This window comes from Vicia villosa, unplaced genomic scaffold (genome assembly GCF_029867415.1).
Source record: "Vicia villosa cultivar HV-30 ecotype Madison, WI unplaced genomic scaffold, Vvil1.0 ctg.000024F_1_1, whole genome shotgun sequence".
In the NCBI taxonomy this organism is placed as follows: Eukaryota; Viridiplantae; Streptophyta; class Magnoliopsida; order Fabales; family Fabaceae; genus Vicia; species Vicia villosa.
The window spans coordinates 175,337-247,425 of NW_026704956.1; the positions used below are offsets into that span (position 1 = coordinate 175,337).

General features: G+C 34.8%; 3 protein-coding genes and 1 long non-coding RNA gene across 11 annotated transcripts; 1 reads left to right on the plus strand and 3 right to left on the minus strand.

The window, feature by feature from the left end:
• Positions 1-4,767: 4,767 nt before the first annotated feature.
• On the minus strand, positions 4,768-8,204 carry LOC131622037 (zinc finger CCCH domain-containing protein 67-like). Its single transcript, XM_058893089.1, has 6 exons — positions 7,499-8,204; positions 7,250-7,315; positions 6,594-6,713; positions 6,207-6,467; positions 5,304-5,573; positions 4,768-5,206 (listed from the first exon to the last, which is right to left on the minus strand). Exons 1-6 carry the CDS (start codon positions 7,976-7,978, stop codon positions 5,018-5,020), a joined length of 1,386 nt encoding a protein of 461 aa, XP_058749072.1. The 5' UTR covers positions 7,979-8,204; the 3' UTR covers positions 4,768-5,017.
• Positions 8,205-13,139: 4,935 nt separating this feature from the next.
• On the minus strand, positions 13,140-17,036 carry LOC131622038 (uncharacterized). 8 transcript variants are annotated; one of them, XR_009289741.1, is made up of 8 exons: positions 16,442-17,036; positions 16,266-16,309; positions 15,776-16,119; positions 15,584-15,687; positions 15,371-15,420; positions 14,250-15,296; positions 13,922-14,035; positions 13,140-13,382 (listed from the first exon to the last, which is right to left on the minus strand). It is a non-coding gene; the product is annotated as an uncharacterized LOC131622038 (long non-coding RNA). The 8 variants fall into 8 exon arrangements; XR_009289739.1 differs by having other exon boundaries at positions 14,250-14,392; positions 14,707-15,420; XR_009289738.1 differs by having other exon boundaries at positions 14,250-14,392; positions 15,159-15,420; positions 16,442-17,033.
• Positions 17,037-26,621: 9,585 nt separating this feature from the next.
• Positions 26,622-35,149, plus strand: LOC131622073 (lysine-specific demethylase REF6-like). Its single transcript, XM_058893116.1, has 7 exons — positions 26,622-27,617; positions 28,497-28,575; positions 29,370-29,437; positions 29,520-29,670; positions 29,944-30,638; positions 31,422-31,997; positions 32,567-35,149. The coding sequence occupies exons 1-7, from the start codon at positions 26,804-26,806 to the stop codon at positions 34,879-34,881; spliced, it is 4,698 nt and encodes a 1,565-aa protein (XP_058749099.1). The 5' UTR covers positions 26,622-26,803; the 3' UTR covers positions 34,882-35,149.
• An 11,845-nt stretch (positions 35,150-46,994) lies between these two features.
• On the minus strand, positions 46,995-53,328 carry LOC131622074 (DNA-(apurinic or apyrimidinic site) endonuclease-like). The gene is made up of 8 exons (XM_058893117.1): positions 52,847-53,328; positions 52,294-52,438; positions 51,605-51,806; positions 51,182-51,260; positions 50,800-50,861; positions 50,352-50,438; positions 48,188-48,291; positions 46,995-47,859 (listed from the first exon to the last, which is right to left on the minus strand). Exons 1-8 carry the CDS (start codon positions 53,180-53,182, stop codon positions 47,780-47,782), a joined length of 1,095 nt encoding a protein of 364 aa, XP_058749100.1. The 5' UTR covers positions 53,183-53,328; the 3' UTR covers positions 46,995-47,779.
• Between the last annotated feature and the right edge of the window lie 18,761 nt (positions 53,329-72,089).

The following is a 72,089-nucleotide window of genomic DNA, read 5'->3' on the forward strand; positions in this document are numbered from 1 at the left end:
GACATAAGCTCTGTTGCGAGCGATACGTGATGATATGGATGAGTAATTCAGGTTGAGCACAATTGATCAGTAGGTTTAAGTATTTGACCGGTAGATGAAATTCAATCCTGAGAGTTATTCTCTCAGAAGAATGTATTTATTTTCCTATTTATATGTTTTACTTTTAATTCATTTTAACCCAAGCTAAAAAACGCGGAAAATGTTGAATGGCGTTCTTTCCCTCCACCATTCTCTGTGGACACAAGAAATCCCAGAATACTCCCAAATCTTTTTCTTTCTACGTTACTACTTCAACATCAACCTATTATCAACACCTTAAATCCCTCTACGGTCAACTCTCTAATATCGAAGCTCGTGTTTCCAACGAGCGTTTGGTTCTTCAACTCAGTTTAGGACTATTTGATGCCTATGATATGTTTGTATTTGACAACAGATCAAGTGAACAAGCAACATAGAGTTATTGGTCTGAAGCCGACTCACCCCACTACTGTGCAAGCACTGCACCATGCTAGGATGGTCACCAAGGGTAATATCAAACATTGAAGTTGTTATGCATAACTTATCTATCTTTCCTCCGGATGTTCAATGGTACATGGACACCAGGATTACATCTCATATGTCGGTAATCGAAGGTAATCTTAATATTTATTCAAATATAAGAAACAATATTATTGTTGGAAGTGGTCATAATATTCATGTTATTGATTATGGGCATTGCATCATAACCTGACTCGCATCACTCTATAAATTTAAACAATGTGTTACATGCCCCTAAATTGATTAAAAAAAGTCTTATCTCTATTTGAAAAATTACCACTGATAATGATGTCCCAGTTGAATTCGATCCCTTTGATTTTTCTGTGCAGAGAGAAAGATGCCTTTAATGAGATGCAACACTTTTGATGATCTCTGTCAAATTATCCTAAAATATTATATTATAGCCTTGCCACCATCTAACTATGACACATTATTTAATGAATTATGGCACACTCATTTAGGACACCCTAGAGCTCTCATCTTAAGCTCACTATATCAAAACACTTTTCATATATGGGATAAGTTTTGAGATAATTTTTTTTTCATTCATGTCCACTTGTGAAACAAATAAAACCTCTTTTTTCTTATTCTTTATCTTATACTACCTTTTGATATTATAGATTGTGATTCGTGGACATCATTTATCCTTAGTTTAGGGGGACATTGTTATTGTGTGTTATTTTCTAATGATTTCATGAATTATTTGTGGACTTTTCTAATACAAAATAAATCTCAAGTTCATTATACTTTCATTCAATTTTGAGCTCACATTAAAATTTATAATGCAATTTGAACGTGAAATTAATTGTTTTTAACGTGTAAGTTTAAATAATATGATAACGCCTTTTTTCATAAATTTTGTGAACTTAATGGAATGTTCTTCATATTTGCTTGTCACTGCACTTTTTCACAAAATGGAAAAGCCTAAAGAAAAATTCATATTATCAATAACATCATCCACACTCTTCTTGTCCATGCCTATGTTCCACCATCCTTTTAACACCACACCCTACATATGGCCATTTATTACATACCATCCTTTCAAATAAAAAGTTTTTTCCTTCATTTACCATTGCACTGCTCTATTAAAAAGATCATTCCTATCCCTATCTTCGAGTCTTTGGGTGTATTTTCTATCCTATAATTATTTCTACCTCTTGAAATAAGTTATAAGTTTGATCAACACCGTATATATTCTTTGGTTATCGGCCCGGTCATATGGGATACAAGTGCTACGAATTATCAAGTAAAAAAATACTTATTCTTATGTCATCCCTCCACTAAATAATTCAACTCTTAATAACCTTCAACCTAACACCTAATAAACTCCAACCATAATCGACATATTCTCACACAACACACCCTATGCACTCCTTACAACCAACTCACAACACCAAACTCATCATCCATACACTTTTTCTCCCTCAAACCAATCTCAAAACAAAACTTCCAAAACTACCTTATCCCCAACACCTTTGTCTTCACCAACATTCTCATCACACTCTCCTTAAGTGACTACCCGAATATAACATGGCATAGTCAGGGTCGGCCCTGAGTATGTGCAAGATGTGCTATAGCACAGGGCTCCAAATTTTAGGAGGTCCCAAATTTTTAAAAGGTCCAATTTTTTTCATAAATATTAATCGAAATAATAAAATATTATAATAAAAGTCTAATAAATCAAAAAAATGCTATAATAAAAACTCAATACATATAAAATTGAGATAGATCAAAACTCAAAACAATTAATATTAAATATATTATTAATTAATTTATAAATATAATTTGTATGTGTCTTTTTTAATTATTATAATTGTATTTATATTTTAAATTTGAGCCCCTTTTAAAAATTAGAACATGGCCTCTGCGTTGACTGGATCGGCTCTGGGCATAGTCAAAACCAGAGTTATTAATTTCGAATAGCAAAGCGGAGCAGTCGACCTAAAAAATGGGAATATCGGAATAGCAAATAGCGGGAAAATTATAGAAATAATTATATTTAAAATTATATATATATATATATATATATATATATATATATATATATATATATATATATATATATATATATATATATATATATATATATATATATATATATATATTTATATGTGGGAAAAATTATCTTGCTTACACAAAAAAATTGGGAAAAACTATATATATATATATATATATATATATATATATATATATATATATATATATATATATATATATATATATATATATATATATATATATATATATATATATATATATATATATATATATATATATATATATATATATATATATATATATATATATATATGAATAAGTAATATTTATAAATAAAAATATGAAAATTTATGCATATAAAAAAATATTATTAATTTTATTATTGATACTATTTATTCTTTTAAAAAATCATATTATTATTATCTATGGTATACAACTGTTAATATTATGATATTTCTTGGGCAAAGTCTCTTTTGACTTTTCAACACTCTTTTTAACGAGTAAAGATTCTCTCCATTTCTCAAAAGAAATGGAGATATCCATTACTATAGTTTTAATATATAAATGTGTAATTAATGTCACAACTTTTAGAATTGTGTGCAAATATATCATTTATTTACACTAAAAGTATAGTAATGAACACCTCCATTTCTTTTGAAAAATGAAGAGAATCCTTACTCTTTTTAACCGGTGTACAAGCCATTTATTGATTAAATATAATATGCATTTTTTTTCTCTTTCTATTCTTCACCGTTTCATTTTCTTCTCTTTTTATTTTTCATCTTCTTCTCCATCGGCTCTCATCTCCTTCTCTTTGGATTCTTCATCTTCTTTTCTACGGCTCCGTTTAAAACTCAAATCGCACTTAGAAAACTCAAAAAATAAAAAACGAATTAAAATCTATTTGGGCCGGGAGCCGTCGAAGATGGTCGGGTGAGGAGCGCCGGTTGAGTTTTGAAGATGATAATGTGAGGCCGTTAGGGCAAAAGAAATCACCCACACCACTCCACGCGGGTAGCGGCGTGCGACCCGCAACCCACGAAAGCATCCGCAATTTGAATCTAGGAAGCGCACCCTCTTCTCGCGAGGTGGGTGGCCGCCCTGGCCATACCGCTCAGGATAGCGGCGAAAGCGGACACGATTGATAACTCTAGTCAAAATGCACAAATTCTTTAATCTTCACACCTCATCTCATAATTCCATATCTCCCTTTACCTACAAATCCTATTTATGCATTAAATCATGGAAATATTGAAAATAAGATGTGGGAGTTACTCGTATGATGATAATGTTATTCGAAATTTGGGGATTTTAAGACATACAAATTATTCGAATGGATCTTTTGAGTAGTACAAATTTCATCATTAGTTTAGTTGTTTTGTTATGAATGAAGTCGAACATTTCATTGACAACCATAATACATAAACAAGAAAATCCATATACACAAATATTTCACACCAATACTATTAAAGGAGTAGTTCTACTAGCTCAAGTTAAACTCTTAGAGCTTGTTGCAGCCTTTCCTCATACTAGCAAACCTCGGTAACTAAATGTCAAGGACAGCTAGATTATTTTAAAAGGTATATCATGTTTGTAATGATTACTCAAATATCATACATAAAATCTTATTGAGATTTAAGAGAATCATGAGCAATATTCTAACATGGTAACATATGAGCCACGTAACAAGCTTGTGATATCGTCGTAAAACTCTGATACTTAGCACACAGTAACACCATAGCCAGTTTCATTGCTGACTCTTCCATCTTTGTCTTTGCACACCTTTCTTTTTTATGCCATTTTTTATTAAAACTCGACTCTAAAATATACTTGCTCTAGCACCAATTGGTTGAACATGTTATTAAAACTCACAAGCTTAGCTATTTTCTCAATTTTGATCAAATTGTGTACATGTTACCATCAATAGACTTGATGTTTGCTTGCATGTGAACAAAGAAGCAACATGTTATCTCCAGTATAGGAGTTGAGTACAAAAATATTGCTCTTGCTATCTTAGAAATTCAATGGATTCAATCTCTCCTCATTGAGTTAAAGATCAATTTTGTCACTCCTATACTTTGTGACAACATGAGCACCATCACTCTTGCCCACAATTTGACTAAGTAACCTTTGCTAGCACAGGTCATTACAAAGTCAATGAATAAACCAATCACAATTGTGATGATTACAATTATCATAACAGAAAATCTAATCAAAATTCCAAGACAATCATGGAGCAATATTCTAAATTCTAACAAAGACTAATCCAAGAGATAGAAAAATAAACCAAAAACAAAAGATAACAAAACTTCTATTTGGGATATATATGTCCTATTGCCATTGTGCAAAAAGCTTGAGCCGCATTAGGCATAATAACTAGTGACATTAAATAAATCTATCATGGTAAAAAGAAATCACAAAATATGGGTGGTATGCATGCTCAAAGCCAGAAGATCCTTGATAAAAAGTGTTTTTAAACATGCTATTGATTTGTTGCATCACTAGCATCTCCATTTCCTGCCTCCTCAACACTCGCAGAGTTTGTGTAAGAGGATTGTTGATAGAGTCCAGGCATAGTTGGGGGCGGCATGTTTATCGGGTGGTCAAACTTACAAGCTGGTCCAAATTTGCAAATTCCATATCGGCTGTAATGCGTGCATGTATTCTGGCCCTGAATTTCATGATATATTAAACGTTAGATAAAAGAAACTGGAAAATCATTGATAGAACGTTATGGCGTAATAAGACAGCGGAATAAAATAACTTACAGGTCTCAAAGGCAGACCCTTGTCACTTAAGCTGCAAGGAGGTGATCTTGTAATCCGATTCTTTGGATGGTGAAATTTGCAATGGAACTTAAATTTGCAGTCCCCAGTTTTCAAGAAGAAACTACACTCAGGTTCGCCAGGTCTTTCAGGAAACTCTTCAGCAGACGTCTGCTTATGACGGTGCATATGAGCATTTGTTTCAATAGCTGGGTTCTTCACGGCATATGGTGAAGGTGGATGCGTACCCCTCTCTGATAAATATATAGGTGCCTTTACAAACCACAAATTGGTCAAACTACTGGGAAAGTGCTAAGAATTTGATAGGCATATTAACTAATTCACAGAAAGGAATAGGAAAAAAAATACTCCAATGTACAAAGTTTGCCCCATAAGAATCAAGACATGCAACAAAACAACGAATAATAAGAGGCTTAGGAAATTAGCATGAAATTTAAAATACTGAATCTTACACATCACAAACTATCATTTGCATATTGCTAGTGAATACCTTGAGTATATATTAGTTAAGGAGCATTTAATGATTTAAATGAAATGTTACTAATTACTTAAGAAATTACTAACAAAGCATGATACTTCTCAATTTTACTTCTGAGCATGCAGTAAAATTACTCAGTGTAAGTGTTTCATTATTGACAGAGGAACAGAAAACATAGACATTGGACCTATTTGGATAAAGAACTTATTTGCAGCTTATAGCACAAATGCTTATCAAAATAAGCACTTATGAAACTTGTAGCAGTAGATACGCTCAAATAAGTCCATCCAAACAGGCCCATTGTATGATAGAAAATTGGCACAGTGATTTGACATCATGTACCGGTGATATAAGAGACTAGGTGATAGTCTACATAGTTATTATTAGCATCAAGTCTAATGATTTACCTGATATCCATTCCATTCAGAGCTTCGAGGAGAAACCCCTGGACTCGGTGAAATTATGATTGGCACAAATGTTGCAGTTTCATTGAATTTTCTGGTAGAAGATGACTGTGATACATTGTGTAATGAAATAGAACTTCCATTACCATATGCTGAAGTGGAATCATATCCGCCAACAGTTGTAGGATCGGGATGATTAAACTTGCAGGTTGCTCCAAACTTACAAGAGCCAGTTTGCATGTAATAGGGACACTCTTTCTCACCCTGTCATGAAAAACAACCTTGCTAAATTTTCATGTATTTCAAACAGCAGAAAGAGATATCAGAATCAGATAATGAACACCAATAAACTTTCAGCATAATTTGCTAAGTGATGAAATAAGTTCATACCAAACGAATAGGTAGTCCGAGGAAGTTAAACTCTAAAACTTGGACGGCTGAATACTTTCCTCTGGAATGATCAAATTTACAATCCTTTCCAAACATACAACCCCCAGACCTTGAATAATACTGTCATAACATCAGGAAACAAAGAGATTTCTTTATAAGTACAACCAAAATAAATAGTAGGACAAGTTTATGATATGGCTAAGAAAAGAGAATAACAAACATACACATCATAATATGCAAGTACCCTCCAATCAAAAATTGTTTAAAAGAGATCTAACATTTTTCCATAGCGCAAAACAAAGCCAGGATACAACAACAAAAGAATTTTGTCACGAGGTGCTAGCTCAGCGATAAAAATCCAGTTGTAAAATGGTCACTAGCGTCGCTTTAATTAATAAAAAATTATGCAAACACCATATTTATAATTGACACAATATAATTTTTATAACATCATTTACTCAGTCAAATCCAACCATAGGTGATTGATTGATTACGCTAGCCAGCCAAATCCAAACATAGGTGATTCTAATATAAAATAACTTCAACAACAACATACAACCAACTTAAGAGCCAAAGTTAAGGCATTCATAAAATACAATATTAAATCTAACATCTTCAAATTGTAACAGAATATAACACCATAATTTTGAAAATACCTTGCATTCTGTCTGTCCTGCTCTTTTCTCCAATTCATCTCTATCTCCTACTCTCTCTTTAAAAGCCTTCATTTAGAGTCAAATAAAAGTTAATCAAAACATTAAAACACATAAGCAGCTCCTAAGTAGTGCACATGTTTACATAATAAATTTCATGCTTCTCTTTCAATACTTACATACCTAAATGAACACATTAGTATAAAACAACTAGTTTAATACAAGAGTAAGAGTGATATATGAGAGTGATACCGAGCTTCTTCTCCTAAGAGGATGATTAAACTTGCAATTGGATCCAAATTTGCAAGTCCCAGTTTTGAGATAAAAGGAACAGTCTTCAGCTTCAGGCCTCAATGGGTACAGTTCAGCTCTACCATTACCATTGCTTCTTTCATCCTTGTTCTCCACTTGATCAACTTCTCCACTAACAACAACATTCTCATTCACATTCACATTCTCAACCCAATCATTCACCTCATCATCCCCATTCCACCCATCATCATCACCATTCCACCCATCACCATTATCACACTCCTGACCCTTTTCAGATTCTACAGCAGCAACTTCAAAGTTTGAAACTTTTTCATGAATTTCATCCCCATCTTTCAAATCCAACTTGTTCTGAAGCTCCTCATCGAGATGGGTCACGTGATTGAGATCTGAGAGTTCAGGAATCAACTGTGGGTCGTTGATGGAGGAATCGGTTGATTTGGATTGCTGAGAGGGTTCCATTGGTGATGGAATTCCTCAACATTTAAATTAGAAAAAACCCTAATAATTGGGAATTGATTGAATGTTGAGAGAGTGTGGGTTTAATTGCAGTGTGTATGTAAGGAAGAGGCGAAGTATTGTGTTGTGATGGAATGCCACTACGTGGGTTTATACAACCGCCGTAGGAGTCTATATTCTAAACAAGAAGCATCATTCACTTTTTTCTTCAAGGGTATTCTTCCCCCTCCTTCTTTTCTTTTTTTTTTTTTATTAAATTACTATATATTAATAGATTCGGCTAATTAGTCTAACATCTCGCTAACGGATCAAAAGTAGTAATAAGAGGTGGGATGAGGCCGAAGACGTGTCAGGCGTGCGATGAGTTATCCATGTCTTCCTGCTTTATAGGAGCTGACTCATTGATTACGTTTCAACAACTATGAAGATTTTCTTATCTAAAATTGAACGGTCGCAAGTATCAAAGGCTGATTAATCACGACTCTTATGTTAAAGGGATGTCATCAACCATATTTCTTAATAGGCTAAGGTCAAGCTTTGTGTGGGCGAAAAGATTGACACCCCTTAGGCAAAGACCGAAACTATAAATACTTAGCTAAATAGTTAGTTCGAGGTATCACTTATTTACATATCAAAAACCTAAAGACTCTTGTTTGATTGATTGCATGTAGAGTCATCTCAATCATACTCACTGCAAGTACATCTGTCGCTTTCATGGGGTCCGATAATATTTACTAGGACCACACATTTTTCACAAGAAAAAAAATTGTTGATTGATCCAGTCGTCGTCTCACGATGGTTTCCACAAAAGTAGCATCCAGTAATGGCGACAAAGAAACCCTAATGGAGATGCACATTGTTATGGAGAAATTACGCTGCCGAAATCAAAACATGCAGACCAGTGTTATAAACATCCAACATGGACAGTGAGATGCCGCTGAACTTGAGGAAATGCAAATGTTGGATCTCAAGTTGAGATCTAGAACACCCTAGTTCTAGAAAACGTTAAGCCTCCCTATCTAGTAACGTTGGACAGAAAAAATGACCCACGAGAGCATGTTGTCGCCATTAATACACGTATAGAAATAATAGGAATGACTGATTTTCTCAATAGTAAGCCTGTTTTTGAAACGCTGAAGGAGACACCTTTGCATTTGTACATGAACATTCTTAGGTTCTTTATGACTGACTACAAAAACCTTTAGGCTATGTTTGAGAGTTTGGAGGGGAGGGGAGGGGAAGGCTTCCAAAAACAAATTTTTTAAAAAATATAGGAAAATATTTGACATTTTTTGAAAAAATGATTTTGTTTAGAATGATAAAAGAGTCATTATTATTAATATATTTTTAATTTTGGGAATACTATAACAACCTAAAAGATATTTGAAACATTTATGTAAGCCCTTTAAAACCCTCCAAAACCCTCCTTCAATACAATTTTTGAGTTCCCCCATTTTATGGGGTTTTTGGTGTTATGAATAAACTCAAACCCTCCAAAACCCTCCTACCCAAAATCTTTTTATCATTTTCACCAAATTCTTCTTATTTTTTAAAGCCCTCCCCTCCCTTCCCCTCCAAACTCCCAAACATAGCCTTATAGAAAGTTGATCCACCAATTCTTAACGAGCAAGCACCATAAGGTGTCCATCACCAATTTATTCAATACAAGACAAGGATGTAACACCTTAAACCCCACATACAATTCAATATGGAATTTAATTAAACAAATTCGAGGAGTCACGCACAATCAAACACGGCCTGCTTCATAACACGGTTTATAACATAATAATTTAGAACATGTCATCGTATACTCATCTTCACTTAGGTTATCATCGCAGCATGATCATTATTAAATCAAATAAACACAATATTGCAACTCATGACATTTAGTCTCATAAACCTTAACTTTTATAATACAAGCAGTAGGAGTTGTGACAGTCAACCCAAAACAACTTAGAAATCTCAAAAAAAATAGTCTTTAACTCCAACATAAACGACATAAGAATCAAATCAAGCGTTCTTTCCTCACCCCGGTGTTACATGATCAAAGCAAGGTACCGCTAGTCAAAACGATAAACTAAAGAAGTGACTCCAAGAGTTATCTTCTACATACTTCAACAATGCTACTCCTGAGTATCTGTAAGTTGTCCATGGTGGACAACATTAAAGTAAATGAGTGAGAATACACTTAAGTAATTAACTGTGAAAACAAGCGGCAGTAGATTATCACATAACAACAACATACACATTACTCAACAAACACCGACATATTAAGTATTTTCATCCAACAACACATCAACAACAATCAATACAAATGCAACACATATGCAATGTGCTCAACACCGACTCGACATGCATGTGGTATCAAATATGAACACTCAAGTTCATCTCACTCCTTGATCCCCACCATAAGATCAAATTCTCTCTTGGAATCAGAGCACACCAAAATCGCCATCATCACCATAGGAAACCATTCACCAATCCCCCATAATAGGAATTAGTTACTCGCACCCGATCCATCATCATAGGATCGAGGTTCACCAAAAAAACTCGAGTTCCGACAACATGAATGCATAAACTCTCAACATGCAACACCAACACATACACGTTGGCCCCTCTTCTGATCGTGTATGCCACCAATAACATAATCACTATCAACATAACATGCATATATTTGAACAAGCAACATCATTAACAACATCATCATAGTAGCATCATCAATATTAACATCATAACAACATCATCATAACAATATCAGCATAACAACATCATCAACATCAACACTATAACAACATGATCAACATCAACACCGTAACAAAATCATCAAACTTCATCATCATAACAACATCATCGTAACATATCATCATACACCATACGCAAACATTAATCAATATTACTACAACCAACAACAACATCAACTTCAGCAACTCAACATATGCATATTCATAAACATATAATCATGTTATTTCATTACAACATCAACAACATTTACATTATTAACGAATTATAATTAAGATTCTCAACATCATAACATCGTCACAAGATAACATCAATAAATACACAATTATCGTCTAATATTCATGTTATCACGACACATTCAACCTCTGAAACTAATTTCATTTAATGGTAAATTGTGTTAGCTTTCTAACACTTCAAACGGGGCATCATTTGAACTTACGGATCAAAATTATGGCCAAAATCGCTTGACAGTGCAACAAAAAAACAAAACAAACACTTTGGAAGCTTGGAGTCGACTCCCAGCCAATATGGGTCGACTCCCAAAACTTATGGGTCGATTTCTACTGTGTAGTTTCAAAAAAAACTATTTTTCTGTAAGTTTAGAGTCGACTCCAATTGTTGTTTTTGCCAAAAAAAAATAGTTTTTAAACAATCCAAACACTACTTTATATGACATCAACTTATTTTATGAAAATCTATCAATTTAATCCAATTTCTTGTTGTTATAGCACCCTAAACTCATCTATTACTCCATTGGTTCATAAATCAACACAACATTACAACAAATCATCATGTTCATCATCTCTAAATCACCATTAACACCTTAAGATCATAACCTTCAAACATCCATCAATGGCAGAATTTCATACATATAAAATCAAGATAAATCAAATATAATTTCAGCCACACAATCATATATATGAACACCACAAATCATCATTCAAACATTTATTCGTGAGAAAATACAACAATTATCATATAACAACTATCATAGCATCACAATTTAGAATTATGAATCAAAACACCCAATCTTAAGGAGGTTAAGGGTCCCTCCATTTACCCCTCATGTTTTAACACCCATTAGAGAAACACATCTCCTCCTTACCTCGATTCTCCTAGAAAGCAATGAAATATCTCCCTTAAAGCTCTTCTTCTCTTGTCTCTAGACTCTTTCCTCTTTGCCAACTAGTGGGAAACCCGTGCGTCCGCACGGGTTCTGGTGTGGGTTGGACCGGATTTATCAGAGATACATGTAGTATTAAGTATAAAAAAAATCGAAATACCGTATCAAATAGTGTAATTAAAAAAAATACAAAATAGTTTTACCAAAGTAGTTTAGCCTTTTTAAAAGAAAGACGTACTTTTAAAATCCGAACAAAATTCTATCAATTTTTTATTTATTTTTTTAAAAAAAACATAAATAATATATATTTCAATTATTCATATATTATATATATTGTATTTTAAAAAAATGTTTTACTAATAAATCAACAGAAAGTTATAAAAATTGAAGACACATAATGAAATATTGAAATATTAAAAATAATAGATTAAATTAGGAATATTAAAAGCGGTACTGGTGAGTTGCACGTTCGTTCACACGGATTTTGATAAGATTACCGTGCCTTCACACGGTACTGGTGTGTTACCTGTATGTTCGCATGAATTTTGATATGATTACCCATGCGTTCACACGGTACTGGTGTGCTATCTGTGTGTGCGTTCACACGGATTTTAGGCATGGAGACACAAATTGAGTTGGGGCCACCTCCGAGTTTGTATGAAATTACATTATTAGTTGAACCACATCTAACTATGTTAAAGCATTGTCTTTATTTATCTCATTATTTGCAAGAAACTCATTTGATAATATGCAAATGAAGAAATGAGGAGTTGAAGAGTCTTGGACTGAATTATTTAAAATTAGTTATGACACACTTTTGTTAGATATTCACTTGTGTTACTATGAATTATTGCTACCGCACTATTGTGGATTTTAATTGTTTGTATTATTAATGAGTATGTATTTGCTATTGTTAGCATGTTAATATCCTATTGAATTTGTTTTGCTCTTATATGTTTTTAGTAATAAACTCGTGCGTACACACGAGTTCTGGTCCGATACGCGTATTTGTTTGCTTAATATATTTATTTTAAATAAAAGTTTAAAAAAGAAAAAAATATTTAGATCGATAATAAATTTTTTCGTATATAAAATATTATTTCCCGTAAATAAAAGACAAAAATATTTGAATCATATTTTTTGTATATAAAAATATTATTCTCGTATATAAAAATAATATGATACGGTGTAGTATTAATTTTTGTTTTCAGTGTAAGACACAAGTGAAAAAATTTACACTATACTCATGGTGTAGTATTTATCCTAGAATGTAGATCACTTTTTAAGTTGCTATGAATCACATTTCCAGAGCAATTAGTATGTTATATCAATCAGTATTCCATCAGTTTGATCCAAAAAGGGGAAACATGGCAGAATCATCTAACCCACCAAAACAACACCTTGACAGCATAAGCATGCTACTAAACAACCAAGCAGATCAGCACCAGCAAATACTTGAGATGGAGTGTGACCAAGAAGTTCCTTTAGCTTCCTTTCACTAATTGGATGGCCTTGAAACATGTCAGCCGCAATCATATGAAGCACCTGTGTCCAACCATAAACACAATTTCCTGGTCAAAAAAACATCTTCATAAACAAATGGCAAACATAGTTAAATGACCATCGAAACCGGAAAAAATAAAAACAGGTTTTTCCTATTTTTTGAGTTAGAGATCATAGCAATAAAAAATATTGGAATTAGCTGGCCCAAAAGAGTCCAAACGATCATTTCTATATCTTTGATTCATTAGGATATGAACATGGCCCTCTAATTTGTTTATTAATTTGAACTTTAAAGATTTATGTAAGTTATGCACCAACTCTAAAGATTTCACTACGCATATAATTTGTGGTTCTTTCCAATTCAAATGAAAAATTATACTTTCCTCTCCCTGTACCATATTATACTGTCAAAAACCAAAGTAATGCAACATCACGTGGCCCACTCGATATTGATAGTTTTCAACTAATGAGACTAAGGTTCATTCACCTTGTTGGCTTGTTTGGTTCATTGCAAACTTGCACTAATGGGCTTGTTCACGTTTTCTGGTCCCATTTATACGAAAAGCAAATAATTCACTTACTCTTGTTCCTGTAGGAGAACAACAGGCAGTCAGTCCTACGTCTCAACAAAATGCTCGTGTTCTTGTTGATATGTTTACCCGTGCAGAAACAATGTGCCGCTTTCTATTAATAACCTGCACAACAATCCATGAGAACTGAACCAAAACTGCATGAAACCAAGTCATAAACATTAACTTGAATAATTGCTGCAAAACTAACAATTCATATTCAATCATGGTTTGCATTTACACTACCAGAACAAAAAAAATCAGTGCAACATACATGAACATACACCTCCATTCACAATTCAACAGTCTAATCACCCATCATTTTCCAATACATACATACCTTACAATTCAAGAGGAAATACCCAAATCCATTCCAACCAAGAAAAATCAGCCAAAATTATGACCTTCAACCACTTCAATTTGTTCACACTTCAGCTCCCTCATTGCCATCCTTTCTTTTTTTTATGGCCAAGCAAACTTGTGCTTCATTATCGAACCGGCATAAACCCACATCAAACTCAGGTAACAGCTTATCCAAACAGAATTAAACAAATCATACCAAACCAAAGCAAATTTCATACATGTAAACCCATACATAATTTCAAAATCAGAGTCCCAGCAAGAAAACAGTCCAAATACAAGTATAAGAAATATCTAAAACCAAAATAGGATTAGGATTTAAACAAAAGAGCAAAGCATTCACATCTAAAGGCTTGTTTCAGATGGTTAATCAAGATACTACAAACACAAAAAATTATACATGACATGCACTAAGAAGAATCATCAATACACAATACCATTTCCCTGATTCTGCAGAGCAATAAAGCCCTGTATTTGGATCATAATAATAGCCCAAACTGCTGTTGTAATTATACCTGGACTAATATAGAATTGATGTCAGATCGAGTTTTCAGCATAATTTTTTTATAAAAGAATGCATCAAGGAAAAGAAGGAGTTCTTATTCTAAATGAATGTTTGCAGCATTAAAACATAGGTAAATAAGGTAGATAATTTTATTGGAATTTATTTTCTTTAAAATTACATACAAAATGACATGTATATTTCACCATTTCAAAATTACAATGCCATGAGATGAATAACTCACTTGTGTGGGGAAATATCTTATAACATTGGCCTGGTTGCCTCTCCAGAATAGAATTCAAATTAATTTGTTATTATAAGATTCAAATTAACTTGTTATCATAATATTCAAATTAATTATTTGCCATGTAGCTTAGTTAATATTACCTCGCGGCACAGAGGACATTTTTCTTTAGGATTCGCGGCCTTAAGTCCATCGACAATAGATACCGATGCAGCCGAGCAAGCACAGATGTAACAGAATATATGACCACAAGTTAGAGAAACTGGATCAAACACGGTGTCCTGTCATAAAAGAGAGAACGATGAAGCAAACCATCCTCCCTCGAATTCGTAAGAATCTCAAACTGTTTCTCAACCTCAAACCATCCAACATCGTCATCCTCCCTCAACAATAGTTCTTGAAAGCCTATCAAAACCAGAAACTAATATTTTAATATATATTTAACAAATTACTAAAAAATTCATGTCCATCTATATAATGACCTGGGTGATGATACCGATACCGTCCGTAGTATCATCAATATATTGAAAACAAAAAATTAGCATAACTCAGACAAATCAATACATACCCAGTGCTTGTTTTTACTTGAGCCAACTCCATCTTTTTCAGGAGATAGATGATTTGTAAAAGAAACATCCTCAGTGCAAACCTTAAGCCATGGAAGCGTTGGATCTGGAAAAAAAAATGAGAACATCAAAACCCTCTTCATCACCACTTAGTAACAACAAAAAACTCCAGATCTAAAGAAGAAGATCCTCACATCATGTATGTGCCATGGTGAAGTAAATAATTGCATAAAATGAGATGAATACATACTTGGAACACATCAACAACGACTAAATCATTGCGATCCAGATGATAATGTCAATATTCATCAACAACTGCTTCATCTGGCCGGCCATCTCCATCCTCGGCTTCAACATAAGGCTTACATTTAACACGATTCAAATCTTCATGAAGGACCTACATTCAAAGCTTTTGTTACGCACAAACTTCCTTGCAGCTCCCGATAATAACTTATGTTACGAAACTAATGTATTTCTCTTTTGTTCAAAAAATAGCTCTACAATATTCTGTCCATCAAGCAGCTACTTAAACTTGAACCTGCTTGTAACCAAAATATTAGTTCCAACACTAAAACAATTTATTATTTATTCAAACAAAAGATAAGCATTTCATTAACAGCTAGTGGGGATAATAAATCAGACAAACACACAAAAACTTGTAGTATATGAAAGTTATAGACTCACATAACTTTCCAGTATTTTCCATCTTCGAATTTCAGACATACTTGCTGCAAAATAAGAACAAAAACTTATATTCACATAATCAAACTATAGATCTAACTTCTCAAATAATCATAAGCCAAGAAACACAAACACAAACAAAACAAAAACCCAAAACGATGTTGTTACGTGTAACCCACCCATTTAGCTTCTCAACAACTCGTTGATAAAACGGTATAGATCAACCGGATCCAATTTCTCGAAACCTTCAAAAACAAAAAATATCAACAACATCATCGCCGGATTGTTACGGTGTAACCTACCCATGCAGCTTCTCAACAACTCGTTGATGAAATAGTTTAGATCAACTGAATCCAATTTCTCGAAATCTGCAACAACAACGAAATATCAACAACATCATCGTCGGTGTTTTGTAAATCTAAATAGCGAAGGAAAGACGAAATAAGCTGAAAACGATGAGGAAAGAGATGAGAGAGATGAGAGAGGTGATATCAAAAAGACGGTTGTTATGTGATATTAGAAGTAGGTATGAGAAAGTGTAAACGATACGCATAAGAAAGGAGGAGCAGAGCCAGCATGGGAAACCGTGATATGCAACCAAAGGACAAATAGTACATTAGTTGACCAATAGAGAGAGCTGCATAAGAAACTAATAGTTAGATGATAGCCAAAGTCAGAATTTAGTCCCAAAAAGTAATATTTGGACTCATTTTAACCCTCAAAATGAGAGGTGGCATTTTTTAACCAAAGGGCAAGTATGTCTTAACCAGGTACTTGTATTTTCTTATTTTATAGATTCTCCAAAAGTTTACATGTAATGACACTCTAAGAGTGTGTTTAGATGGAGCATTTTAACGGGGGGAAATAATTTTTTTAGGGAATTAAAAATGACTTGACCAAAATCCATTGTTTAGATGAAAATTGCGGAGAATTGTTAAAATGAAGTAAATTTATGATGTATTATATTCGAGTTAAATTAAAAGAATTTCAAATGACACCAAAAAGTAAATAATTTAAAATTGCTCTTTCACTCTATATAATGCAAATGTTAAATTATTTATTTTTAATTTTTCAAAATAGTCTCCATATTTTATAAAAATTTCAAATTCACCCACAAAAATTTCCAAAAATTGCAAATAAGTCCTTACTAATTTTCAAATTTTGCAAATTGGTTCCCATTTTCATTTTTTAATTTGGCCCAAAAGTTATAAAATTTATGAAAATTATCCCAAAAATATATCAATAAATCATTTTAATATTTCATCTAAACAAATTAATTTAAAAATGAATGGATTTCAATTTAATCATTTGAATTACTTAGAATTTTGAATTCTTTAAAATTTCTCAATTACATTATTCAAACACACTCTAAGGTTCGCCAAATTCTTTATTTTGTTCCAAATTCTAGTTCCTTATAATTAGGCCATTCCCTTCATATCCTCCATATTTTCCTTAATTTCAAGATTGCCCTTAAATTCTCTACACACTCTTATTTCCTTTTATTTTATTATTTTAGTTAATTAATAAAACTAGAACATTATTTTAATTAATCAAACAATTCTAAATAAATCTACGAACCTCTAATTACTCTCCACACTCTCCTCTCCAAGTCGCACACCCTTACCACCTAAATTAATTTAATTACTACCACACAATAATTAAATAAACACACAAAAATTCATAAATAATTTAATTAAATAAAATAATCTAAATTTGGGTGTTACAACTCTCCGCAAGAAATTATCGCCCTATAAAATTACCTGAGAAAAATAGAGTCGGATACGACTTTGTCATCTATTCCTCACGCTCCTAAGTCATGCTCCCACCAGCTGGTCCATCTCACACTACCTTCACCAAGACAATCTCTTTACCACACAACTACTTTACTTCTCGATCCTCTATTCTCATAGGTGATGCTTCTAGAGTTAGGTTATCTCTCACATGCACATCATCCACTTGGATCACATGAGACAAATCAGGAATATACATTCTCAATTGAGACACATGAAATACATCATGAAGATTAGTAAACGGAGGTGGCAAAGCAATCTGGTAGAATACTCCTCATATCCTCTCCATGATCTGGTATGGACCAGCAAAATATGACGCGAGCTTTCGAGACTTCAAAGCTCGAACAACACTAGTTACCGGTGTAACCCTCAAGAACACATGATCCCTCTCTTTGAACTTAAGTGATTTCCTCCTCTTGTCATGGTAAATTTTCTAATGACTCTTCGACGCTTTTATTTTCTCTTGGATCATCTTGATCTTCTCAGTCGCTTGCTGAGCAATATCAAGTCCGAACAGAACACTCTCATCTGAGTCATACCAACATAAATGAGTTATACACCTCCTACCATATAATGTATAATAAAGTGTCATTCCAATACTATAATGGAAATTGTTGTTGTAGGTAAAGTCAATCAATAACAAGTAGATATTCCAAGCAACTCCTTGTTCAACCCTCCTTTGTGTTTAAAGTCACTTGGTCAACAAGTGATATCAGATCCTAACCTCTGGTATAAGACTAATTGTCTCATGAGGTATAATGGTGACTTCAAGCACTTATTTTAATAGAAGTATTCCCAAGAACTAGCCTTCGTAGTTTGACAGTGAAAGGTATATCATAAAAAAGGATGAGATTGTGAAGATGTTTATCATCTATCTTAGTTTAGTTTTGATGAAGACAAAAGTTTATCAAAGAAAAAACTTTTTGGAATCAAGAATAAAAAATGCATAATATTTTGGAAGTAAAGGAAATTGATCTTGATGCTAAGGTACTGAATTGTAATTTATTATGTATACCCTTAGATGCTCGGAAGAGCATTCATATTTTCATCTCAAATGTTCCAAGCATTCATGCATCAAGACTACCAAATTCAAACCTTTTTAAAGCATATTTTTAAAAATTTATTGGGTGGTAATCAGTTACATTTTTTGAGTAATTGATTACATACCCATTCTGCCAAAAAAAATTAAAACGTTGAATATACACTTTTTAAGTCAAGTAATTGGTTAACCAATTTAAGAAACCAATTATGTGTTAAATTTGAAAATCGTTATGCATTTTTTAATCTGGTGACCTTGACTATGTATTGCTAAAAATATATCTTTTTCACATCCAAAGAAAATTAAGAACATAATGTAAAAACGAGAAAAATCAGAAAACATAAATTCACCCATCTTCGGTTGCATCTCATAATTACGAAAATCTCATTAGTCCTTACTGAAGTGCATCAATGAGCTTGCGTTGGTCACATTGGCTAGTAGGCCACACCCATGAGTTATCGAGGGCAGGCTATTATTGGCTAACCTTAATGGAGGACATTAGGTTATTCGTTAAACAATGTGACAAATGCATAAGACACACCAATCTCCACCAGGCTCCAGTTAAACTCCTCAATTTCGTTACAGTGCCCTGGCCTTTTTACCAATGGGGTGTGGATATTCTAGGTTTATTTCCCCTGGCTCAGGGTCAACTAAAGTTCTTGATTGTCCCACATACCTTTGGTTAACTGATACTTTGTCAGATTTTCGACCTATTTCTTTTGTTAATTATCTGTATAAAAGTCTATCCAAGGTTCTACCTAATAGGTTGAGACAAGAGAATTGGAAGTGTTATTTATGAGTCTCAGTCATCTTTTGTTAAAGATATAAGAAAAAAGAATCATTATTATTTAAGATTGATTTTGAAAAAGCCTGTGACTAAGTGGATTAACGGTATTTGGCTGATGTTATGTGTAAAATGAATTTTACGACTTTGAGGCGGAAGTGGATCTTAGAATGTATTACTATAACAACTGCTTGAGTTCTTGTAAACGGGAGCCCAAATGATAAGTTTAAGATGGAAAAAGGTCTTCCTCAAGGTTACCCTTTTCCCCTTTTCTCTTTCTGATAGCAACGGAAGGATTACATGTTTTTATGAATGCTCTAGTGGAAAAAATAATATATACATGGTATGGGGTGGGAGTGCAAAATGTTGTCCCTGATTTTCATTTACAATTTGTTGATGATACGCTTTTGGTGGGGGTTAAATGTTAGGCTAATGTCTGAGCTTTAAAGGCGATAATGATTATTTTTGAAGCTATATCAGGATTAAAAGTTAACTTTCATAAAATCATGCTTTTTAGGGTCAATGTCTCCGAATCTTGGTTGCATGAGGCTGTGATGGCTATGAATTGTAAGCACAGTCGTCTACTGATCCGCTGTCGCACACGGATCAAAAACGAGTAACTTTTGAAAATATAGTGTAACGGTAACGACAACTCGGATATCGTTCTCACAAGGATTCTTGTTGATTATCAACCAATGGTAAGTCGATTTAGGGGGGTTGTTTTAGATTTAGATTCGGAAAATAGTGAAAATAAGTGATTATCAAAATAAGCTGAAACGATTATTCTACTGTTTTGGCTTCCTAACTTATCATCGATCCAAATAATTTCCAACTCACAAACGGATTCTATTCCCTTTTCGATTATAAAAACAATTATATAAGCGCAATTGATATTATGTGATGTATGTTCCTAATTCCCAAATTAAGCAAACGGATTAGATATAGCAATCATGAATTAAGCAAACATGACAAACATACGCGAGTTAAGCAAACGCGATTAAAGTATAGGAACATGCAACCATCGAAATAAATCAATCTAACCTTGGATAATATCGAATTAAGCAAACAACATATCAAAGATCAAAATTGAAAGGAATTAGTTCTTCATGATCAAACGTATCAAGCTAACCTTGGAAAATATAAGAACCTCAAAGTATCGGCGGAAACCGTTTACAGCAGATTAATCTCTAGGAATTAGTTCTTCGTGATCAAACGTATCAAGCTCTCAAAATAAAATCGTGAATAGTAAAAAAAACGTGAGAATGAACAGTAGCGACCATACCTAACTATATGGAAGAAACAAGGAATTCGGGTTTTAACCCAACTGGGTCAAAAACATGAAAAACCCGCCCAAAAACCGGTCCAAAACTAATTGTTTCTAAGCTGCAACTTTAAACGAAACTCTGGTAATTATTCACTCAGAATCTGCCTTTGACTCCAACATGAAAGTTGTAGCTCTTTCTCTTAGCTTTCCGGCGATTATTAGAACGTGTCGATCCGATTCCCGTAACTCCAGTTATGGTCATTTTAGTGCAGACTGTTAATGCTAAAAATAAAGTGCGAAAATCAAATAACAATAAAAGTAAACTCAAATATAAAAACATTATAAAATAGACAAATAAACAAAGTAAAATATGGGAATGCATAAGTATAAACATAGAGTAATGTGCATCAAAATGCGCTGATCATCTACCTTTTTTGTATTTGGGGCTGTCTATTGGTGGAGAATCAAGGAAGCTTAAATTTTGGTATCCTCTGCTTGACCGTATCAAAATAAGGTTGTCATGAGTGAAAGAGTCGCTTTCTCCATATAGGAGCTCATCTGATTCTTATTAAGTCTTTCTTGTCCTCTATTTCGGTCTACTTCCTTTCCTTCTTCAAGATACCCTCAAGTATCATATGTTCTCTTAAATATATTCTTAATGCATTATTCTGGGACGGGGTGAGGAAGTGAGAAAAATATCTTTGATTAAATGAGATTCTATTTGTTTGAAAAAAGAAAACGGAAGCCTGAGGGTTAGGAGGTTGAAGCCGAAAGGAGTTTAAGTTAGCCTTATTTGGTAAATGGTGTGAGAGGATTATAAATGAGAAGGGGAGTCTTTGGTATAGGATATTGTGTGCTCGATATGGTTAGTAAGAGGGACAATTATATTTTGGGGATAATTGTGATTCTGTTTGGTGGAGGAATTTGAAAAACATAAGGAATGGTGTCGGTTTGATTGATGAAAGGTGGATGCTTGATAATATTGATTGAAGAATATGAGATGAGCCTTCTACTCTGTTTTAGATAGATCCTTGGCTTTATGGTATGGCTTTGAAAGTAAGATTTAGTAGGTTGTTTGATTTAGCAGAGAATAAAAGTGCAACAGTGGCATAATTGAATGAGTTAATGCGGTGGAGAACGACGGGGCATTGAAGTGGCATAGAAGGTTGCCTGCATGGGAAGAGGAGTTAATGGGAGATTGTATTGAGCAATTAACTTCAGTTGTTTTATAGATGGAAGTAAAAGATAATTGGGTTTGGATTTTACATCCCTCTTCTTGCTACACAGTCAACAATGCTTATAGAAATTTGTCTGAAATTGACGTAATCAACAATCAGGCTAATTCCAAATTTGTATGGTTGAAGGTTGTACCGATTAAGGTATCTATTTTTCTTTGTCGATTGTTACTGAATCGTAGTTCGACGAAGGACAATCTGGCTAGGCTGCAGATTCTTGTCACGAATGATCCAAAATGCGTGGCAAATTATGGCGTGGATGAAGATATAGATAATATGTTTGTAACATGTGATTTTTTTTGGTTGATTGTGGCATATTATTTCTAATTAGTTAGGGTTCTCAACGACTTCCAAAGGAACAATTTTGGATCTTCTCTTGCAGTTTGGTGGACTTGGTGATATTTTGAAAAATGTTCGGTTGAATTTTAACACTAGTTAGTTCGTTGTGTTTGCGTTATTTGGAAAGGGCGGAATAGACATATTTTTTCGAATAAAGCAGAGCATTTGTAAGCGTTATCGAAAAAGGGTAAAACTTCAGTCATTTTGGTGGTTAAAGGCGAAATATGTTTCTTTCGATTATGAGTACCAGTTCTAGAGGTTAAATATTTTAACTTGCTTATCAAAAGTTATGTAGACCGCTTTTTGTCTTTTTTTTTTTCTCTAGAGTTTTGGGTTATAATTTTTCCGAGAGTTTTGATTTAGGAGTACCATTTCTGGAGGTTAAATCTTGTGCCGAATTGACTTATTTTTAATAGTTAATATATATTTCATTGACTTTTTTATTTTTAAATTTGATTGTAATTCAATTCAAATTAGATGCAAATATTTTTAATTAATAGTATTTATTTTTTACTTCAAAAAATAACACATACAAGTCATATTAATTTTTTTAGAAAAAATTAAATTCAACTAATTTTTTTTACAATGATCTTTTAAAAAATTCATCTAAAAGTAAATAGATAAAAATTAATATTATATAATATTAATTAATATTACATAAAAAAAGAAAATGGTAGTTAAAGTAAATAAGAAGAGAAAACAGTGGCATAAAACACATCTCCGCAAATCTACACACTAGTAATAAAACTCATTTCCTGCTCGTTTACTAAATTCTACTAACCTAGTCTTACTTTTACGTCTACTCATTCATTTTTTCTCTTTTCATTTTCATTTCCTCTGTTGTATTATGGAAATGTGACAAATGCCTACACATACCAATCTCCATCACACTCCAGCTGAACTCCTCAATTTCGTTACAACGCCCTGGCCCTTTTACCAATGGGGGTGTGGATATTCTAGGTTTATTTCCCTTGGCTCAAGGTCAGCTAAAGTTCCTGATTGTCCCACATACCTTTGATTAACTAATACTTTGTCGGATTTTTGACATATTTCTTTGGCTAACTATCTGTATAAAAATCTATCCAAGGTTCTGCCTAATAGGTTGAGACAAGACAATTGAAAGTGTTATTTCCGAGTCTCAGTTATCTTTTTTTAAAGATATAGGAAAAACTTGGACGACATTCTTATATATAATGAAATGGTGGACGATGCGTGTAGTTTGAAAAAAGAATCACTATTATTTAAGATTGATTTTGAAGAAGCCAGCGATTCAGTGGATTAACGATATTTGGATGATGTTATGTGTAAAAAAAATTGGATGATGTTATGTGTAAAATGAATTTTATGACTTTGAGGCGGAAGTGGATCTTAGAATGTATTACTAAAACAACTACTTGAGTTCTTGTAAACGGGAGCCCAACTGATGAGTTTAAGATGGAAAAAGGTCTTCGTTAGGGTGACCCCTTTCCCCCTTTTCTCTTTATGATAGAAATTGAAGGATTACATGTTTTTATGAATGCTCTAGTGGAAAAAATAATATATACATGGTATGGGGTGAGAGCGCAAAATGTTGTCCCTGATTTTCATTTACAATTTGTTAATGATACGCTTTTGGTGAGGGTTAAAAGTTGGGATAATGTCCTAGCTTTAAAGGCGATGTTGATTCTTTTTGAAGCTATATCATGATTAAAAGTTAACTTTCATAAAATCATGCTTTTTAGGGTCAATGTCTCATAATCTTGGTTGTATGAGGCAGTGATGGCTATGAATTGTAAACATAGTCGTCTACCTTTTTTTGTATTTGGGGCTATCTATTGGTGGAGATTCAAGGAAGCTTAATTTTTGGTATCCTCTATTTTACCGTATCAAAATAAGGTTGTTGTGGGGTAGAAGAGTCGTTTTCTCTATATAGGGGCTCATCTGATTCTTATTAAGTCTTTCTTGTCCTTTATTCTGGTCTACTTTCTTTCCTTCTTCAAGGCACCCTCAAGTATCATATCTTCTCTTGAATATATTTTTAATGCATTATTTTGGGATGGGGGTGAGAAAGTGAGAAAAATTTCTTTCATTAAATGAGATACTATTTGTCTGAAAAAAGAAAATGGAGGCCTGATGGTTAGGAGGTTGAAGCCGGAAGGAGTTTAAGTTAGCCTTACTTGGTAAATGGTGTTGGAGGATTATAAATGAGAAGGGAAGTCTTTGGTATATGATATTGTGTTTTCGGTATGGTGAGGAAGCGAGACAATCATGTTTTTGGAATAATTGTGATTCTGTTTGGCGGAGGAATTTGAAAAGCATAAGGAAGGGTGTCGGTTTGGTTGATGAAAAGTGGCCGCTTGATAATATTGATTGAAGAATAGGAGATGGGTCTTCTACTCTATTTTAGATAGATCCCTGACTTTATGGTACGACTTTGAAGGTAAGATTTAGTTGCCTGTTTGACTTAGCAAAGAAAAAAAGTGCGACAATAGCATAAATGAACGAGTTAAGGCGGGGGAGAACGATGGGGCTTGGAAGTGGCATAAAAGGTTGTCTGCATGAGAGGAGGAGTTATTGGGAGATTGTATTGAGCAATTAATCTTAGTTGTTTTATAGATGGAAGTAGAAGATCATTGGGTTTGGATTTTACATCCCTCTTCTTGCTACACGGTCAACAATGCTTATAAAAATTTGTCTTAAATTGACGTAATCAACAATCCGGCTAATTCTCAATTTGTATGATTGAGGTAGTACCAATTAAGGTATCTATTTTTGTTTGTCGATTGTTACTGAATCGTAGTTCGACAAAGGAAAATCTGGCTAGGCGGCGGATTCTTGTCACAAATGATCCAAAATGTGTGGCGTGGATGAAGATATAGATCATTTGTTTGTAACATGTGATTTTTTCGTTTGATTGTGGCCTATTATTTCTAATTAGTTGGGTTCACAACGACATCCAAAGGAACAATTTTGGATCATCTTCTTGCAGTTTGGTGGACTTGGTGATATTTTGAAAAATGTTCGGTTGAATTTTAACACTAGTTGGTTCGCCGTTGTTTGCGTTATTTGGAAAGAGCGAAATAGACATATTTTTTCGAATAAAGCTGAGCATTTGCAGGCGATATCGAATAAAAGGGTAAAACTTCAATCATTCTGGTGGTTAAAGTCGAAATATGTTTCTTTTGATTATGAGTACCAGTTCTTGAGGTTAAATATTTTAAAGTGCTCATCAAAAGTTATGTAAACCGCTTTTTGCTTTTTTTTTTCCAAAATTTTTAAGTTGTAATTTTTTTCCAGAGTTTTGAATTATATAAGTACCATTTCTGGAGGTTAAATCTCATGCTGAATTGACTTGTTTTTAATAGTTATTTCATTGATATTTTTTTTTATTTTAAATTTGATTGTAGTTCAATTTAAATTAGATGCAAATATTTTTAATTAATAGCTTTTATTTTTTTACTTTAAAAAAGAACACATACAAATCATATTATTTTTTTTAGAAAAAATTAAATTCAACTAAATGTTTTTTTACAGTCATCTTTTAAAAAAGAGGAATGTCGTACTTACACTAAAACTTACACCTCAAACCTACCATTATATGATAGGATACAATTAAATCCAGATACATATTTCTAGGTTAAAATAAAATATTATAAACAATTAAAAAACAGTATTTTTATACGGTGTAGTGTGTACTGTAAACATAGCATTCTTGTTTAAAAAATTCATCTAAAACCAAATAGATAAAAATTAAGATTACATAATATTAATTAATATTACATAAAAAGAAAAAGAAAATGGTAGTTAAAGTAAATAAGAAGAGAAAACAGTGGCATAAAATAAAACAGTCTCCGCAAATCTACACTCTAGTAGTAAAACTCATTTCCTGCTCGTTTACTAAATTCTACTAACCTAGTCTTACTTTTACGTCTACTCTTTCATTTTTTCCCTTTTCATTTTCATTTCCTCTGTATTATTATTGAAAAACAGAGGAAAACAAAAGAACAGAGTCATAAAATAATAATAATAATAATAATAATAATTTATGTCAATTCTCGAGGGAATCTTGATAAGTTAAATGTGATTCAATCACAAATCTGTTTTTGCTGCTATGGCAGTTTCTGAATTAACCGCCGACGTGTTCCCATGGCTGAAATCCATGCCACTGGCCCCGGAGTACCGACCAACCGCCGCGGAATTCGAAGATCCGATCGGTTACATTTTCAAGATCGAGAAAGAAGCTTCTCAGTACGGAATCTGCAAAATCGTTCCACCGTTTCCGCCGTCACCCAAGAAAACCGCCATAGCTAACCTCAACAGGTCACTGGTTAATTCCACATTCACCACACGTCAGCAGCAGATCGGGTTCTGTCCACGGAAGTCCCGACCCGTCAAACGACCCGTCTGGCAGAGTGGGGACCACTACACTTTCGCTGAGTTCGAAGCGAAAGCGAAATGGTTCGAGAAGAGTTACATGAAGAAGCATAACAAGAAGGGTGGTGTTAGTGGTAGTGGCAATGCTCTTGAAACGGAGACGATGTTTTGGAAGGCTACTGTTGATAAACCGTTTTCAGTTGAGTATGCGAACGACATGCCTGGCTCTGCGTTTTCGGCGCAATGTAGGCATGCTGGTGAGGCTGCTTCGGTGGCTCATAGTGCTTGGAATATGAGAGGGGTTTCGAGGGCGAAAGGGTCTTTGTTGAGGTTTATGAAGGAGGAGATTCCCGGGGTTACTTCGCCTATGGTTTATCTTGCTATGCTATTCAGCTGGTTTGCGTGGCATGTTGAGGATCATGATCTTCATAGCTTGAATTATCTTCATATGGGCGCTTCTAAGACGTGGTATGGTGTTCCTAGGGATGCTGCTGTTGCTTTTGAGGATGTTGTTAGGGTTCATGGCTATGGTGGAGAGATTAACCCTCTTGGTCAGAGTCTTACTTTTTGTGGTTTTGTTTTATGGTTATGTATCTGCCAGCATTGTTTGCTTCTTTTATTATATATGTTTATGATGTTCTGTTTCTGTTAATGATATGGAATATGGATGGACTTCTTCAGAGAAGTGCAGAGTGATTTTGTACTGTCAGGAATCTCTTTTTGTGGTTTTTGGCTAAACTTGTAAAATGTCATGTAGAACCAATTCTTAGTACATGTTTTCCTGCAATCTTTATATCTTTTACTAGTACATGTTTTCATGTAGAACCAATTCTTAGTACATGCTTTCCTGCAATCTTTACATTAGTGGGTGGTTTGTTTCATTCTTTCTCTGCATGCATGTCTTGCGACATCCGCCCACAAAGTAAGGCATGATTGTTAAAACTTTTACTAGTGAATTCTTATGAGTTTATGTTTTCAGTTTCATTCTCTGTTTTATTCTCACCCTGTTAGAAGTTAGTAAAATTATAGTTTTAATAATGAAAGATGACAATATTAGGGTTCATATTGTTTTTAGGATCCCAGTTCATTGCGTAAGGAGGAAGTGAGTGGGTCTAATGATTGGAGATAACTTTTGTGAAATCTTACTAGACGAGGTTTAGAAATCTACCACTATTTGAGCATGAACCCCTGTTTCTTTCATATCATATTTCTAGGTTTCATGCTCTGTGCAAGCTGTCTTCATTTCTTTCAGTTTTGATTTATAGTGTTCTATTTTTTTACTAAGGATGAATATTGGTTGGTCCAGTTTCACATTATTGGGAGGAGCTGGTAGTTTTTTATGTATGTTGAAGGGATGTCACTTCACTTTTGTGTTTATATTTGGACGCACATGTTACATACCTTATACCACTCTTCTTTCCTGTGAACAGTTACATTTTCTATTCTGGGTGAGAAAACCACAGTGATGTCACCAGAAGTGCTTGTCAGTGCAGGTGTTCCATGCTGCAGGTACTAATTTTTAATGATTGTCATACTATATTTTGTGATGCTCTTATTTTGTAAGTCCTCTGGATAAATGTCAACCATTAATTACTTATACTGCCATTTTGCTGTGGTCTGTGGGTTATTTACAGTCTTGCTGGAGATGTATATGAAATGCTCAAAACATTTAACTGTTTTTCTGCAGTAGTTAGTGAAATTTTGGAATTCATCATGACAGCATCTATTTCCATTTTGAATAATTTGTTTTAATTGCTCCAGAACTTCCCTTTGCTACTATCATTTATTTGTTGTAATTGATGAATATTAAGGGGCAGCAGCTTCTGATGGCCAGTGTTAATGTTTTTGTTAGAAACTAGGAATCCATAATGGTGTGGCAGTGTTAAGTTTATGCAGTTGTTTGTTGCATTCAGTTAGTGTGGATTAACCCCATCTTTAAGGGTTTTTTAGATTTACTTTGGCATAGAATTATGTTTATCTTTGGTCCATTATTGTTGCTGTTTCGGGAAGTTCCCATTTCTCTCATGCTGTGAGATAGGAAAGCCTAGCCGCATGCATCATTCTCGGTTCCCTCTATTTTCCCTTTAATTTTTTCTATAAAATTCTTTTCCTTTTTTTAAAAAAGAATAGCTTATCTCCATCCTAGTTGTTGTTGCCCTCTTTTATCCCTAATAATATACTTTTAATATTGTAATCACGGATGTTGGTAATCATGATAGAAATCATATTTTCAGTGATTATTATGTATGATGGTTCATACTTTATATGCATTTTGACTTTGACTTTTAATTGCTTTGGATCAGGTTAGTGCAAAATGCTGGAGAGTTTGTTGTGACATTTCCAAGAGCCTATCACACAGGGTTTAGTCATGGTAAAACACTTGACAATTTAAGATTGTTACTCATAGGGTCAATAGTTGAGTGCTTCTAATGCGTTGGATGTGTATCGTGTAGGTTTTAATTGTGGAGAGGCAGCAAACATAGCAACACCTGAGTGGTTGAGGGTTGCTAAAGATGCTGCTATTCGAAGGGCTTCAATAAATTACCCTCCCATGGTTTCACATTTCCAGTTACTTTATGACCTTGCCTTAGCTTTGTGTTCTAGGTTTGTCTTTCTCTATTCTAGGCTTTTGTAATTGACCATAGGAGTGCCATCAATATCTTATCAAATTATGAACCAAATGAAGTTTCAAGATGTAATTCCCCAATTTTAATATCTTTGGAAGAACCATTCTAGTCAATGCATAAACATGTGTCTGTACGTGCGTGCATGAATATGATGTAATCATGGGGCAAATACAATGATTTTTAGGACCATACAGGATTACAGGTATTCTAATATATGCTTTATGTAAACATCCTTGTTCTTTCCATACAGAATCCCTGGAGGAATCAGTGCTGAACCACGGAGTTCTCGTCTTAAAGATAAAAAGAAGGGTGAAGGAGATTCTGTAGTCAAAGAACTATTTGTCCAAGACGTGTTACGAAACAATGATCTACTTCATGTACTCGGAAAAGAATCTTCTGTAGTACTTCTTCCTCGCAGTTCAGTTGACATTTCTATTTGCTCAAAATTACGCGTCGGATGCCAGCAGCAAAAAGTGAACCCTGAATTTTCCATTAATGTATGCAATTCCAAGGGAATGAATTCCTCAAAAGGTTTTGTTTCTGATGATCTGGTATTCAACAGAAATTGTGGAATCCTGCAAGAAAAAAAATTCCATTCTGTGAAAGACAAGTTTACTCTGTTGTGTGAAGGGAAGGGTATTTCCTCTTTTGATGCAAACGGTAGCACATCCCCTTCAAGTTCTAAGCAACTTCAAACAGACAACAACTGTGAATCGAATCAAGAAGACGGGTTGTCAGATCAGAGACTGTTTTCGTGTGTCACATGTGGACTATTAAACTTTTCCTGTGTTGCTATTGTACGTCCTAGCGAACTAGCAGCTAGATATCTTATCTCTGCTGGTTGTAGCTCCTTTAATGATTGGGTTGTTGGTTCTGGGGTACCTAACAATAAAACTACTCTTGCTCACGAAGATGCAAATAATCCGGAGCCAAATATGCATACAGGCAGGTTTTACAAATTCAATATCTAGTATTTCATATTATGTATCATATTGTATAAAAAATGGTTTATGGGTTTCTTCAGTTATAATCAACAGCGACTACATATTCTAGGTATTTTTGGGCCCTGTTCCATATGCTCCTTGGGAAGTATGTTACATTCTATATATATGGCCAGTGTCCTTCTATCTGTAATAACTGAATACATGGCCAACCAGTCCTCATTTTCTCCGACTGTAGAGAAGAAATACATATGCTGTGCCTGTAGTTTCTTACTTGTCTCTGCACAGGCATGGACTGGGGCTTTCTTGTTTGCCCCCCTCTCCTTGTTTGTTGCCAAGAAATCTTTCTGTTACATCTTTGTTATCTGCCTCTTCCTTATTCCTCCTGTTTTTTTTTAAATGCTTCCCTGTATGAAAATACTTGAGTTTCTGGGCTTATGTAAACCGTTGAGATACTTGAGTTAATTGGTTCCAATATTTAAATCCTAAGACTAGAAGATTATCTTGCATTTTGTGATGGTTGAAAAAGCTTTGAGTTGTCCTGCCACCAGTGTCATGAGCTGGTCACTTGTTACACAGTACTAAATGTCATAGTGATATGATAGGGTTTTAGTTGGGATGATAATAGAACACAAACACAGACACAATTTAGGTATTTAAGCAACCAAATGCCTTTTACGTCTTATTTTCTATCTCTCAAAAGTTTTACAAATATAGATTCTTAGCTTTGGTTTTCCTTGGCAATGATTTAGGTAAAAGTACTGATCCATTTTGTTTTGTGATGCAGGGTGGACGAAGACTAATACCCAAGTAGAGGCTGTAAATACTGAAGGAGGAAATGACAATACAGCTCTTGCATTATTGGCTTCGGCATATGCAAATTCTTCCGACTCTGAGGAAGATGCAATTGACGATCATGAATTGAATGCGATAAACTCTACATCTGAAAGTTTCCCTTCTAATGTTCAGGCTTCCCATGCTAATCCCATGACTAGACATGATAAAGATGATATTCTTTCAGAGAGCACCAGTTACCAAGCACATATATCTGAGGTTAATTTGAATCGGCCTCAAGAACAATCATTTGCGGAACAGAATTATAAAGTTACTTCAGAGGCTGCATTTGAAAATACAAGGCCAGTGCCTTATTCCATTTCATATAGTTCCCAAGATGCTAATAATGCTGAAAAGTCTTTGTCGGCCGAAGCCATGGTTGCTGTCAATCATAAAAATGCTTTATTGGTACCACAATGTGACGAAGACTCAACTAGAATGCATGTATTCTGTCTAGAGCATGCTGTAGAAGCAGAGCAGCAACTTCGGCCAATAGGTGGAGCCCATATAGTGCTCTTATGTCATCCAGGTCTGGGGTTGTTTGATTTACTATTCATTTATGTTGTCTTGTTTATCCCATATCCAAGTTGTTGCAAAAAAACTCCGTTCCTTTGCTTTTTGCCGCTCATTTGTTTCCCTTCTAGTAAAATCTTTGAACTCTTGTGTAAATAGGTGGTATCATACAATTCACTGACAGGGTAAAATTTTGTACATCATCTTCAGATTTTTACTTAATTTTGAAGTCATAGGCTTGCAATGATATTGTATGATTTTTATTTATGCGAGGACAGTGTAGGAAATTGACTATACTAATTCTCATATTTCAGCTTCGGAATTTTTTAGGTATGATGAGTTATACTAGTCAGGATGTCTAAAAAGATGCATCTTGCTGTTTTGAAAAAGTATTCTTCTGTTAGTTTCATGGCTCAATAATTGTTGTTGTTTTAACACTTCATTACTACCGTTAATTTTAACTTCTTTATCTGCATCTCAGAGGATTGTGATTACTTTACTAATTTTTATTTGTATAGTTGCTTATACAGTTATTTGTTCTTTTTTTTGTGTGCAAATTATTCATTATTTATTTTACTTGTTTAGATTATCCCAAGATAGAAGCTGAGGCAAAGTTGTGGGCAGAAGATTTGGGGATTGATTATTCATGGAAGAATATTGCCTACAGGCATGGCACCAAGGAAGATGAGGAGAGGATCCAAGCTGCTGTGGATAGTGAAGAAGCAATTCCCGGGAATGGGGACTGGGCTGTAAAGCTAGGAATAAATCTCTTTTATAGTGCAAATCTTAGCCGCTCTCCTCTTTATAGCAAGCAGATGCCTTACAATCCTGTTATATATTATGCATTTGGTCGTAGCTCTCCAGCAAGCTCGCCCATAGAACCAAAGGTCTATCAGAGAAGGACTGACAGGCAGAAAAAGGTAGTTGCTGGCAAATGGTGTGGTAAAGTTTGGATGTCTAATCAGGTCCATGCCCTTTTAGCAAAAATGGATTCTGAAGATGTTGAGGATGAGGAAATTTTACATAGATTGATATCACCTGACGTGAAAATTGAAAGATCGGGAAGTACCCCCAAAACTGAAACTGCTAGTACTAAATCCGGTAGGAAAAGGAAAATGTTCTTAAACAAAGGACGGACCAGGAAAGGAAGTTTTGTTGAAAATGAAATGGTTTTGGAAAATTCCACTGAAGATAAATCAAATAAATCAAATCCTCAGGAAAGGAGGATTCTTAGAAGCAAGCAAGCTAAGGGTGTTGAGAAAGATGGTGCAGCTTTGCACAGGGATTTTTCTCCATATCGTCGTAGAAAACCAATGAGCAAACAAAAAAATTGCACTGAAAGTGATGTAGTTTCTGATGATCAATTTATTGACAATGATGTGGTTTCAGATGATGCAGTGGACTATGATTCTGATTGTCATCAGATGGGAGAACTTAGAAGCAGTCAAGTTGAAGATACAGAGAGAGACTCAATTTCAGAGGATTCTTTGGATGTCGGTTCTCTTCAGTTGCAAATAGAGACTTCTAGAAGCAAGCATGCCAACGTCATTAGTGAAGACGATGCAATTTCTGATGACCAAATGGAGAATGGTTGTCAGAAGCAACGCAAGAGAATTCCTAAAAGCAGGAAAGGAAATTCCCTTGCTGAAAAAGATTCAGTGACATCTGATGACCAACTGGAGCTGAACATCCAGAAACAGCGCAGGGGTAATTCTAGAAGTAGGAAACTCAAATACCTCCATGAAGATGATATTGTATCGGATAACCAAACAAATATCTATTGTCGCAAGTACCAAAGAAGAACAGTTAAAGTCAGGCAAGCCAAATGTGTAGCAAGGGAAGATGTAATGTCTGACGATCAATTGGATGATCCCTATCAAAAGCAGAAACCAAGAATTTCTAGAAGGAAAAACAAAGGCATTAATAGAGAATTTAAAAATGAAGTGTCCGATGACCAACAAGATGGCCACTTTCAGAAGCAGCAGCAAAAAATTCCGAAGAGCAGGAGGCACACCATACAGACTGATGAAGAAGTTATCGATGACTCGGCTGATGACAATGCCTGTCTGCTGCATAGAACTTCTAAAAGGAAGAAAGCTAAATTCAAGGATGAAGATGATATGAGTTTAGATAATGAAATAGAAGATGATTCTCTTCCGCAGCACAAAACTCTTCCAAGTAAACAATCAAAACCAAAGACACTTAAACAGATGAAACAATCCAAATCTTTCTCGATGAAAAACCAGACACCTCGGCCAGTGAAACGAGGGGCTCAGATGCTGATGAAATCAAAGGTTGCTCAGCAAGTAAAGCAGCCTTCTCATTTGCGAAATAAACAATCTGGTAACTCCAGAGAGCCTAGTTTAGATTTGGAAGAGGAGGATGTAGGTGGACCTAGCACACGCCTTAGAAAGAGACTCCCAAAAGCTCAGGAGTCTGAAGTAAAATCAAAAGACAAACAAACCAAAAGGAAAAGAACAAAGGATGCTACAGCAGCTACTCATGTTTCAGCTCGCAATGCCAAAACAGAGAACGAGGAAGCAGAATATCAGTGTGACATCGAGGGATGCACCATGAGTTTTGAGTCAAAACAGGAGCTGCTGCAGCATAAGAAAAATATCTGTCCAGTAAAAGGTTGCGGGAAAAAGTTCTTTTCACACAAATATCTGGTGCAGCACCGGCGAGTTCATGAAGATGACCGCCCGCTCAAGTGTCCCTGGAAGGGGTGCAAGATGTCTTTCAAGTGGGCATGGGCTCGAACTGAGCATATCCGAGTCCACACCGGTGCACGTCCTTATATATGTGCGGAGCCAGGTTGTGCACAAACATTCAGATTTGTGTCTGATTTCAGTCGTCATAAGCGGAAGACTGGTCATTTAACAAAGAAGAGTCGTCAATAAGAAGTTTGATAGATGTTGTTACTTAACATGCTTTTAGAATTTATTATTTCATTGCTTAATTGACCAAGCTAGGACTAACATTTTAGGATATCTCTGCAATTGCCATTTATTTGTAAAAACTATTAATTATGTTTGCTTTGGGTCTTCAACCCGTTATTTCATTACAATTAAAGCAATTGCTTGGTTCTCAACCAGTTCATTTTCACATTATGTAAATACTGTTGCAACTTTTATATTTTTGGGTGGCTCTATATAAGTAAGTAAAACTCTTAATTTCCTCATTTACAAGACTAGGACCTTGGGGGTTCTATTTCACTGTTCGAATTAATTGTGTTCCATCACTCAATGCTTATTCTTATCACAGTCCTCCCTCACTACTTCAGTGCAGCCATCACTCAATTTCTACAAATACATGTATAGAGAAATCAAATGTGTTGGATTCAAAATGTTACCTAATGTGAATTTGATGTTGAGCACTATTGATTGATTGGACGTTGAGAGAGAAAAATTGGAAATGAGTTGAGAGAGTTTGAGAGATTTTAACATTTTGAGAGTATGCTGGAAATGAGGAAGAGTTTGAGAGATTTTAACATTTTGAGAGTATGCTGGAAATTAGGAAGGGGGAGGATCTTATGCTTTTTTTATTAAAAACCCGTTTGGGGGTGCACTTCTTTAAGTTTTATGGAGATGTATTTCAATATTCTAATATTAATTTTTGACAAAAATTAGAGTCTGGTTTGCTTGGTTTGCTTACGAATGGTTGTGTGTAGACAAGGATGCGCCAGGAAGCATATTTTTGTATTTCATTGGTAATTTTAGTTTTTCATAAGGGTGTGGAAGCAACCACTAGTTGAAAAAATTAACCCCCATTTTCAATCTATTTCCATAATTTTTCAAGACTTCCCAAATTGCTAAATTTGACCATTTCCAAAACTATGGTTCTGGAAGCCTTTGTTCTTGAATGTACCATAATACACGCAAACATAGCGTGAATGAACATCGACATTTCTTTGATCCAGTTTTATCATATTTCAATTTTATATTTGTTTCTTTATACTCACTACCTCTTTAACACTGTATAATAATAAAAGCTTTTCTTCTATTATAATCTAAATCAGACATCTCGATAATTACACTTAAACCATTTAAGCATATCAATATGTAACATAAAATTCAGTTCAATGGTAAAATATTTCATAACATTAACGTTATCAACATTGGATTTAGGAACATCCGATTCACCAATTTCTAATACATCAGCATCTACACTAACACTTTTTTAGAGATTGAATTGACAATATCAGATTATGCCATTGAACAAAATGTAGCAAACATTCACAATGTTTCAGAAGGATCCTTTTAAAAGTGATTTAAATTACTCAAGAATGATCCTTTTGAACAATATCGACATGCCATTATAGGAAAACCAAAATATGAATCAAATAAAAAAGATAAAAAAATACACTGCCTATAATTTAGAATGATGATGAGGTTGGTGGTTTCGATAAACAAATGTATTATGTGTTCAAACACATTAATTGAATAAAATGTGAAGGTTTTTTTTTGGTGGGGGTTTAAGAAAAAATGATAGTGTTGATTAGGGATGTCAATTTGCCTCTGTTAGCGGGGATCTCTGTGGGAATTCCCCGTTTGGGGTCCCAAAGACAGGGAATTTTTCTTCCGCGGGGACGGGGATGGGGAATAAAGTCTCCCCGAAGGCACTTCGGAAATGGAGGTGGCGTAAATATCCTCCGTCTCGTGGAGTCCCCGCCCCGCTTAAAATAACATAATACCCTTAATTTGTATATAATTTTAAATTATTATGTAGGTTTATTTCTCATTTCATATAATTAATCTTATATACAATTTTAAAATATATATGTATCGTTAGTAAAAGAGTGAGATCTAAATGATTATTTCAATTTTTTTTAGTTTAAAATTTTAGTGGTCACGACACTTAATATTATAGATTAAATATTGTTAAAACAATATATTTATCATAAAGGAATAATTTCTTAATTTCTTGTAGTTAATTTTTGAAGCTTTTACTATTAATTTAGTTTAAAATAATAAAATAAAAAGTCATGTTTATGGATCTCCGCATGAACCTTGGAGATCCGCGGAAACGGAGATGAGGTCAAAATTTTCCCGTAGAAATCCGAAGCGGGGATGAAAAATAAATTTGAGGGCGGAGATTGTGATGGGAATATATCCTCCGTCCCCGCCATGTCCATTTGACATCCCTAATGTTGAATAAGGTTTAAAAATATAATGACTTATAAACAAACATAAGTTTGAAATGATGATTTCGGAACTATAACATCAAAATAAATTCTTTCAAAAAGAAAATGACATAGACCAATAAAAAACGTTACATAGAGAATTAAATGTTTTATTTTAATTTGATTTAGAATAGTTATGCTTAGTTTTAATTTTAAAATTGTAATTTTTAATTTTATAATTAATTGATGTTTGCTTCTTTGCACTTATTTTGAGAAAATGCGACCTAATCAAATATAGGTCATAGAAAGTGGTATATAGGTCACAGAAAGTGGTGTTTATGACTCATAGAGATAAAACAACAAAGAAGAAAGAATAAGGAATTGAAAAGAAAAAAAATTTGACAGAAAAATAAAGAGACGGAGTTAGAAAAATTGCATTAGAGATTTATAAAGGTTCGACCTACCATTTGACCCACTCTTGTCCCTAAGAGTTTCCTTTGAGAGTTCCACTAAAATGTCTTGAAATTTTTATAAGATATGCCCATGAACCTTATTACAACACACGAGAGATTTTACATATTCTGATCTCCAAACTAAATGGAGCTTTAACAAGCTAAATTCACGAATTAAACAAAGATATTAATAATCTAATCTCAAAAACAAAACAAAGAATTTTACAAACTAATCTCAAGAACCAAACAAAGATATTACCCAAGAGAATTTTACTCTTGAATAAGAACAAACACAACACATCACTGGTACGTAGCTCAATTGGTAGCCGGAATTGCTATGAATACGTACTTAACCCCTAGGTACGTGGTTCGATTCCTGCGGGAGGCAAAAACAATATTTTCTGGGCAGCCGATAAGCGGACCTGGGGGGAGTATTGAGTTGTGACATTTATAAATTAAAATCACTGGTACGTAGCTCAATTGGTAGCCGGAATTGCTATGAATACGTACTTAAAGCTGCTACTTCAATCTGAAATCATCAAAGTAAGGAGCCCAACCGGCACAAATTCCACACAATGGGAATTATGCCCACCATTTGATCCACAACATCACCGGGATCCATCACCAAAATGCTTATGAATGAATGCACACATATGACATACTTACAACATCACCGATCCGATGAACAACATCGTCTCACATAACTCAACATAGTTATCACCAACAAGTATGTACATGTATCATGCATCATTCAAAACAAATCAAATTATCATTATACGATCACAACAATCACCACATGATCAAAATGAACAGTGTCATTACCAATAACTCACCAAAAGCAACACCGAATGATATATTCGGTTTCAGCACCATCTACAATTATATCATATATAATTCACACCACATATAACGTCAAATCACAGTTATTTTATTACAACATCACCACATTGTCACATTAACCAAATCATGTACACAATGTACAAAGCACGCCATAAACGAAATAAATCAAGATTTTCAAAATAAAATCAAGTTATTGTTGTTTTCTTTACTTTATATCGTAGAGTATTTAATTTAAGAAACAACGTCCAAAACGACGTCTAAAACGGACTTACGGTTCAAAAATTAGAAGCTTTTAAAGTTAGAATAGTTTTCAAAACGTGCTGCTGGAATTTGTACTGGAACCCGGTTCCTCCTACATGGGAACCGGTTCCTGGACCCAAAAATGCTATTTTTAACGTTCTATAACAGTGGAACCCGGTTCCTCCCACATGGGAACCGGTTCCCATGAACCCAGTAGCTGAAAAACATGATTTTTAAGGCTTTTATGCATCCAAACACATACCAACTCATACCCTTATGAAATGGATCACCAATAACATCAAAATACTCCAAATACATGATTATAATGCACAAACAACATACCACAACACCATGTAACAATACTACATCATCAATTGCAGTCAATTCATCAAATCATGCATGTCAGTGTTGGAATTTCACAAAACCTAACATCCCAAATAGAGATTCTAATCCCTTAATTCAATCCTATCATCATCAAAATCATAATACCATATAATTAGAGTAATCACCCCTTACCTTTGCCAAAGATTCTTGATTGGTCTTCTTCCTCTTTGTTCCTCTTCACGTATCAGCTTTCCAATCTCTCATCTCCCTGCTCTGCTTTTCACGTTCTTTTTTTTTTCCTCCCAATTCCTCATTATTTTATAAAATAACCTTTAATTAGAATAGGGCCTTTACTAATATAACACCCCCCTCATTCCTTAACATCACACATGGCCCAACATCATAAACCATTCTTTTCCAATTAAATTCCACAAACCACCAATAATTCTAATTATTAATTAAATTTCCAATTAAATTAGAATTTAAAATATACGGGTGTTACAACTCTCCCCCACTAAAAGAGTTTTCGTCCTCGAAAACATAATTCAATCAAAGAGTTCCGGATAGGAGTCCTTTGTCTAACTCTCTAGTTCCTAAGTAACATTCCCATCACTCGATCATCAAAATCCATCTGATATTACCAACAGAAAAACGTGTTTCATACATTCAAATCTCAACCCTTACGTCACATTTGACCATCCAAAGGTGTACCACTCGTTATACCTCTAAAAGATTGACAACAATGGAACATTGAGGTACAACCCATACAATACGCCCAATAACTGAGTAATATAATTACACAACCATGGTATGACCACACCCGATCAACACTGTAGTAAAGCATTCCATCTACCGAACGTACCAACCTTAGACACACTTTTCCATCTGAGCGATGAAATAACACTTACACTTTTCACCAACTGCTTCCTTCAAGAACTCGATAATAACATTCCCATACCATTGAATTTCAACTATCTGACTCCTCTCAAGTCACACCAGCAATTATCCAACACGTTACATTCCGCTTTTGCTGCACTATTTTGATTACTCATTACAATCATCATTACTAATTAGATTTCTCTGTTTTATCCAATTCCGACTCTCTTTACTCATTCGTTCCAGAATCCTTCTTTATCATCATGGTACTAATCTACCATTTAGCAACACTTACTCGCACTCAAAAACAAAGTCCTGATTTACTTCCTCTATTTAAACATTCTAACCATCAGAACGAGTACACAAAAGTAATTATAATCACACTCATCAGCCTTAATATACCATTGCTTACAAAACAGCTCAAACTGAGTCCCGCTCTTCTCTAAGAATTAAATCAACTTCGTCCTTCATAGAGTATAATTCCTCATTATATCTGGAAATGTACAATAACACCTTACAACAGTACAAAATTATTATAGCATCATATAGTATCAACTCATCGCCTTAACTTCGCTGAATACATACTCGTTAACTAAGTACATCCACAATAACATACTCATCATCTCGGCAATTATTTTAAAAGAGTACTAATTCTCCGAAATGACATCCTTTCATCCACTAGATTATAAATCCAACATATAGATCAATACACATCCTCTATGTAGGCTCCTGACATATTAATTCCTCACTGCCCACGAGTAATACTCATAACACTACTCCACATCACACTTTCGTTGCGCGATTCTGATTACCCGTCTTAAGTCACCGTCCAATATATTGCACTCTTTCCTATTCACTTCTTCATAAGTCCACACAGCATGGTGAGTGATTATTCTCACGGTTTAATATCCATCATAACTTATACCATTAAGGTAACAAAACAAGTTCATCCCATTCATATGATTCCATCTACTACCAACAAGAGATTTAGGGTGATCAAGTCCTAAATTTGTCAATAGATAGTTGACAACCATATTTAAGCATAAACCGTCGTCACTACATAATAGTGTCCCTTTCCGAGTTTGCACCCAAACTCATTAACATCGTCATAGTCCAATAGTTCACTCTGAGTCTTTACAACTTGCACACTTCTCTCTCATTGGATCTTGTCAGTGAGATACCAACATCCAAACATTTTACACAATCCACTTCATAGTCACTTAGCGTCACACGCTTGTTAAGTACTTCCAGCTTCACAGTCACTAATATACTCGTACATTACTATTTATCTCGTTCCAAATCAAAATCTTCATCTTAGCAAAAGACCGCGACAACATTCATACTCCTGGTTTCACTCTAAATCCCATGACATTTTTCGCGTCCAAGTATCATTCCACTCGAAATCTCAACAAAGTCTTCCTCACATCAATAGGTGTCAGGAATCCTCTACAATTCTTTTTCTTTTATACTTGTCGTTACTTTGGCATCATAAATACGACTTCAACCATTCTAAAGTTTATTTCACCTTTACTACTAATTCACTTCTCCCTAAAATATATCGGCACTCAAATCATCTTTATCACCGAACATCTCATCAACTTATTCATCAACAACATGTTCAACTCAACTTCGTTTCAAACAATCGCGGTAGTAACCATTCCGATTCAACAAGCTTCACGCTTCCTTAACCGACTTTGGAATCTCTCCTCATAGGATCACCTATACTATATTTATAACTCTCCAATAAGGTAGAACATAATTTCACCTCTTCGTAGTCTCAAACGGCACATTAATCCGACACTCGAAACTCAAGATATGCATTTTCCAATCGTTATCCAAAAATGCAACACCGACGCCATGCAGCGACACTCTAAACGATATTTCCAAAACCCCTCAAATGGTACACTTAATTTTTTAAAATTGCTCCGCAACAAGCCTTTAATTATTCCTTCAATCCGCTCAACTCTGACGCTGACGTCTCGTGCGGTACCAACGAACAAGTCTAGTTCTAAGAACAAGTGTAACCGTAACTTCACCTCTTTCTAACATTATCCTGTCACAATTAAATATGTTACAACTACTTCAACCATTTTCATAACAAAGTTCATCTCTTTAGCTTTCCGACGCTTCAAACGGAACTCAAATCGGATATCCAGAACTCCAGTTATGAATTTTTGAACTTTCATAACGATTCAACAACTTTCCTGCGTTTTGCTTACAGAAATTCCGCTCCAAAACTGATCCTCTTCAAATCAATCACATTCTTAACATCCCCTTATCATATCTCTTCGCTTCCAAAATTCTTATAACTTGAACAATACATTTCATTGCCGAAGTTCGATTTCTGAAACATCACGACAGCAATCTTCTTTGCAAACTTGCAACCGAACCTCTTCTGAGACACAAGGCTACTCAACTGACAACTTCGCAGTCCACCAGCAAAGTTGACACATTGCAACTTTCTAAATTCCCTCTACCACAAATAATCATCAGTTACATCTAATCGTCCTCCTTCAAGATGCTCCAACTTAATTACCAGTCAAGTCTTAATTCCAAGTCACCTTCGATTCGGGAAACAACAACTCCAACAACGCTTGCACTGTTGCCAACAACAGCCTACTGAATCAATCATCTTACAACTGAAACATAACCGAGGAGCGAAGCTTCTCCCCGACTTGTTTCGAACCAACTTCCGCAACAAACAACCAAGTACCAACAGTGATCCACTCACATGTCGCATACCAAGGGATAATATGCCGACAGTATTCAACTTTCGTGCAACTCAACTGACTCGACAATTGGCCGGACGGACCAACCTGCTCTGATACCACTATTGTAACACCCTTCTAAAACCCCCGCGGAAATACAATAATAATCAGAGTAATCATACAACAAGGATGTTACAATTAATAAAATAAAGAAAACTCCAAGTCGTTTGTCATGCTTTATTAGGAATAATCCAAAAATATCAAAACACATGTCCAACACAGCGGAAACTCATTCAATAGTGTTATAAAACATCTTCAACTAAATCAACGGTACATAATCCAATAATGGCAAAACAGTATATCACAAGTAACTCTAAGACTATCGTCCCTCAGTGTTACAAGATCAGAGCATGACCAACACGACCCAACATAACCGGATAAACTCTACGAGTCATCCTCACCGATCGCTTAAGCTGCTACTTCAATCTGAAATCATCAAAGTAAGGGTGAGACTACATCATAATTAAATAGCATTATAAATCATCAGATATAGAATTCATAAGCAATTATCCACCCTACTTAGCATATTCAGATTTATCAATTTATACCAATCACAAGCACAAGTCAAAAGTATGCACCAATAACACCACATAATCATAACACCAGATTTCATCCTGACATGTCACAATTTATACAAACACCATGCAGACTCTTATGCATGTGGTACCATACATGGGCTAAACCCATCCGACTGATCTATTCATCATCGAGATACAGCCCAACCGGCACACATTCCACACAATGGGAATTATGCCCACCATTTGATCCACAACATCACCGGGATCCATCACCAAAATGCTTATGAATGAATGCACACATATGACATACTTACAACATCACTGATCCGATGAACAACATCATCTCACATAACTCAACATAGTTATCACCAACAAGTATGTACATGTATCATGCATCATTCAAAACAAATCAAATTATCATTATACGATCACAACAATCACCACATGATCAAAATGAACAGTGTCATTACCAATAACTCACCAAAAGCAACACCGAATGATATATTCGGTTTCAGCACCATCTACAATTATATCATATATAATTCACACCACATATAACGTCAAATCACAGTTATTTTATTACAACATCACCACATTGTCACATTAACCAAATCATGTACACAATGTACAAAGCACGCCATAAACGAAATAAATCAAGATTTTCAAAATAAAATCAAGTTATTGTTGTTTTCTTTACTTTATATCGTAGAGTATTTAATTTAAGAAACAACGTCCAAAACGACGTCTAAAACGGACTTACGGTTCAAAAATTAGAAGCTTTTAAAGTTAGAATAGTTTTCAAAACGTGCTGCTGGAATTTGTACTGGAACCCGGTTCCTCCTACATGGGAACCGGTTCCTGGACCCAAAAATGCTATTTTTAACGTTCTATAACAGTGGAACCCGGTTCCTCCCACATGGGAACCGATTCCCATGAACCCAGTAGCTGAAAAACATGATTTTTAAGGCTTTTATGCATCCAAACACATACCAACTCATACCCTTATGAAATGGATCACCAATAACATCAAAATACTCCAAATACATGATTCTAATGCACAAACAACATACCACAACACCATGTAACAATACTACATCATCAATTGCAGTCAATTCATCAAATCATGCATGTCAGTGTTGGAATTTCACAAAACCTAACATCCCAAATAGAGATTCTAATCCCTTAATTCAATCCTATCATCATCAAAATCATAATACCATATAATTAGAGTAATCACCCCTTACCTTAGCCAAAGATTCTTGATTGGTCTTCTTCCTCTTTGTTCCTCTTCACGTATCAGCTTTCCAATCTCTCATCTCCCTGCTTTGCTTTTCACGTTCTTTTTTTTTTCTCCCAATTCCTCATTATTTTATAAAATAACCTTTAATTAGAATAGGGCCTTTACTAATATAACACCCCCCTCATTCCTTAACATCACACATGGCCCAACATCATAAACCATTCTTTTCCAATTAAATTCCACAAACCACCAATAATTCTAATTATTAATTAAATTTCCAATTAAATTAGAATTTAAAATATACGGGTGTTAATACCAAAGTTTCACAAGTATTTTTCGGTCTCTTGACATTAAGATAACTTTGGTTAAAAAAATAGAAAATAGAGAAGAAGAAAGTAGAAAATGAGATATTAGAGTTTCAATTTTAAAAAATCGATGTAAAACAGAATGGGGAGAAACATATTTATAGAAAAAGAGTTGGCTCAAAAAGGAAATGGTCCATGGGCATTTTAATGTCTTAATAGATTTACCATAGTTTTTAAATGATTAGACAACCCTAATATGGAAAGTTTTCAATTACTGTCATTAATCAATTAAAGGCTTCTATGATCGATTAAGGGCGTTAAAAATGTGTTAATCGATTAACCCTAATCTAGTAATCCATTAACCAGGGTAAAAAGTCCTCCTAAAAACATTTTCAAGTGTTTTTATCAAATAAGAGATACTTTAAAACATCTTTTAGTGTGCATGTGCACACACACATGTTGATTTAGAGAATGGGAAGAAGAATGAGAAAAAAATTTAGCTGATTTAATCCATGCATGATTGATTTTAGATTCCTAATTCAGTTATTGTGAAATTTTCTTAGGAAGAGATTTAGTAAAAATATCTATTATGTTGCACAGTGATGACCAAAGGATCATCGTCGTAAGGATTAATGTTGATGGAATCTTACTCAAAAAAGATGATGCTAACCCATGTTTTCCCTTGAGAGCTTTTAGGGAAGCCCGAGGATATTACATTTGTTGAAAAAACTTGTCTTGCAGATTTTCTTTGGGAGGATTTGGAGTTACCTCCACCGGCAAAACCTCTGACAATGGTGTTTGTATTGTAAGTTAGGGATTTGTCGGCCATATTCGAAAGGAAGGTGAAAGGAGTGAGACTACGAGTGTGTTCCGAGTTAGTTTTACTAGGTTCCCATGGTGGGTGCCATTATACTGGTCAAAAGTATATGTGTGTGTTCCTCCTGTAATGCTAGGAGGTCTCATAAGTCTTATTAGGTATATTACGTTGTATGGTGGTTAGGACTTGTCCACGGCGGACAGAATCCAAGTGTGGTGGTGTTTACGATGACTTATGGGTCTTGCTCACGTGAGGTAAGATGCCTTGTTGATGGATGATATTCTTATGTATAAGCTTCTGAGGGGTGTGATCAATATGAGTTATGATATGTCCTTTTCTCCCGTTAGGGGAAGGGGTATTTATAGGGACCTTTGTGTCTAGTGTTTTCTTGGGAAGGGTCACCGTCCACTCATTCAATGGTGGACTGTTGAATCTCTATTTCTTAGGAGATCATAGGTCAACTAATGACCTTGATTTCTCTCTGCCCGAGAAATATATTTTTCTACGTTTCCCACTACTGGGCAATAGGAAGATCTTGGAGGCGAGACAGTATCTCCCCTCAGACGATATGTTATTGTCGCCTCTCCTTGGGCATTCTCTAGCCCGTCGCCCTAGGAAGGCCCCTACAAATATAACACTACATAACCATTTAATCTAAGATGAAACACAATTCACTTTGAGATATCCTTGTATTTTGAGTTAAAATTGATATTTTATAAGTGGTAGATCTTGAGGACCAAATTTAATAGATTGAAGTTTTCCTCGAGATTTAATTACATTGGATAGAACACCAAACTGGAATGACATACTCAAATCTTAAATGTTCCTCATTTTAATTATCTAATTTTATTTAAATAAAATTCAAACTCTTGTGAGCGGAACCAAAATTTATTTTCAAGAATTTTTTTTCCAGAAAAATAAAGATAAGAAATTTATTTCAAGAAAATTTTGTAAAAATTTTTGATATTCCTAAAATCATTTATAGCTTTAATTAATTTTAAAAAAATATATAAAATTTTATTGAAATCCACATTTTCATCCTTTTATTGGGAAACAGTTTTATGAGAAGTTATTTTTTCTTTAAAATCTTTTTTCATAAATAATTATTTTCAATTTTGTAACAAAATAGTCATTTCTTATTCATGTATTTTTATAAATATAATTTCTAAACTGAAAACAAATACCCTACATTGATTTAGTGTGTTTGGTTGAGGTGGGAAAAAATAACTTTAAATAAATAATTTTTGCCAAATATATTTAAGTTAAAAACAAGTTGATGCAAAGTTATTTATCTTTAAATTTATTTACGTAAAAGAATAAGTAAAAAATCAAATTTGAAATAAACTACAAATAGTAACTTTAAGCTTGAATCAATTTTGTTAAAAACAATCAAACATATTAAAATTAATTTAACACTCCTAAAATCACATTTTATTTCAAAGAATAAATGCATGTCAAGTGGGCCCCATGCTTTATTCATGAAAATTAAAAATATAATAATGATAACGACTCTTTTATCATTCTACTCCCTCCGTCCCATAATAAAGGACCTATTTAGAATAATTTAGTGTCCCAAAATAAATGACTCATTTCAATTTTCAATAAATTTTTTCCTATTCTACCCTCTAATTAATTAAACTTTCACAATTTCCAATACATGATTAGTGGTACTATAGTAAAAATATTATTCTCTCTCTTACTTTTTTACACTTTTCTTAATATGTGTGAAATGGTTGGCTGGGTCACTCATTGTGGGACGGAGGAAGTAAGTAAAATAATTTTTTCAAAAAATATTAAATATTTTTCTATAATTTTTTTTGAAATTTTGCTTTTAAAAGCCTTCCCTTTTCCTACCCTCTGAATTAGCAAACAAAAACCCCCATCATTTCAGTTGGCATAAAGATGGAATCGATGACTCCGAGTGTTTATTTTATTTTCTTTATGTTATTTACTGCAATGAAATTAATGCTAGTGTTGGAGGCAGTGCCATCAGATCTAGGCATAAAAAATAAAAGTGCAGGCGAGAAAACTAAGCATAAATGTCAGGCATCTTGATGATTTTAAAGGCAGTAGTATGTACTGCCCAAAAAATATTTCCAGTTCATGGGAAAATCCCTATAACAACCACCATTTCTGCAAGCATATATGCAGCTAGCTCATGCAAGAGAATGAGAGATACACAGCAAGAAATAGTTTCCTAGTTCTCATATACGAAACAGGAAGCATCTAGACAAAAGAGAAATAAAATGATGACAATTGACGGCGACTTTCTAACATAAACAGCTAATAATAGTACTTATACTGGATCCTCATTTTGAGAATTGGAACTAGGAGAGAGCTCTAAGGTAACTGGACAATGATCACTTCCGTAGAAACCTGCAGAGACAAAAACAAGGTCATACTTCTGAAACATAACCTGATGAAAAGTGATTGAATAACAATGGAGAGATATGCACAAGAAACCCATGTATATGTAAATGACAGTGGAGCTAACTTTTGGCATAGCCTTTAAACACGTTAGTTATTCTAAGTTAGAACCCAACAGCACCAATTACCACAAGTTGCACTCTGGTTTCAGTCTTTTAACTTGGTAAATACTCCGGGATTAACAAATTTCAATAAAAAATCATATTTATATTAAGAATTTCAAGTTTTGTTGAATAAGCAACCGGTATCAACACAAGAAAAGAAAAAAAAAACTTACCTTTTAACTCTATCCCTTGTCCTCGCATTTCACAAGCAACAATCTTTTCTTCAAGTTTTTCTGAAACTAAAAAATAGTCTATTCTCATCCGTTTTCCACGGTACCTTCAAAGAAAACACTCATAAGATTAGCAAGCCGAATTTAGATTTGTCAATTATAACCAAGTCTTACTTAAATAGACAGCTAAGTCAATTATATTTGTCAATTATAACAGAGTCTTGCTTAAATAAACAGCTAAATTAAAATGAATTCCATATATTTGCAACCCTCCGAGAATTTTAACAACAAATATAGAGGAAGCCTGTCTAGCGGTAAAAGGAAGAAGTGCAAGAAGAAAAATGGTTAAGACAAAAAACCAAAACATAATTTAAATTCTTTAAAGAATTTGTTTACAAAGATTGCATTTGAAATGTAAATATATTATTCAATTACAAAAGACGTTATATGGCTTGAAACAATCACCTTGGGCATGATTTAACCTTAAGGTACCAATAGAGTAATGGAGATCATACATTATTTATTAAACACTCTACTTCAGGAAGAGTGACAATGTTGTTGATATACTCCCTCCGTCCCAAATTATAAGAGAAATTCACTTTTTAGATTCATTGAATAATTAATGTATCTGGTTTGTATATAGACCAGATACATTAATTTTTCAATGAATCAAAAAAGAGAATTTCTCTTATAATTTGGGACAGAGGGAGTATGTTGATGACATAGTGACTGGAAAGGATTGAAAGGAACAACAAGTCTTGATTCAACATTTAGCAAAATAATTTGAAATGAAAATCCTTTAGACAGTGAAGTATTTTTCAGGAATTCAACTGAGTCACTTAAAAAAAAGGTATTTCCATACTTCAACAAAAGAATATCATAGATCTTCCCATGGAAAGAAGTAAACTAGCTTGTAAACTTGTGGGGAGTCCTATAGATCCAAGCCATGAGTTGGATAATGTGGAAGGTGCAGTGGTGGATAAGGAAATGTATCAAAGATTGGGTGAGAGATTAAGTTTCCTTTCCAACACAAGGCCAGATATTGCATTTGTTGTAAGTGTGTTTAGTTAACTTATGCACAATCCGAAGGAAGTTCATTTACTTGCAGCTCACACAATTTAACAATACCTTAACTCTTAAGGGAACAGCAGGAAAAGATATTTTGTTTAAAAGGAATGAAACTTGGAGGAAATCTTGAAACTTGGAGTAAAAAGCATAATGTTATGGCCCGGTCAAGTGCTAAAGCTGAGTTCTAAGCGATGGCACAAGATGTTTGTGAATTACTTTGATTGAAGATTAGACTTAAGGATTTAATGGAATGGACCTACGAAACTCTATTATGATAATAAGTCAGCAATTAGTATGGTTCACAATTCAATTCAACATGATCGAACAAAACACATTGAGGTGGATAGACATTTTATCTAAGAGAAGCTTGATTGCGGTTTGATTTTCACTCCTTATGCTCCTTCACAAGGTCAACTTGCGGATATCTTCACCAAAGGAGTGAGTTGCCCAATTTTTTAAAGAATTGTGACCAAGTTGTGAATGGAGAATACTTATTCACAAGCTTGAGGGGCGAGTGTTAGAAATTAAAATATATTAATTCTTCTTTTTCCAAGTAGCAAAAGTTCATTGTTCTGTGTAGCTTAGGAGATTGTGTTAGCTTAATTACTTTCTTGTAAATTGCACATGTTCATTTATTACCATTGTGTTAGCTTAATTACTTTCTTGTAAATTGCACATGTTCATTTATTACCATTGAAACTATCATGTTTATAAAGTAAACCTGTTGTTGAGTGCAAAGTAACTCAAACACATTAAGAAAAATATTCTTTCTTTTTTCACAGAAATATATGTACTTGTACTTCATCCTATCGTACATGCTATGCTATATATGATTTTCTCTCCATGTGTTGCATGGGTTCTCAATACTAGTTCCTTATATTTGCAACTCACCACATATTTTAACAGCTATTACCGAGGAACTACAAAAAGATCTACATATAGCTAACACTATAGTAGGGGGGGTAAAGGATCTACAAAAAAAAACAGTTTAGACAAAAAACCAAAAACATAATTTAAATTCTTCAAAGCGAATTGCTTCAATATATAGCTAACACTATTGAAGAGAGTGACATAAAGATCAATAAAATAAATTTCTTACCTCCCAATCGGGTTTCCAGACCATGAGAAGCCCTGCTCCATGTCCTTATTCTTGTGCAGAAATCTGTAGGCATCTACCAACTTTCCCCTGAAGCATGCTCAGTAATATCAGTTATCTAGACTTATAAATAAATGAATAAGTAATTCAAAAATAAAGGGTAAAAGTTTGAAAATAAAATTTAATTAAAAATCAGTAACTACAACTTATACCAAATGCTATATATAAATCTTATTTCCTAAACCTTAACATAGTACAACACAGCATTAAATCTCTCCTGACAATCTATCTCTTTTAGATAAACTGCAGAGAGAAAAATTCCTCCTTCGTAGTTTTGAGTGGATTCCTAACCAATCCAAGCAAGATAGCATGTTCAAGATATGAGGTTTGATCATGTTGATATTATAAGTATTATAAATCAATGAACCAAATAGAATAATGGATGACTCACTCTCTTAGGATGGTACCAAATCGTGCTCTTTCAGCCAAGGTAAATCCAGGCTGCCCGCAATCCTGCATAAGTCCATATCATTGGATATTTAATTACTATGCGGAAGATATATTACACTACTTTATCCGAATTGTTAGAAATATAAATCCTTTCTTGAGCCTCTACCTAATAATTTTCTTTTTTTGATAAATGGGATGAGGTACAACACAAAGACTTCCCAACAATTTAAGCTTAGGAGAATTGGTACTTGAAAAGATATCAAAGTGTCTATAGTCAAGTATTTAAAGTCACAAAGATATAAAACTATTCTCGGCCTCTATGATAAATAAAAGAGATGAATCTATTTTAGAGGAAACTTCAAGAGTAAGTAAATTGATTAGACCTCTTTATTTGGAGGAACATAACCATTTTGTTTTGCTGTACTGAAAAACTCTGGATGACTCACATCGATCTCTTCATGGCTGCAGAAGATGGATATATGAGAGTTAAAGGCTAAAAATTCTTCGTATATAAGAGTTTTTAAAGTTCACGGCAGCTATAGAAATGCTTTTGAAACAGGTAAAAGCTAATAAGAAGCAATGCAAACTCAATGAATTAGTTTCATATAATACTTCTAGTTGCATCAAATTGAAATAAAACATAAATCTTAATGGTCCTCTCAAACTCTAGATTTTGTTTTCTTGATGCCGTGGCTAGTTACAGATATATGCGTCCAAGTCGAACAACTAAGCAACATGCTAAACAAATAGGATGGGACTAATTAATGCTATGCGCCAAAAGCAGATGAAAAATGGAGATTAGCCACCTGACATTTAGATCCCCACACCATATCAAAGGCTTGTCAGAATTTTGGTGAACAAATTCCAGGATTCTGTTGTCCCATTTTCTTCTCCTTTGAAATGAGTTTGGCTCCTCTTTCCACCCATTATTTGGTACATATGTATTCAATAAACGGAATGTTTCAAATTCAACTAAGATTACTCGGCCATCTGGTTCATGCTTTGAAGCTAAAAAACAAAAACAAGAAAGAGGATCCATTAGCAGTAAACCAAGCATTGAAAATAATCTGCAAATATGTTAAAATTTTATCATTTCAGTAAAAATATCTAAGCTGCATGCCTATAGAACATATAAAATTAATTTAAAAAGTTAAACTTCAATTTTGAATATATATGATAAATTTTAACAGTAAGCAAATTTCAACAACCAAAACATAATAACTATATTTAGGAGAATTCTGAATACTCCTCCAGGCCAATCTTTTCTACATTCAAATTAAAATAAATACTGCAATAACAAGATTACAATTCTTTTAAAGTCACACATGAGCATGCTTAAACCGCTGAGGATTATAAATAAAAATCAATGTTTTGATATTCTTTTCAGTAAAAAAAACCCAATATCTGACAACTGAAAGCTGAAAATATTCATATGTAAATACATAAAACATGTAATGCCATAAAAAGAATAACAAAACTCTGTGAAGTAGAATACCTATTTTATCAAGATTGAAAACAACACTTTTAGGCTTGAAACATTTTTTTACAAATAACGCTGTCCCCGCATACTTTGAATCTGCAAGAGACCACCAAACACGATAGTTCCCAAACGGAGGGTTCGAAAGTGCACGCATCAATACCTGTAAGTTTGACCAAATATGAGTTATAAAATATTCGAAAGGAATATGATTAATGTATCAATTTAGCAACAAAAATGTTTTATTCATTTTCGGTGTTAAAGTCATTTTAATGCATATTAGAGATGCCGTAAAGCCATTCACAAGCCTTCACCTAAATTGTAGTCCGCAATTGCAGATAGTCTCCACAACTGCATCAGACCGTATTTGCAGTGTGATTTACGACCAATAAACTATCCTGCATAGTCAATTCAACTATGCCCTAAATAAGAATAAACACGCCTATTTTAGTTCTCGCCTAAACACTTGATCAGTTATATTCATTTATTTGTCATGCACTAAGTAAATTAAAAATGAAATCAAAGAAACGGTATACATCACTGCAATGCTGAGAAATGAAAATGTGATTACCCTTTTTTCTTCCCTGGCGGAGTTAGTATCATCTTTAATTTCACCTTGATTTTTGGGAGCGGACTTGGATTGGGAACGGGAAGCAGCGGCGGGCATTCGAACTTCTTGAACGGCGATGACGTCGGGATCGAAGGTGGTGATGAAGTTGGAGAATTCGGACCAGTTGTTCTTCACGCGAAGGAATAAGCTGTTGGCGTTCCAGGTTACGAACTTCAATGGTTCTTCCTTGTTGGTTTCGTTTTCGTTTTCGTTTTCATCTTGTTTTTCATCATTCTCTTTGGCTTTCTTCAAAGCTTTCTCTGGGTTTTTCTCTACTACTTGGAAAAACCGTTTCATCACTCTTCGGAAAGCTTTCGAAGAGCCCTTACCCACTTCTTCCCTCTTTGCTTTGCTCACACTCGTGAGTCGTGCCTTCTGTCTCAGGTCTCACACTCAAAAACGCTACTCTTTTTTCTTTTTTTCTTTTTTTTAATTATTACTAGTTGGGAGGGGTGGAAATAGTTGCTCCTACCTACTTAAAAAGTTCAGTTTGGTCTAGCTTATTTGATAAAAGAGTCAAGGCTTAGATATTTTAAAAGACTATTAATTTAGAAAAAGAGAATTTCTTACATCGGTGGAAAAAAATTCTGAAAATTTTAAAATATTATTCGGAGATATATCTTCGAACACAATCCAAATTAAATTTTAAAGTGTTTCGAAAATGTATCTTCGAAAATATCTTGTTTACACTTGAACGTTAAATTTAAACATTTAGTGATATTTTCGGATCTACAAAATATACAAATATGAAATCAAAAATCTAAATAGGTCCCCCACAGGCTATATGTACAAGTCAAGCTAATCCTGTGAAAACCTCATCATCTGAGTTTACCAAACTCATGAGATTATCCACAATAACGGCGATCATCTAGAGATCCTCCTAGTCATTTGAGCCTGGTGGAGGTAGTGGTGGAGGCACGTCGTCAGCCGGTATCTCAGGATGAGAAACCCTAGCAATAGAAGACCCCCACCATCCGAAGACCCTACAGTAGGTGGTATGAGGCGGGGATGTGATATACCACTCCAGATAACCATCCTCACACTACGAAGGGTACTGAATTGGAATTGCCCTAGATCTAATCTCACGGGCAGAGATGATGATACGGCTCTGAAATCATCTATCAATCCCCCCTTTGGAGCCTCAGGAACTGGTCGAGGAAATGCCCTAGACATAACCATACTGTCGGAGACATCTTTCAGGCAAGTGTCTAGCGACCCTGGTCTGCCACCTCATATGCCATGAATATAATGCAGCATTCTCGAATGGACGACGGGCCCGGTGAGCTGTGTATGATGTCCAGATGACATCATATACTATCATAGCAACCAGCCTCCTCATGTACTCTATAATCTCACCCGTAATCGCCTGCCTGGCTTTCCATCTCCTCACTCGTGGATCGTCTCCCACGACGCGCTACACTCTCCTATCACAGATGCTGGGAAAATGCTCGTATATCCAGCACCTAAAAAATAAAAAGTAATTAATATCATAAACAACAATAAAAAAAATCAAATAGGAAATGCTCGTATACCTATAATAGACTCAAATAACCAGTAAGTTGTTTGGTCTCAGGCACAGTCGCAACTTCAAGTGTCGTATAGAGCATGGTCAAGGTAGCTACTCCCATAGTCCATCATGGAGTCTCTAGGCTACTGAACATTCACATGTATCAAACATCAATGTAAACATCTGACTTTTCCGCAAAGAAAGTACATGCCATCAAATCTAGTATGTACGCCCTAGCGGCAACTTAATACCTCTCTGCCTCCACAAGCTCTTAGTACTGCCTCGCAGCCAAGACATCCGAAGGTGAAGTCCCCTATTAGCATTAAGCTCCTCTAGCACGACATTCTCAAGGACCTGCAGATCCTCTACAACTTGGAGTAACGTTGTCGTCTGGTTAATATCATACCTTATAAAGAATCTACTGCCAATGAGGATATGAAACAACGAGGAGACATCATCCAAATGATAGTCATCTCTCAAAAAGGAAGATGAAAGGAATATGTCTCCGAGTGCCATCGCTCAACAAAAGCAGACAGAAGGGAGGCGTCGAGCGTGGTCAATGAACAATCAGCGAACTCCAACAGACTAAAATTAGATACAATGCGGCTGACCTGCTCAGGCATCGGACCTAGGGGAAAGTTCTTTAACTTTGACCCATGAGATGCGACCTTCAGCGAAGGACGGTGTTGTAGGAAACAAAGTTTAAAAAATTATCAGTCAAATTTCAACACATCACCGAACCATAATAAATATTTTGCAAATAAAAAATTATATCATATATACATCTCCCTGTCACACTCTATATGTGACATAGGAGGCAATATCTTGTGAACAAATGCCTCAGTAGAAACACAAGTCGTGACCTCTATATCTGTAGGAGTAGCATCCTCATCGGCAACAGAAACCTACTCAGCCGCAACATGTACCTCCTCATCAGCAAGAGAAACCTGCTTAACCTCAATAAGTACCTCATCCACATCAACACGAACCTGCTCAACCTCAACAAGTACCTCCTCCACAACAATAAGAACCGGCTCACGCTCCTCCACAGTAGTAGAAACTCTAGCAGCTCGGCGTTGGGGTGCGCAGAACTGCCCCTGCGCCTGTTCAGCCATCCATTTTCAGTGAGAATCGGCCAGAGCATGTCATCCAGCCCATAGCTGGGAAGCCTCTGCTTCTGCTTTTGCCTTAGAAGCTCTAGTGAAAGCTGCCACTGTCACTGGTCCTACCAAAAATTGTGTTATCCTTTTCTTTGCTCCTCACAGAACAACATTTTAAAATATTAGTGAGAAAAAAAATGAAAAAAAAACAAAAAATAACTATCAGAAATTTCAAAATTTCCGTAATTTTTCAAAAAAATCTAACTACCTGAATTTTCAGAATTTCTGGTAATTCCACTGGAAATTTTTGGAAATTCTGAAATATCTAGGAAATTCTTTCGAAAACTTTGAAATTTCTGGTATTATACTATTTTTTTTCAAAGAATTTCCAGCGTGGAGGTGAAATTTCCAGTATCCTACTTACTATTTTCAAAGAATTTTCGGTATACAGTGAAATTTCTAGTATCGTCCAAGATTTTTCAAATTTTTTTGTTTCCAGACATGAATTTATGAAATGGTGGAAAATTTGAGTAGGATTATAATGGAATTTTCATTGGATCTTGGGGTGTAAAATATAACTTGGGGTTGCATGTAGAATCCTTAAGGGTTGCTTTTCCATCCTAGTGAAACCCAAAACAACCCTTGAAATTAAAAAAAATACTTCCAGATTTACTTTATTCACACAATTCATTCGTAAGTTTGCCAGACCTTAGTTTATGATAAAATGGGTGATCTTTGAGAACCTAAATTAAAGAGGGGGTTCCTGCCGTTGAAGTAGACAAAGTGAGATATGCATATTGAGACATTTTGTATGTTATTTGCGTGTTTTTGCTAACAAGTTTAGTGGCACCCATATTTATACAAGTTTTACATGAATATGGACCTTAGAAATTCAATCCTGTCTTAGGAGATATTGTGGAAGTGTACTTCCGGATACACTCTGCTTTGTTTAGTGATATTAGGGTGACTCTAGAGATACATTTCCGAATAAATCCATGCTATCATTTTATTAGCAATATGGGATGGGTTTGGATGTACAGTTTTGAATAAATCATTGTTATCATTTTTTAACCGGGGTGCATCCATAAATGTACTTTCGGATTCAGCCGCTACCGTTCACACAAAACCTGTTTTAGAAATAAATCCTATTATAAAACACGATAATGTTGAAAATTTTAAAAAACTAAAACATGCATTAAAATCTAAGAAAATGTATACATTTGTCATCGTTAATATTAATCCAACATTACATACAAAACATGTTTAACCGCCTTAATACATTGTTGGAGAAAAAACTAAAATGAATCAAAACATGTGTCACTGCCTAAATCTATATCTATGGGGTGGTCACTGCTTGAAACACTTTCAATCTCGCTCAACTTGGTGAATTCTTGCCACTTATTAATAAAATAATTCCGTCAAGTTTCAACTTTCTTTGTTGACTGAGTTGTCCATTCTGGTGATGTCATTGATATAGGGCATCCCGATTTCAAATAAACTTGAATAAAATGCAGTGATTTAGAAAGACTCCCAATAAACCTAATCCAATCAGTTGGATTTGGAGGGGGTCCGTAGTGGAAAAATTGTTTCTGAGAACTTGTTTCTTGTTAGATCAATACACACCCTATTATATGCTCTTGCTATAAGATGACTCATTTCAGGGAAGCACGTCCATTTTTTCTCTGATGTCAGACTGCTAACATAAGGAATACAAGATTCATGAATTGTTGAGCAATTGTGAATAGAAATTATTGTCTCAAAATCTATGTTCCAACATCATAATGTTGCGACCAAATGATGTATGTATCTTATTATGCTGATTTTGGATCATTTAGTTCACCAAATCCCAATCTCTACACAAATCACCTTTACTATGTCACCTGTACTTGAAAGTATAACTCGTGACACTTGTCATGATTATGTGTATCACAAATCACATTAAATCTCCCTATATTATTTGCCAAAAGATTTCCATGCAACTTAAAAGGACCCTCACATTTTCTTAAACTGTTGTCATCTTGTTTCAGCTTCCAGATAGTAGTTATGTACTTGTCACTTCTTTTGCATCTAAATATCACAAATACAAGTCTTTTATCTGAACCGTTATCTGGCCTTCTGATTAAAACACGAAACCCCAATTTGGCAGCCTCTGTGTGGATCCATTGGAGCCTATGATCAGGAACAACAAAATCTTGTTCATTTGTAAATTGGTTGCCAATATCTACCTTGACATCAATAGACTTGGCATCCCCGGACGCAATAGGTTTGAGGAGAACATCAGGGTGCATCATAGGTTATTTGTCCCATTTTCCATTGACTAGCTTCATCTAACTTAGAGTACATGTAAAGTAAATAAGATACACCCTAGTTATACTCGTGAATTCTCTCAAGTTTATGAAGTAGTTAATGTAGACAAAATCAACATAGGTCTCACTTTTGTCCATAAATATGTTTGTGCCAACAAAATAAAAATAAAAATATATCTTCAAGCCACATTGTCTATGATAGGTGACTTTTGTGCATCATCACCAACATGCTTTTTAGCGGTCGTAAGGTGATTTATGTAATTATCATTTAGAAAATAAAATTTTGCATATGCTCCTTGGATATCAACAATCTCCTTTTGGGCATCACCTGAATCACCTTCTAATTGTATCACCATTAAGTCCAGTGTCTCATATCTTTAAATTGAATAGAGATGTAACAATCTTCCTGTAATCAGAAGATGAAGGATGCATGATACATCATCAAAAGTAAAATGAGATGATGACGTCTCTAAGTGTCATCTCTCAACAAATGCCGACGGAAGACCATGGTCAATGTAACCATATCTTGTCCTACAAAATCCTTCATTCAAGATGCTTCTAACACTTCATAAAATCATAATTCATCTAGATACAATAGCTTTGCCATCTTCCTACCATGATTTATACACTTATGTATTTCACGGTACTGGAAAAATAAATACATCAACATTAGACGGTTCAAATTAGTATAAACCCATTGTTTAAAAACCAATTTAAAGATTTATTTTATCTTTCCTTCTCACATATGAGCCTCAAATGGTTTGCAAATCGAGGGAGTAATGACATGTCATTAGAGTCTCTAGGAAATCTCTTAGGTGCCACAGGAGTAGGTCCAACAAAAGAATGTGTAACAGGAGCATGTATGGCAGCAGAAGCTACATCGTCATGTTCTGAAGACCCATGGCCGTGGGACGACGATCCCTCAACAACACTAAATGATTGTCCAACAACAGAAGAATCAGTGGCGGATCTATTAAGGGACTGGTGTATGCCATATCACCCCTCACATTTTTATATGGTTATCAACTTAGGTGCTAAATATTAATATGTTTCTATCTGATGCAATGGTAAGAAGTATAACTTTGGCAAATAGATCTTCAGTTCAATTCCTTGAGGCAACTTCTTTATATTTTTATTTTAAAAAATGACCATGTTAGAACTTGAACTTTAATCCAGGGGATGAGATTAAAAGTAAAACCACTAAACCAAATTTTATTTTGTGTGATTTATTTGAAATAGTTTTAATAAATCATATATTTATTTGGCACCCCTAAGAAAATTTCTCAAGATCCGCCACTGAGAAGAATATATAGCTTTCTCCCTAAGCATTGAAACATGTTGAGACAACTGACCATTCCTATACCTTTTTTTTCCATAATCAAACAAAAACACTCATAAGTTATTTTGCTATAAAAAGAAAGCCTAGTTTAGATAGTCGATCAGTGAAATACATGCATAAAAATAAAGCATACCCAAATTCAAACTAGACATTATTCAAAATAGTGAAATGCATGCACAAAAATATAGCATACACCAATCCAAACTATGATCACAGTTTTTTTAAATAATAATTCAAAGCAGAACTGAATTAAAGAAAAAGAACTGACTTAAAGAAATAGAAACATAACTAATATTATCTTGATTTTGATCTTTGTATAAGGCATACAGATTTTGATCTCCGTACAATTCGCACCAAAATTCAAACCATGCATAAACCCTAACCTCTAAATGTCTCAAACCAAAACACAATAGGATGAAAATGATTTAACATTGACATAAGATAGAATATAATGTAGTTTAACTAAAGACTAGGAAGAAATTGCATGCATCATAATTAAAAAAAAACAAGGTTAGGATGAGAAACTTATCGACTATTCTTCAAATATAAGAGCGGAATTGATTAAGTGCACTTAATTTGACTGAGAATGAATAAAAATGAAGAGATTTTGAGTATTTCCCACACAAATAGTGCTTTTTGATCTTCTATGTTATTTTCTCTTTTGGTTTCAAATTTTACTGGACCGGGAGAGAGAAATTATCCGCATTCATAAGGATTTTGATCTTCGGATGATGTCTACAGAGGACAACATCGGGACATGCTCATTTGCCCATGTGATGTGTTTTCAGATAAATTTGATATGTTGTTTCGTGTGGTGCGTTTGGATTTCTTCGAATTTCAATCTCCGAACGGAACTAGAGAAGTATTTTTGAAAATTCATAAAGTTCGAAAGAAATACTAATGATGCAATCAACAATCCCCTCTTAATCATGTGTGACATAGCATTTGGGTTGCCAAAGCTTTTGATTTATATTAAGTTTGCTTGTGAATAGTGGAACAAAATATTCAAGAATGTCATTTTTTAGGCTGACATTTTTACTCACTAAAAACTTTAAGCTCCATTCATTCTCTTTATGTAAATGATAATAATGAAAAGAAAAATAATAAAATCGAACATAAATGAAGCTTAACAGCAAACAAGCTTCTTTAAACAACCAATATAAGCATTAATATTTTCTTCATTGGCTTAAAAGGGTGGTTCTGAAAACAAATGAAGAATTGAGCATTGATAGAAATAGTGAACAAGACTTGAATCATACAAAATCCACATCACTTCAAAGTTTTCTAGCTCACATGTTGCTTCTCAAGAAGGCTACCACAAAATGCTAAATCAAATCTTTCCTCAACTCAAAACACTTTCATCACAACAATCATGATATCAAGCAATCATAACAACAAATTCAATTTGCAATTATGTCATCAACACATATTAATATTCACTTCATAATCACAAAAATTCAAAATACAACTCATTATGCGACTCAACATTATGTATATGCATGTGGTACCATTTGGAGTAAAACTCCCATCGTCATTATTGCTATTTGGGCCATCTTCACTTTTGCCATTTCAAGGCCATCGTCGCTTTTGCCATTTTCAGGCCATCGTCATTTATGCAATGGATGTGACTCAATGATGCAACATCCACAAAATACAACATTCACACACTTCACAACATCAGCTAAACATCATCAACTCAATGCCAAAATTCAATGGCAATCACAATATCATTACTATTATAGTAATTCATCACTTCTCAATCACGTTGCTATGTCATATCAATATACAACATCATTTCACTTTGCAATACATCACAATATCGGAAAATACGACTTAAGAAAATTATCCAAAAATCATTTCAAATCAATTTCATTAGTTAGAAATAAATTTCAGCTTTACAGAGGTTCAAACGGTGCATAAAAAGGAGTTACAGTTCAAAAGATACAACAAGTAGAAGTTTCATAAAAGTTTTGGCAAAATATCATTTTTGGTCCCGTATGTTAACCTCGGGGTTCATTTTGGTTCCTTAGCTTCAAAAAGTTTCATATTGGTCCCTTACCTTTTTAAAGGGTGTCATTTTAGTCCTTTTTGGCATATTAGCGACGAATTTAGCGACGAATTTTTGAGTTTTTCTGTTGCTAATATGACAAAAAGGACTAAAGTGACATCTTTTGAATAGTTAAGGGGCCAATTTGAAACTTTTTGAAGTTAAGGGACCAAAATGAACCCTGAGGTTAACTTACGGGACTAAAAAGAGTATTTTTCCTAAAAGTTTTTGAGAGCAAAGTTCGCTTAGCGGGCCACAAGCGTGCTAACTACAACTAAAAATAGTAGCGAACCGTCTTCACAGCTCCGCTTAGCGGACTCACGAATTTCAGAATTTGTTTCTGAAGGATAGAAAAACACTTAGAAAGGGGGGGGGGGTTTGAATAAGTGTAGTTTTAAATCTCTTAAGATAAAAACAATTTGCACAATGATTTTTATCCTGGTTCGTTGTTAACTAAACTACTCAAGTCCACCCCTTGGAGTGATTTACCTCACCTGAGGATTTAATCCACTAATCACACAAGATTACAATGGTTTTCCACTTAGATAACCTCTAAGTCTTCTAGAGTATTCTGATCACAACCTGATAACTCTAGGAACACAATGCTTAGATACCCTCTAAGACTTTCTAGAGAATCCGATCACAACTTGATCTCCTCTAGTTCTTTACAACTGAATGTAAACAAATTCTTACAAGAGTATTACAATGCTTCTTAAAAGCTATAATCACAACTGTGATATTTCTCTTAAAGTTTAAGCTTAATCTCACTAAGATATTACAACAGTAATAAAGTGAGGTTGAAGATGAAGTTTGAGAGCTTTTTGAATTTGACAGCGTTTCTGTATGTTTGTGCAAAGTGTTGTATTCAGCTTCTCATCAGAACTTCTATTTATAGGCCTTTGAGAAGATGACCGTTGGGAGCATTTAATGCATTGCGTGATCCGTACAGCATTGCATTTAATGTTTCACTCTTTTGTCAACTACCTCGAGCCTTGCTTTTCCTGCTTTAACAGACGTTGCCTTTAATAGCTTCTAACGTTCCTTTTGTCAGTCAGCGTAGCCTGCCATCTTGTACTTGCTTCTGATCTGATGTTTGTATAAACAACGTTTGAATATAATCAGAGTCAAACAGCTTGGTGCAGAGCATTTTCTTGTCTTCTGACCTTGAAGTGCTTCTAGCGTGATACCATGAGAACTTCAGTGTTTCTGCTTCTGATCTCAAGTTCTTCTGATGCTTCAATAGACCATGTTCTGATTCTGCTTGACCATCTTCTGATGTCTTGCGAGAGCATGTTCTGATGTTGCATACTTGAACCTTCTGAGTCAGTGCTTCTTGCGCTGATTTTGTGCATACTCTTTATATATTTCCTGAAATGGAAATTGCATAGGATTAGAGTACCACATTATCTCAAGCAAAATTCATATACATTGTTATCATCAAAACTAAGAATATTGATCAGAACAAATCTTGTTCTAACAATCTCCCCCTTTTTGATGATGACAAAAATATATATAAATGATATGAATTTGCAATCAGAATATCAGACGGCTAAAGACAATTACACAGTTATAGCATAAGCATATAAACATAGTGTGTGAATATGTCTCCCCCTGAGATTAACAATCTCCCCCTGAGATAAATAATCTCCCCTGAAATAAATACTGGAAGAAATTTATAAATAAAGGACTTCCCTGAGTATTTTCCATTTCAGTTGAGACGATCACATATGCTTAGAACTTCAGAACATTCAGAGCTTCTGCTTCTTGCTTCCATAGGACAGCTTCAGAGCTTTGAATTTCTTCTTGAATCATTGCATGCTAGATTGTATCAGAACATTGTTGAATGTACCAGAGCATCATCAGAGCATCTCTACATCCTGAAATGTTTCAGATCAAGCTAAACGACAAAAGTCAGAGCATGAATGAATCAGAACACAAAATATGTATCAGAGCATATAGTATGTATCAGAGTACAAAACAAATTGTATCAGAACACATAAAAAATGCATCAGAACATATAAGGGATAAGAATGTGTTATAGCATATTCTGCCACGAGAATATTAGAACATTCTTCCTTCTTTCTTCTGATCTTGAAGTTTCACAGCACTCAGCTTGCTTCAAATTCCATGAGCATGTTTCTATATAGAATTGCTTTTCCCCATGTCTTTGCTTCTCATGTTGAGCTTTTTAGAATGTCTTCAATACTATAAAGACTCAAAGACATAGAACTTGCAAATTCTGTTAGAAATGTGGAGACTTACTCCCAGCAACTGATAATGTAAATCAGATCATTTATCACATTTTCTCCCCCCTTTTGTCATAACATCAAAAACATAAAAGATTCAGATGAAAAACAAACAATATGAGAGAAAAGAAGATTTCATTGATCATAAGTAGAATTATCAGAAGATACAAGAAACAATGCAAGAAAACAGATGCAAGAACAAGAGACAACTAAGACTCAAAAGACTACGACTAGCCTAGCTTAGACATGATCTTGGCCAGCATGTCGTGAATCCCAGCAGTGCTTTCATTTTGCTTCTTCATGAAGTCTCTGAACTCTTCATGTGCTTCATCATGCTTATCCAAGATCTTGGCCAGCATGAAGTCTCTGAACTCTTCATGTGCTTCATCAGAATATCCAAGAAGGAAACACTTTTGTGCCTTAGAATCAAACTTACCAAGATGATCTTTAGTATTCAGAATGAAACAAACACATCCAAAAGGATGAAAATATAAAATGTTGGGCTTTCTGTTCTTCCACAATTCATAAGGAGACTTATTTAGAATAGGTCTTATAGAGATTCTATTCTAAATATAACATGCAGTATTTATTGCTTCTGCCCAGAAGTGCTTAGCCATATTGGTTTCATTGATCATGGTTCTGGCCATCTCTTGTAGAGTCCTATTCTTTCGCTCTACAACTCCATTTTGCTGTGGAGTTCTAGGGCAAGAGAAATCATGGGCAATACCATTTTCTTTGAAGAACTCCCCAAAGAATCTGTTCTCAAATTCGCCACCATGATCACTTTTGACCTTTATGATTTTGCACTCCTTCTCAGATTGAATCTGAGTGCAGAATTCAAAGAACACTGAATGAGACTCATCATTGTGTGTTAAGAACTTTACCCATGTCCAGCGGCTATAATCATCTACGATGACTAATCCATATTTCTTCCCTCTGACAGATGCTGTTTTGACAGGTCCAAACAGATCAATGTGCAGAAGTTCTAGCGGCCTAGAGGAAGAGACAACATTCTTAGATTTGAATGCAGGTTTGGAGAACTTGCCCTTCTGACATGCTTTGCAAAGAGCATCTGATTTGTATTTCAGATTTGGGAGACCTCTGACCAGATTTAGTTTGTTAATCTGAGAAATCTTTCTCAAACTAGCATGGCCTAATCTTCTGTGCCAGACCCATTGCTCTTCAGAAACAGACATAAGGCAAGTCACCTTCTGCTTCTCAAGATCAGAAAGATCAATCTTATAAATGTTGTTCTTTCTCTTGCCTGTAAATAGGATTGAGCCATCCTTCTGACTTACAGCCTTGCAAGACTTTTGATTGAAGATTATGTCATAACCATTGTCACTTAATTGACTTATGGACAATAAGTTATGCGCTAATCCTTCTACAAGAAGTACATTAGATATGGAAGGAGAGTTACCAGTACTTATGGTTCCAGAGCCAATAATCTTGCCCTTCTGATCTCCTCCAAACTTGACTTCTCCACCAGACTTAAGCACCGGGTCTTAGAACATAGACCTTCTTCCCGTCATGTGTCGCGAGCACCCAGAGTCCAGGTACCATGACATGTTGTGCTTTGTCTTCTTTGCTGCCAAGGATATTTGCAACAGAAATTATCTTCTCCTTAGGTACCCACAACTTCTTGGGTCCTTTCTTGTTAGTTTTCCTCAAGTTCTGATTGAACTTGGGTTTAGCATAATAAACAACAGGAGGTACAGCATGATATTCCTTAGGTTTAGCAGCATGATTTTTTCTAGGTTGTGTCACATGCTTCTTAGTGTGTGTAGCATGAAAGCTTTTGGCATGTGAAGTGAGCCTATTATCATGTGAGTGGCCATATTTCAACTGATCATACAATGGCTTGTATGTGATTTTCATATCATCTACAGGTTCAAATTTGTGTGGGGTATCACCCTCATAGCCAACGCCAATCCTTTTGTTTCCAGAAACACCATATATCATAGAAGCAAGATGACTTCTGCCAATACTTCTAGATAAGAACTTTCTAAAACTCGAGTCATATTCTTTCAGAATATGATTGAGACTAGGAATGGATTTTTCTGATTCAGAAGGAGATCCAATATCTTTGGATAATTTTAAAACTTTTTCCTTCAGTTCAGAATTTTCCACTTCCAGCTTCTTAGTTTCAGAATCAAATAGCTTTTTCAGCTTTTTGTATTTGATACTAAGATGAGCCTTGAGTTCTAGAAGTTCTGTTAAAATGGAAACTAACTCTTCTCTAGATAGTTCAGAAAATACCTCTTCAGAATCTGATTCTGATGTAGATTCTGATCCATCATCAACTGTGGCCATCAGTGCAATGTTTGCCTGCTCGCCTTCAGAGTCTGATTCTGATTCTGAATCTGAATCATCCCATGTTGCCATAAGACCTTTCTTCTTATGAAACTTCTTCTTGGGATTCTCCTTCTGAAGTTTTGGACTCTCATTCTTGTAGTGACCGGGCTCATTGCACTCATAGCATGTGACCTTCTTCTTGTCAGATCTTCTGCTTCCAGAAGATTCTCCTTTTTCAAGCTTCTTAGAACTTCTGAGGTTCTTGAACTTCCTATGTTTGCTTTTCCAGAGTTGGTTTACCCTTCTGGAGATCATGGACAGTTCATCTTCTTCTTCTGATTCTAATTCTTCAGAATCTTGTTCTTCTGCCTGAAAAGCGTTAGTGCATTTTTTATAATTGGATTTTAATGCAATAGACTTACCTTTCTTCTGAGGTTCATTAGCATCCAGCTCTATTTCATGACTCCTCAGAGCACTGATCAATTCTTCAAGAGAGACTTCATTCAGATTCTTGGCAATTTTGAAAGCAGTCACCATAGGACCCCATCTTCTTGGCAAGCTTCTGAGATCTTCTTGACATGATCAGCCTTGGTGTATCCCTTGTCAAGAACTCTTAATCCAGCAGTTAGCATTTGAAATCTTGAGAACATTTTCTCAATGTTTTCATCATCCTCCATCTTGAAGGCTTCATATTTCTGGATCAAAGCAAGAGCTTTGGTCTCCTTGACTTGGGCGTTTCCTTCATGAGTCATTTTCAGTGACTCATATATATCATAGGCAGTTTCCCTGTTAGATATCTTCTCATATTCAGCATGAGAGATAGCATTCAGCAAAACAGTCCTACACTTGTGATGATTTTTAAATAGCTTCTTTTAATCATCGCTCATCTCTTGTCTTGAGAGCTTTACACCACTAGCTTTCACTGGGTGTTTGTAACCATCCACCAGAAGATCCCATAAGTCACCATCTAAACCAAGAAAGTAACTTTCGAGTTTATCTTTCCAATATTCAAAGTTTTCACCATCGAATACTGGTGGTCTAGTGTAACCATTGTTACCATTTCCATTGTATTGCTCAGCAGAGCCAGATGTAGATGTAGGTGTTGGAGTTTCACCAGCCATCTTGACTTAAGCGTTTTTCTCTTCCTGAATCTTTTCTAAACACCGTTAAGTGCTTGCACCTTAGAACCAGGCTCTGATACCAATTGAAGGATAGAAAAACACTTAGAAAGGGGGGGGGGGTTGAATAAGTGTAGTTTTAAATCTCTTAAGATAAAAACAATTTGCACAATGATTTTTATCCTGGTTCGTTGTTAACTAAACTACTCCAGTCCACCCCTTGGAGTGATTTACCTCACCTGAGGATTTAATCCACTAATCACACAAGATTATAATGGTTTTCCACTTAGATAACCTCTAAGTCTTCTAGAGTATTCTGATCACAACCTGATAACTCTAGGAACACAATGCTTAGATACCCTCTAAGACTTTCTAGAGAATCCGATCACAACTTGATCTCCTCTAGTTCTTTACAACTGAATGTAAACAAATTCTTACAAGAGTATTACAATGCTTCTTAAAAGCTATAATCACAACTGTGATATTTCTCTTAAAGTTTAAGCTTAATCTCACTAAGATATTACAACAGTAATAAAGTGAGGTTGAAGATGAAGTTTGAGAGCTTTTTGAATTTGACAGCGTTTCTGTATGTTTGCGCAAAGTGTTGTATTCAGCTTCTCATCAAAACTTCTATTTATAGGCGTTTGAGAAGATGACTGTTGAGAGCATTTAATGCATTGCGTGATCCGTACAGCATTGCATTTAATGTTTCACTCTTTTGTCAACTACCTCGAGCCTTGCTTTTCCTGCTTTAACTGACGTTGCCTTTAATAGCTTCTAACGTTCCTTTTGTCAGTCAGCGTAGCCTGCCATCTTGTACTTGCTTCTGATCTGATGTTTGTATAAACAACATTTGAATATAATCAGAGTCAAACAGCTTGGTGCAGAGCATCTTCTTGTCTTCTGACCTTGAAGTGCTTCTAGCGTGATACCATGAGAACTTCAGTGCTTCTGCTTCTGATCTCAAGTTCTTCTGATGCTTCGATAGACCATGTTCTGATTCGGCTTGACCATCTTCTGATGTCTTGCGAGAGCATGTTCTGATGTTGCATACTTGAACCTTCTGAGTCAGTGCTTCTTGCGCTGATTTTGTGCATACTCTTTATATATTTCCTGAAATGGAAATTGCATAGGATTAGAGTACCACATTATCTCAAGCAAAATTCATATACATTGTTATCATCAAAACTAAGAATATTGATCAGAACAAATCTTGTTCTAACAATCTCCCCCTTTTTGATGATGACAAAAATATATATAAATGATATGAATTTGCAATCAGAATATCAGACGGCTAAAGACAATTACACAGTTATAGCATAAGCATATAAACATAGTGTGTGAATATGTCTCCCCCTGAGATTAACAATCTCCCCCTGAGATAAATAATCTCCCCTGAAATAAATACTGGAAGAAATTTATAAATAAAGGACTTCCCTGAGTATTTTCCATTTCAGTTGAGACGATCACATATGCTTAGAACTTCAGAACATTCAGAGCTTCTGCTTCTTGCTTCCATAGGACAGCTTCAGAGCTTTGAATTTCTTCTTGAATCATTGCATGCTAGATTGTATCAGAACATTGTTGAATGTACCAGAGCATCATCAGAGCATCTCTACATCCTGAAATGTTTCAGATCAAGCTAAACGACAAAAGTCAGAGCATGAATGAATCAGAACACAAAATATGTATCAGAGCATATAGTATGTATCAGAGTACAAAACAAATTGTATCAGAACACATAAAAAATGCATCAGAACATATAAGGGATAAGAATGTGTTATAGCATATTCTGCCACGAGAATATTAGAACATTCTTCCTTCTTTCTTCTGATCTTGAAGTTTCACAGCACTCAGCTTGCTTCAAATTCCATGAGCATGTTTCTATATAGAATTGCTTTTCCCCATGTCTTTGCTTCTCATGTTGAGCTTTTTAGAATGTCTTCAATACTATAAAGACTCAAAGACATAGAACTTGCAAATTCTGTTAGAAATGTGGAGACTTACTCCCAGCAACTGATAATGTAAATCAGATCATTTATCACATTTTCTCCCCCCTTTTGTCATAACATCAAAAACATAAAAGATTCAGATGAAAAACAAACAATATGAGAGAAAAGAAGATTTCATTGATCATAAGAAGAATTATCAGAAGATACAAGAAACAATGCAAGAAAACAGATGCAAGAACAAGAGACAACTAAGACTCAAAAGACTACGACTAGCCTAGCTTAGACATGATCTTGGCCAGCATGTCGTGAATCCCAGCAGTGCTTTCATTTTGCTTCTTCATGAAGTCTCTGAACTCTTCATGTGCTTCATCGTGCTTATCCAGGCGAGACTTATTATTACTAATAGGCTCTAATTAACACCTCCCACTTACCAACTCTAATTCTAAGTTAGGCCCATTAACACTAATTTCACTAAATCATGTTATTTCTACTAATTCCCAATAACACTAATTTCACTAAATCATGTTATTTCTACTAATAAATCACACACCACACAATGGATTAAATAATTAAAGTAAAAACGGGCATTATAGGAAATGCTCGTATATCCAGCACCAAAAAAATAAAAAGTAATTAATGTCATAAACAACAATAAAATAAAAACAAATAAGAAATGCTCTTATACCTATAATAGACTCAGATAACTAGTAAGTTGTTTGGTCTCAGGCACAGTCACAACTTCAAGTGTCGTATAGAGCATGGTCAAGGTGGATACTCCCAGAGTCCATCCTGGAGTCTCTAGGCTACTGAACAGTCACAGGTATCATACATAAATGTAAATATCTGGCTTATCCGCAAAGAGAGTACGTGCCATCAGATGTAGTATGTACGCCCTAGCAGCAGCTTAATACCTCTCTGCCTCCATATGCTTCTAATATCTGCCTCGCAGCCAAGACATCTGAAGGTGAAGTCCCCTATTAGCATTAAGCTCCTCTAGCACGACATGCTCAAGGACCTGCAGATCCTCTTCAACTTGGAGTAACGTTGTCGTTTGGTTATTAACATACCCTATAAAGAATCTATCGCCAATGAGGAGATGAAACAACGAGGAGACATCATCCAAAATGATAGTCATCTCCCCATATGGAAGATGAAAGGAAGATGTCTCCGAGTGCCATCGTCAATAAAAGTAGACAAAAGGGAGGCATCGAGCATGTTCAATGAACAATCAGAGAACTCTAGCAGATTGAAATTAGATACAATGCAGCTGACCTGCTCAGGCATCAGACCTTGGGGAAAGTTGTTTAACTTTGACCCATGGGATGCGACCTTCAGCAGAGGACGGTGTTGTAGGAAACAAAGTTTAAAAAATTATCAGTAAAATTTCAACACATCATCCAACCATAATAAATATTTTGCAAATAAAAATTATATCATATATACATCTCCCTGTTATACTTTATATGTGACATAGGAAGTAATATCTTGTGAACAAATGCCTCAGTAGAAACACGAGTCGTGACCTCTATATCTGTAGGAGTAGCGTCCTCATCGGCAACACGAACCTGCTCAGCCGTAACATGTATCTCCTCATCAGCAAGAGGAACCTGCTCAACCTCAATAGGTACCTCATACACATCAACATGAACTTGCTCAACCTTAACAAGTACCTCCTTGACATCAATAGTAACCTGTACCTCCTCCACAACAATAAGAACTGGCTCACGCTCCTCCACAGTAGTAGAAACTCTAGTAGCTCGGCTTCGGGGTGCACATAACTGCCTCTGCGGCTGTTCAGCCATCCATTTTCGGTGAGAACCGGTCAAAGCATGTCATCCAGCCCATAACTGGGAAGCCTCTGCCTCTGCCTTAGCAGCTCTAGTGGAAGCTGCCACTATCACGAGTCCTACAGGCAACTGTGTTGTCCTTTTCTTTGCTCCTCACTGAAAAACATTTTAAAAAATTAGTGAAAAACAAAAATAAATGAAAAAAAAAACAAAAATTGTAACTATCAGAAATTTCAAAATTTCCAGAATTTTTCAAAAAAATTTAACTACTTAAATTTTCAGAATTTCTGGTAATTCCACTGGCAATTATGAAATTTCCAGGAAGTTCTTTCAAAGAATTTTTGGTATGCAGTGAAACTTCTAGTATCGTACAAGATTTTTCAAAAATTTTGGTTTCCAAACATGAATTTATGAAATGGTGGAAAATTTGAGTAGGATTATAATGGACTTTTTCATTGGATTTTGGGGTGTAAAATATAACTTGGGGTGGCATGTAGAATCCTCTAAGGGTTGCTTTTCCATCCTAGTGAAACCCAAAACAACCCTTGAAATTCAAAATTGTACTTCAAGATTCACTTTATTCACACACAATTCATTTGTAAGCTTGTCAGACCTTAATTTATGATAAAAAAGATACATAAATGCATCTCTTTATAAATTTTGAAAGTGTATTTTCGGATACTACTGAACCATAATGCAGAAATGAAACAGATGAAGAAACATAGATAAATTAATATCAATAATAGTTATGACATACATAAAAAATGGAACACTACATAAATAATCATTAACCTAAATCGAACAATACATTTCATCATCAAGTAGGACGTTTCAACAACTTCAGAATAACTTCGGTCGATCTCACAATCTCTGCATCCTACTCGATCAGACCTTTTATTTTTGGAACACTAAAATGTACTCCACAGTTAAACTTTCATTTTTCTTCAGCTCAAAGTCATTGAACTGTATCTTCCTATCGATGTCAATTGAAGGGGAACATTAATAGAGCTTCACAACTTGTCGATTGTTTGGGTACATATTCTCTAGTTTTGATTTTAGATCGACAAGACGGGTGATCTTTGAGAACCTGAATTAAAGAGGGGGCTTCCTGCCGCTGAAGTGGACAAAGTGAGATATGCATACTGAGACATTTTGTATGTTCTTTGCGTGTTTTTGCTAACTAGTTTAGTGGAACCCATATTTATACAAGTTTTACATCAATATGGACCTTAGAAATTCAATCTTGTCTTAGGAGATATTATGGAAGTGTACTTATGGATACACCTTGCTTTGTTTAGTGAAATTAGGGTGATTCTAGAGATACATTTCCAAATAAATCCCTGCTATCATTTTTTAACAATATGGGATGGGTCTGAATGTACAATTTTGAATAAATCATTGTTATCATTTTTTAATTGGGGTGCGTCCAGAAATGTATTTTTGGATTAAACCGCTACGGTTCACACAGAACCTATTTTAGATATAAAACCTATTATAAAACACGATA

Coding starts and splice junctions, on each gene's coding strand:
- LOC131622037 (XM_058893089.1), bottom strand. CDS start 7,978: ATGGAACCCTCTCAGCAATCCAAATCAACCGATTCCTCCATCAACGAC. Junction 7,316..7,498: donor CTCTTAGGAGAAGAAGCTCG/GTATCACTCTCA, acceptor CTCTAAATGAAG/GCTTTTAAAGAGAGAGTAGG. Junction 6,468..6,593: donor TCGGACTACCTATTCGTTTG/GTATGAACTTAT, acceptor TTTTCATGACAG/GGTGAGAAAGAGTGTCCCTA.
- LOC131622073 (XM_058893116.1), top strand. CDS start 26,804: ATGGCAGTTTCTGAATTAACCGCCGACGTGTTCCCATGGCTGAAATCC. Junction 29,671..29,943: donor GCCTTAGCTTTGTGTTCTAG/GTTTGTCTTTCT, acceptor CTTTCCATACAG/AATCCCTGGAGGAATCAGTG. Junction 31,998..32,566: donor AGTGCTCTTATGTCATCCAG/GTCTGGGGTTGT, acceptor TTACTTGTTTAG/ATTATCCCAAGATAGAAGCT.
- LOC131622074 (XM_058893117.1), bottom strand. CDS start 53,182: ATGAAACGGTTTTTCCAAGTAGTAGAGAAAAACCCAGAGAAAGCTTTG. Junction 50,862..51,181: donor ATGTTCCTCCAAATAAAGAG/GTCTAATCAATT, acceptor GGACTTATGCAG/GATTGCGGGCAGCCTGGATT. Junction 50,439..50,799: donor TTTGGTACCATCCTAAGAGA/GTGAGTCATCCA, acceptor AGCATGCTTCAG/GGGAAAGTTGGTAGATGCCT.